This window comes from Perognathus longimembris, chromosome 20, assembly GCF_023159225.1.
Source record: "Perognathus longimembris pacificus isolate PPM17 chromosome 20, ASM2315922v1, whole genome shotgun sequence".
NCBI classification, from domain to species: domain Eukaryota; kingdom Metazoa; phylum Chordata; class Mammalia; order Rodentia; family Heteromyidae; genus Perognathus; species Perognathus longimembris.
This window is the reverse complement of record NC_063180.1, coordinates 26,415,763-26,485,870: the sequence shown is the minus strand read 5'-3', so window position 1 is coordinate 26,485,870 and position 70,108 is coordinate 26,415,763. Positions and strand designations below refer to the sequence as shown.

The following is a 70,108-nucleotide window of genomic DNA, read 5'->3' as shown; positions in this document are numbered from 1 at the left end:
TCTTGCCTATAAGGAAAATTGCTGGGTTTTTTTCAGTAGTTGGGCCTCCACACTGTCCCTGAGCTCTTCAGCTCAAGGCTAGGGCTGTCCCACATTGAGCCACAGCTCCACTTCTAGTTTTTCTGGTAGTGAACTGCAGATAAGAGTCTCATGGACTTTCCTGCCAGGCTAGTTCAAACCAGGATCCTCAGAACTCAGCCTCCTGAGTAGTTATAATTACAGGCCACCCTGAGCTCAACAAGGAACATGATTTCTTAAAATAAAGAGGATTATCTTAGGTAAAAGCAAATAAAATTTTGTAAAGGAAAACTTAATTAGAAGTAACATGGAAAGAAAAGTACAGTGGAAGGGGTAACAAATTTGACAAGAAATGTACTCACTACCTTCCATATGAAACTGTAACCCCTCTGTAAATCACTTTCACAATAAAATAAAATAAAAATTTTTAAAAAGAAAAGTACAACTTCTTTATTACATGCACATCAGAATTAAATAAAAATGGAGATATGCTATAGACTGAGAAGGAAACACAAGGATTACAAGAACCTCAATTCATAAAAGATAAATCTTGTCACTGTATTAGCGAGTAAGTATAATCTGAATTTACTCTAGCAATGTCAAATAATTAAGATATCTAAAGAAGCCAGGTATTGGTGGCTGATGCTTGTTATCCTACCTACTCAGGAGGCTGAGAGCTGAAAATTGCAGCTATAGGCAAGCCCAGCCAGAAAAGGTCGGTAAGACTCTTATCTTCAATAAAATACTAAGAAAAGGCTAAAAGTGGAACTGTGGTTCCAGTGGTAGAGAACTAACCTTGAGCACAAAGAGGCTCAGGAACAGTGCCCAGGCCCTGAGTTCTAGCCCCTACTGGTAAAGTAAAACATTTAAAAAATGCAAAGTACATAGAGAAGTACATGAGATCATTCAGTAGAGAATGTTCTACCCCTGTACACTCAAAGCTATATGGTCTCTAGGATGTAAAGACAAGTGGAGCTGCAACAAGACTGCTAACTGAGGGAGGAGAGAGGCCGGGGACTCTCAACACACATTTTTTCTAACAATAAAAGACATGGGCCACATTCAAACACCCCACAGCACAAACATTTTACAGAAAAGATACTTCTGCATTTTCTAACATGAGTTACATTTAGTACTGTCATTTACCTGAAAAGAACAGCTGCTGACCCAGTAGGAATTTGCTATCAGGACAAGAGGAGCAGAGGCAGTAGTCACAGTGTATATACTCACCCACGGAAGCCCCAGATGAAGGCTCAGGATTGCATGATTTCATCTCCTTTGTGGACGTGATCATCGTGTCACCTGGAAGTGCAGTGACAGTGTCTTCATGGGGAACAGAGTTTCCCTGTGACAAACACTGGTGAATTGTGTATGCTCATGAGCACCACTAAACTTTCAGAGAAACTTCCAACAGATGAGCCCATATGGGAAAGCAAGTCCAGGGAATATGCAGAAACTTTTAAAGATGATCTAATTTATAATGAGTAGAGGAAAAGGAAATTTATTGTATAAGAGTGTGAAACTAACCAAATGGATCTGGTGAATTTTTAGGGTGTTTTGTTTCTCTTGTCTCCAAGATGCAATTTCTTTCATTAGCAAAGCATTAAGTTAAAAAGAAAAGGAAAACGAAAAAAAAAAATGAGTGTCTGTGGCTCAAGAATGTGATCTTAACTAGTAAGGAGTCTTGAGATCTGGGGATGTGGCTAAAAGCCAGCCTAGACACAAAGTCTGAAAGACTGTTATCTGCACACACTCAAACACACACAGTCTCTCATACGCATAATCACCTACATTTGAATCACCACAATCAAATGATGTGTATTGTAGGAACAGTTTCTAGTCATTTAATAAAATTAAAACTTGTGAAATATATACTAGTTTTTGGTTCAATATCAACTAAGTCATCTTCTGGAGGACTGTTCATGTTGTGCATGAGGTCAGGCCTCCTATTAAGTCTGTCATGCATTTAGGACAAAGATGGAATACTGCACTGGCCCTGCATTATATTTAGGCACCAGCAGTTACAAAGGTTACTAATTAACCTGCCACTATGTCTCCTGGTCCATGTCAAACATGGTGGATTTATTCAGATCTCTGAAATCCCCATCTTCCAAGTGAGAGATCATTCTGGATTATTCTCATTTATCTCATGATGCCGGATCTAAATGTGTTTGAATTTAGTTTTCAGGTGCCCATTTAAAAACAACAACTAGTAATAATATTTTTTGTAGTAAATATTGAACTTTATTTCCAAGTTTAGTATTTCAACTCATTACATTTACTCAGCATGTTGTAAAGTATCTAAGTGAGGAAACACAGAAGCCACACATTGAGAGAACCAGGAATCTTTTTGAAGAGCCAGAGAGTGCAGGGGACTCCTGTCACAAAGACCTGCAACCCATGGAATACACTGAACACTCTCAGAAAACAAGCCATGAGAGCAGAGAAGAAAGAGCAGCAAAACAATTCCAGCAACCCGAGATCAACACCAATAGACAGCTGAAATGGAACACCGTAGTGACTGCAGGACAGACAGGAGACACAGCACAAGAGGCATAGCATAAGGGTGCCTGAGCTGGTCAGGGGCGGGGGCACAGGGCAGGGGCACAAGAAACTCGGGTCTCCCAAGTTCAAGGCACTGGACTCACAAGTCTAGGAATCTATTGACAAAGTCTCTGCTTCTGGCTCTAGAAATTCAGGCATGAAGAGCGCTTGCCTCCTACACATGAAGCTCTCAGTTCGATTCCCCAGCACCACATATATGGAAAACGGCCAGAAGGGGCACTGTGGCTCAGGTGGCAGAGTGCTAGCCTTGAGCAGGAAGAAGCCAGGGACAGTGCTCAGGCCCTGACTGGCCAAAAAAAAAAAAGAAAGAAAGAAATTCAGGCATGCCCATCACCTAGGGGGTGGGACTTCACCTTCCAATACCAAGAGGACAAAATAGCCCCAGGTAAACCCAATTCCCTATCCACCATGTGGCCAAGATGGTGCCTGTTAGATCAGCATCTCTTCTTCATTCCACACTGGATTTATGTACATGAAAGCAAATCACTGATTTCTCAGTGAGAGGTCTGCATTCAGCCCTTAGCAGTATTCCTAACCAAGTTACTTTAAGCAAAGTTTACCAGAGGCTCTTCTGTACTACACCTGTTCCATTAGCCTGAAAAAAACATAACCAGTAATCCTTTCCCAGGTCTGACTTGGTAAGATTTACAAATCTAGATACTGCAGAGAGAATATCACACAAGTTCTAAGTCCAGAAGATCCAAAGGAGCCATCCAAGAGACATCAGCCCTATGTGATGGAGCTAGGCATGGGTGCCATCTACTTTCAGGACGATGAAGTAGAGTCACTTTGCTTCCCAAACTTCTTAACCCAAAGGGTATGTGCAGAATAGAACGGATGGGCTGCATCCACCTCCTGCTGGGCTACCTCTAAGTTCTGGAACCAGACTACAGTTGAGGATACTTTTTTTAACTTAACCTAAGGCAAGAACCTGACTTTAGGGAAATCTCCCAGTATTCTCCTGGTGGCTTTTTCCCAGTACCTAGGCTTGGCTGGCAGGGCCCCCACTGGTTTTCTAGGCAGTGGCCCAAGGCCAATTACCAGGGTGACAACTTTTGTTAAGTAGATTTTCTCCAAATAAGGCTAGGATTTCCTGGACTACTGGTTACTCTTGCTTCCTTTAACCTACCCTGCCTCATTTTCCCAGAAATGTCTTTAGTACCTTGACCTTACAGAGAATTGATGGATGAAGTCGCATTTCCTGAAACTTGTTCAAGCTGACTCTGGGGCAGTGGCACTGTCCTAACAACAGCCCCAAAGCCTCAGGGTATTTTACCAAGGGGTTATCTATCAGACATCATCAGGAACAATACTTTTACTCCAAACTGGAAAGTATATACAACATTTAACTTTTAACAACTGCACAGTCTTTTTCTTGGGCTACACTATGCAGCCCATTCAGCACTCTTGTTTGCAAAAGCACTTTCCTGGTTGCCTGGGGAGCCTGTTCTTTGCTGAGCCTTACTATGCATAGCAAACCCAGTGAAGGTCCCTAGGGACTCCATCTCATGTCCATTTGGCTACAAACCTCTTTGCTTGAACTGATGAATTTATGTGGCTAGTGCCAGCCTAAAATTCACTTCCAATAAGGTCTTTGAGTAGATACAGGAGGCTGGGGTCTTAAACTACTACCCCATTTGGAGTCTTAGCTACCCACTATAACAGATGATTGACAGGCAGCCAAGGGTGTAACTTCCTGCCCGTAAGGAAGTAGACCAACATGGGCATTAGATAGGTATGCTCAGAAACTATATTCATGTGACCTCCAGGCACTGATTATTTTTCAAGGGCCAAGTACAAGTGACTAAAGGATATGACTCCATCTCCTCTTATCTGACCAGTGACTTCCAACTGCCTCTGAATGCTCCATTGTCATCAGGACAGGCTTCTGTCCCAGGAGTGGCTTTTCCAGGCTAGAATTCTGTCCCTACTGGCAATTCCCTCTGGGAGTTTCTGGACTTGAACTCAGGGCCTGGGCCTTGTCCCTGAGCTCACTAGCTCAAGGCCAGTGCTCTACCACTTTCAGCCTGAGCTCACTCTTCCAGCTCTCTGTTGGTCAAGTAGAGATGAGAAACTCACAGGGACTTTTCTCTACCTTGCCTGGCTTTGAACCACAGTCCTCAGATCAAATGAGTCTTTGTCAAAAGCCCTGATACTCAAATTGAATCAATTAGGAGATCACTGGAACTATTATTTTAAGCATGGCTTACCTGGAATTGACTATGAGCCAAAGTTACATCTGACAAAATTGTAAGAGACACCTCTAGTCAACTGTGGGCCTGCCTGTAATGTTACAGAATACTTCTAATGGCTGAAATTAAATAATAATTAAACAATCATTTTGATATTGCTAATTTCTTCTTTGTCCATTTTGAAAAATATTTAGGATAATTTTACTCCCCAGATACTTTTCCATCCAGGGAGCCATTTCTGATTTTCTTTCCAATGCCCTCTTTCTATCAGTTTCACACTGATTGTTACAGCATACATTTTATTATACAATCATTTAATACTTTTAAGAATAAAAATTTGGTGTTGAGAATATGTCTTAGTGATAGAGTGCTTGCTTTGCATGCATGAAGCCCTGGGTTTGGTTCCTCAGCATCACAAACACAATAACAAAACAAAAGAATCAGAAGTGGAGTTGTGGTTCAAGTGGTAGAATGCTATCCTTGAGCAAAAAGAAGCCGGGGACAGTGGTCAGGCCCTGAGTCCAATCCCCAGGACTGGCAAAAAATAAAAAATAAAAGGATAAAAATTTATTTGAGTGCTGGTGGCTTACACATGTAATCCTAGCTTCTCAAGAGGCTCGAGTCAAAGCCAGCCTGGGGTGAGAAAGTGCTAGAGATTCTTTTCTTTTGTTTTTGCCAGTCCTGGGGCTTGGACTCATGGCCTGTGCACTGTCCCTGGCTTCTGTTTGCTTAAGTATAGCACTCTGATACTTGAGTCATAGTCCCACTTTTGGCTTTTTCTATATATGTGGTGCTGAGGAATCATTTTCAGGCTTCATGTATGCAAGGCAAGCACTCTACCACTAGGCCATATTCCCAGCCCAAGAAATTAATATTTGCACCAAATCACAGAAAACTGGAAATTGAGCTGTTGTTCAAAACAGTAGAGCAAAGGAACTGATGGATAGCACCCCAGCCCTGAGTTCAATTCAGATGACTCACAAAAAAATAATAATGGTAATAATAATAATTTGAATGAAAAATTAATCCAACATGGATACAGTGGTTTATATCCGTAAGGTTGAATCAGGAAGATATAGGTTCAAGGTCAGCCCACATAAACAGTTTATAAGACCCCCATCTCAACTACTACTAGGTACAATGTCATATCCTTTAATGTGGGAGGCTGAGATTGGGATGGTTGCAGTTATCTGTCAGCCAGGGACAAAACATTTCTTAAGCTCTATCTCAACGAAAAATACATCAGCACAAGAAATGTATCCAATGCCTAACGTATGAAACTGTAAGCTCTCTGTACATCAATTTGATAATAAAAATTTGAAGAAAAAAAATACATCAGCATCTTGGTCCACATGTCATCCCAGATACTTCAGGATACATTTAGTAAGAATATTAGCGTGCAGGCTGACTTGGGTAAAACAAAAGGCTTTATCTCAAAAATAACCACAGAGCAAAAGAACAAGAGCAAGTCCTAAGTAGTACAGCCTCTGTCCTAGGGAGTGCAGAGCATAGAGTCAGAATGCCAGTTCTTTAAGAAAAAACATAACAATGATCCAACTGTAAAATCTGATGTGATGTAATCATTTAAGAAAATTGTGAAAACATGTTTTGGGTGAGGACAAAAAAAAACTGAGTGACATGGGTGTGTCTGCTGCTGAGCATCAAAGGGCTCAGTGCTGAGAAACACAGGTCCAGTAACACAGCAGTGGTCATCAGTCACAGGCCTGGCTTCCTAAGTAGACTCAACCAAAGAATGAAGTATGCAGACGCAGTAGAAGGAGATGAACGTGCTCTCCAGGGGAATGGTGGTGAGATGGGTCCTAGTCTTATGGTCAGGTGGTTGGAAGAGAATGCAGCTGTGAATGTGTCAGACTGCCACTGAGGCACATCATGGAAACCAAGCATATAATATCAATGGAAAAGAATATGACTGCATGGACTAAAGTGGCCAGCATTTGAGTTGGGAATGAGGAGCAGGATCTATAACACATATGCAGAGTGGCATTTTGTGTATGTCTTGATCCAATCCGTCTCAGAGACACATAAACATTTACCAGGAGCTGCAGGATCCAGAAAAGGGAACCATAGAAACCTAAGCACTTGGGGAATCTAGTGCTGATCTTCAACCAAGAATTCCTACTGCAAAGCTTTATGGCCTGGAAGCCACTCAGAAGACAGGTGGTGTTAGGCAAAACCCATCTAGCTACTCTAAAGAAATACAAAACAACTTGATATCTGGAGTTATTCTGGAAATACTTCCATCCAAAACCTGCCATTGTCTGAGGAATCCCTCTGCATGAAATACCCAGTCGCTGGCAAGGAGAAGACCGTTGAGAATGGTGTGTGTGGGCTTCACCTTCTGTCCAGTGAGCAGGGAGTAGCTGTAAAAACAAAGGAGACAGGGGCTGGGAATGTGGCTTAGTGGTAGAGTGCTTGCCTAGCATGCATGAAGCCCTGGATCTGATTCCTTAGCACCACATGAACAGAAAAAGCCAGAAGGGCACTGTGGCTCAAGGGACACAGAGGGAGCTTTGAGCCAAAAGAAGCCAGGGACAGGGCTAAGACCTTGAGTCCCAAGCCCTAGGACTGGCAAAAAAAAAAGGTGACAGATGTTCCCCAGGATCCCTGCTGCAGTCTGAGTGAAGAAGGCAACCCCCATTCCATGTCAGCTTGGCTCACCACTTCCATATCTAGGAAACTATTGATTTTATTGTGGGATCAAAAATAGCATGAAAACATTATGAACATGATAGCTTCTGAGTGTTGGTGATTCACACCTGTAATCCTAGCTACTCAGGAGACTGAGAACTAAGGAATGTGATTCCAGATATCAGGATTCATGTTGGAAGCTAGTCCAAGCAGGAAAAAACCCCATGGGACTCTTCTCTCCAATTAACCACTGGAAAACTGAAAGTGGTGCTGTGGCTCAAAGTGGTAGAGAGCTAGTCTTGTGCAACAGAGCTCACACTTCACCCAGGACTTAGTTGAAGCCCCATGACCAACAAAGAAAGAAAGTGCTAGGCAAGCCAGGCACCAGCTGGGATGTAGCTCAGTGGCAAAGTGCTTGCCCAGCAAATGCAACATTGGAGGTAGGATTGCCAGTACCACACGTAAAAAAAAAAAAAAAAGGGACAAAAAATACAGTTAAGAACAGACCTGAAGACCAATGGAACAGAATTGAAGACCCAGAAATGAACCCACAGAACTACACCTACGTAATCTTTGATAAAGGAGCTATAACAATAGTTTGGAAGAAAGATAGCCTCTTTAACAAATGGTGCTGGCAAAACTGGCTCAACACATGCAACAAACTAAAACTAGATCCTTATATATCACCCTGCACCAAAATCAATTCCAAATGGATTAAAGACCTCGAAATCAAAACAGACACCCTGAAAACACTAAAGGAAGGAGTAGGAGAAACACTTGGGCTCCTTGGCGCAGGACGGAACTTCCTTAACAAAGACCCAGAAAGGATACAAATCAAAGAAAGGTTGGACAAATGGGACTGCATCAAACTGCAGAGCTTCTGCATGGCAAAGGACATAGCTCACAAGATAAACAGAAAGCCCACAGACTGGGAGAAGATCTTTACCGGCCATTCAACGAACAAAGGCCTCATATCTAAAATATATGCAGATGGGGCTGGGGATATGGCCTAGTGGCAAGAGTGCTTGCCTCGTATACATGAGGCCCTGGGTTCAATTCCCCAGCACCACATATACAGAAAATGGCCAGAGGGGGCGCTGTGGCTCAAGTGGCAGAGTGCTAGCCTTGAGCAAGAAGAAGCCAGGGACAGTGCTCAGGCCCTGAGTCCAAGCCCCAGGACTGGACAAAAAAAAAAAAAAGTAAAATATATGCAGAACTAAAAAAATTACCTTCCTCCAAAACAAAACCGCAAAGAACCAATAGCCCCCTCATCAAGTGGGCTAAAAACTTAAAAAGAGACTTCTCTGATGAGGAAATGAGGATGGCCAAGCGACATATGAAAAAGTGCTCTACATCGCTGGCCATAAAAGAAATGCAAATCAAAACAACATTGAGATTCCATCTCACCCCAGTAAGAATGTCATATATCAAGAAAACTAACAATAACAATTGTTGGAGGGGATGTGGCCAAAAGGGAACCCTACTTCGTTGTTGATGGGAATGTAAACTGGTTCAGCCACTCTGGAAAGCAGTATGGAGATTCCTCAGAGGGCTAAATATAGAACTCCCCTATGACCCAGCAACCCCACATTTGGGTATCTATCCAAAAAACCACAAACAAAATCACAGTAAAACCACCAGCACAACAATGTTCATTGCAGCGTAATTTGTCATAGCTAGAATCTGGAACCAACCCAGATGCCCCTCAGTAGACGAATGGATCAGGAAAATGTGGTACATATACACAATGGAATTTTATGCCTCTATCAGAAAGAATGACATTGCCCCATTTGTAAGGAAATGGAAGGACTTGGAAAAAATTATACTAAATGAAGTGAGCCAGACCCAAAGAAACATGGACTCTATGGTCTCCCTTACTGGGAATAATTAGCACAGGTTTAGGCAAGTCACAGCAGAGGATCACAAGAGCCCAATAGCTATACCCTTATGATCACATAAGATGATGCTAAGTGAAATGAACTCCATGTTATGGAAACAATTGTTATATCACAGTTGTAACTACTTTCAACGTCCCATGTGTATCTGTAGCTTCTACTTTTGATGATGCTCTTGTATCACCTTCCTGTGGTTGTATCTACACTATCTCTGTAATCTTATCTGAGTATATTGGAAACTGTCTATCCTGGTATTAGAACTAGGAAATTGAAAGGGAATACCAAAATCGAGAGACACAGGGTAAAAATAAGACAAACAATTACAAAAGCAATACTTGCAAAACTGTTTGGTGTAAATGAACTGAACACCTCATGGGGGGAAAGGGAAAGGGGGAGGAGGGAGGGGGGAATGAGGGACGATGTAACAAGCAGTACAAGAAATGTATCCAATGCCTAACGTATGAAACTGTAACCTCTCTGTTTGATAATAAAAATTTGAGAAAAAAAAACACTATAAGGAACCATATTGTGAACTTTTTTTAAATACAGGTAAAAATATAGACATGTATTAGATCATTTGAGCAGACAATGCTCTTCCCTGAGCACACAAAGCTGTATGGTCTCTAGGATATGAAGACACGTGGAGCTGATCTACCACTGCTAAGCAAGAGAGGAGTAAGGCTTATGACTCTCAACACACATTTTTCATAAAAATACAAGATACATGCCACATTCTAACTGCCAACAATATAAATATTTTACAGACAAGTTATTTCTGCATTTTCTTGTAGGAGTTACATTTAATACTTTCACTTACCTGAAAATAAATAGCTGCTGACAGAGTAGGAGTTTGCTGTCAGGACAAAAGGCGCAAAGTCAGTAGTAACAGCTTGTATGCTCAGCCACTGAGCCCCAACCTAAAGGCTCAGGATTGCATGATCTCATCTCCTTTGTGGACATGATCGTCATGTAACCTGGAAGTGCAGTGGTAGTGTGTGCATGGGGAATAGAGTTTCCCTGTGACAAACACAGATGATTTGTGTATCCTGATGAGCACCGCTAAACTTTCACAATGACTTCCAGGAGATGAGACCACATGGTAAAGAAAGTCCAGGGAATATGGGGAATCTTTTGAAGATGATCTCATTGGAATTGAGTAGAGGAAAATGAAATCTCTTCGATAAGATCATGAAACTGAGCCATATGGCTTTGGTGAATACTTCGGGATTTTTTATTTCTCTTGTCTCTAAAATGAAAATTCAACCCTTAACAAAGCCTTATGTTTCAAAGGAAAGGTGGGGCACCTTGGCTCTTGCCTGTAATCTTAGCTACTTAGCACACTCAGATCTGAGAATCCCACTTCAAAGTCAGCCCTGGTAGGAAAGTCTATGAGACTGTTATCTGCAAGAGATTACTCAGAAAAAGCCAGAAGTGGTGCTGTGGCAGAAGTGCTAGCTTCTGCTAGAGCACTAGCCTTGAGCCAAAGTAGCTCAGAGACAGCAATCAGACCCTGAGTTCAATCCAAAGACCACAAAAATAATAATAAAAAATTGACTCAAGAAAAAGCAGGAAAATTGAATATCTATCAGAAGAGTGATTGCATCTCGAGTCAAAAGGAATCCAATACAGAAAAGCCCACACACATTCACAAACACAGAGTTCTTTACTCATATTTGAATGACTACAATGATATCATATATATTTTAGTAACAAATTATAGTAATTCAATAAAACAGAAACTTGAGGGGCTGGGATGTGGCTCTGTGGCAAAGCACTTGCTTAGCAAGTGTAACGTCCTGGGTTCAATCCCAGTATCGAAAAAGAAAAAGACAAAAAAAACCCACAAAACTATAACTTGTGAAAACATTGTCAAATGCATATGATATTTCAGTTGACAATCAACTAAATCATATTTTGGTAGACCTGTTGATATTGTGCATGAGATCAGAACTCATACTGAATCTCTAATACTTTTAGGACAAAGATAGATTTCTGCACTGGTCCCCATTACATTTATGAGCCAGTAGTTACACAAGTTTTCTGCTTGACCTGCCATTATGTCTCGTGGTCCATGTCAAGCATGGTAGATTTCTTCAGAACTCTGAAATCCACATTGCAGATTTTTCTAGACTACTCTTCTTTACCTTAAGATACTGGGAATAAATATGTTTGAAGATAATATACATATATTCAGGTACCTATCTGAAAGACCAACAAATGATAGACTTTTTGTGCTAAATATTGAAGTTTATTTCTAAGTTTAATACTTCCACTCATTACATTTGCTCGACACAATTCACTAGGTAATGAAGAAAAGTTAAGGGTAAATCCTGGAAAACAGGGTAAAAAGATTCATCTTCTGGAACCTCTGTTACTGATAGTTAGACAGTAATTTTACCTTTCTTATTCCTTGTTTGTTTAGTGAACTAACAGTGAAAGATCATTAGGCCACAATAACTACATTGAAACTTGCTATAACTTTATTTGATTTGAACTTCAGGGTCTTGGCTAGGCAAGTACATCAATTCTGAGGTACTCACATGGCCTCTTTTTGTCAGTTTCACACAGATTCCTCCAGAATACCTTTTATTATATAATCATTTCATAATTTTGAGAATTAAAATGTATGCCAGGCACCGGTTTTTCATACCTGTAATCCTAGCTACACAGGAGCTCACATGTGAGAATTTCAGATCAAAGCCAGCCTGACAGTAAAGTCCCTGACAGTCTTACCTCCAATACACTACTGCAAAAAGGCCAGATGTGGTGCTGTGTTTCCAATAATAGAGCACTAGCCGTGAGCCAACCCTGGGTTCGATTCCCCAGCACCACATACACAGAAAACGGCCAGAAGCGGCGCTGTGGCTCAAGTGGCAGAGTGCTAGCCTTGAGCAAAAAGAAGCCAGGGACAGTGCTCAGGCCGTAAGTCCAAGCCCCAGGACTGGCCAAAAAAAAAAAAAAAAGAACTCAGGGACAATATCTGGACCCTGAGTTCAAGTTCCAAAATGAAAAAGAAGAAGGGAGAAGAGGAGGGGGGGAGGAGGAAGAGGAGGAGGGGGGAAGAGGGGGGGGGAGGAGGAGGAGGAGGAGGAGGAGGAGGAGGAGGAGGAGGAGGAGGAGGAGGAGGAGGAGGAGGAGGAGGAGGAAGGAGAAGAAGAAGAAGAAGAAGAAGAAGAAGAAGAAGAAGAAGAAGAAGAAGAAGAAGAAGAAGAAGAAGAAGAAGAAGAAGAAGAAGAAGAAGAAGAAGTGGTATAAGATAAATGCAGGAGCAAGGTAGGATGTGCATGCCTGTCATCCTATACCTGTTAAAGGCTGAGATTAGGATGGTTCATAAAACTGAGACTGAACAATAAATTCCTAAGAGTCTATCTCAACAACAACAAAAAAAATTCAAATCTGTTGTTACAGATGCTTCAGGAGACATATAAAAGGAATATGAGGGTGCTGGCTGACCTGGGAAAAATGCAAGGCTATGTCTCAAAAAGAACCAGAGGTATAAAGAAGCAGAGCCTGTGTCTAGTAGTAGAGTGCCTGCCCTAGTGAGTTCAGAGCACATAGTCTCAATCCTAATGCTGCAAAAATAAAACTAGGATCCAACTGTGAAAGCTGAAGCAATGTATTGCCTTAACCAAATAATGAAAATGCTCTTTTAGAGCAGGAATAAAGACCCTGAGTGACACGGGAATCACGGCTGATGAGCACAAAGGGGCTCAGTACAGAGAAACCTGTACCCAGGAACACAGTAGAGTCCACCAGCCATAGGTCAGGCTTCCTACTGAAACCAACAAAAAGACTGCAAATGGCAGACAGGCAGTAGAAGGAGACGAACATGCTCACCAGGGTCAGGATGGTGCGCGTGGCCCTGGCCTCGTGGTCAGGTCTTCGGGAGGGAATGCGGCTATGTATGTGTCGCACCCTCTCCTTGTGTCTGTGCAGGACAAGGACCATGGAGACACTGGTCCAGGTCATGAAAACCAAGCATATAACATCAAGGGAAAACAAAAAGAATACACTTAAGAAAGGTCCAAAGGATTGTGGTTGGCCTGTGGAGCAGAATCTATAACGCATAGGCAGAGTTAGGTTTTGGTTATGTCTTGGTCCAGTCACTCTCACAGGCACAGAAACATTTACCAGAAACTGCAGGATCCACAAAAGAGAACAACAGAAGCCAAAGCATTTGGGGAGTCTAGTGCTGATCGTCAACCAAGAATTTCGACTACAAAGCTTTATCACCTGGAAGCCACTCAGAAGACAGGTGGTGTTAAGAGAAACCCCTCTGGCTACTCTGTGGAAATATGGAACAATTTTACATCCGGTATCATCCAGGAAGTGCTTCCATCCAAAACCTGCCAGCATGCGATGGATCCCCATGGATAAAACAACCAAGTTGTTGGCCAAGACCAGGTGGTTGAGGATGGGGTCTGTAGGCCTCACCTTCTGTCCAGTGAGCAGGGTGTAGCTATAAAAACAAAGGAGAAAGGAGTTCCCCAGGACACCTGCTGCAGTCTGAGTGAGGAAGACAATCCCCATTGCCATGTCAGCCTGTGTCATCACTCTCATATCTAGGAAACAATTGGTTTTATAGTGAGAAAAAAAATAGCATAAGAAAGAAAATGAGTATAAACATGCTAGTGAAGCCAGGAGCCTGAGGATCTCAGTTTGCAGCCAGCCAAGGCAGACATGTCCTGTCAGACTCTCATCTCCAATTAATCACTCAAAAACAGGACACTGTGGCTCAAGTGGCAGAGGACTAGTCTTGAACACAAACACGCTCCGGCAAAGCACCTAGGCCTGAGTTCAAGCCCAACAACCAACAACAGCAAGAAAAGAATTACCTGAAATGGTATGTGATTTAATAGCATGATTAGTGATCCATACAAATATTTGACAGAATGGTGAGACATCAACCAACATCTTGCCTATAAGGAAAATTGCTGGGTTTTTTTCAGTAGTTGGGCCTCCACACTGTCCCTGAGCTCTTCAGCTCAAGGCTAGGGCTGTCCCACATTGAGCCACAGCTCCACTTCTAGTTTTTCTGGTAGTGAACTGCAGATAAGAGTCTCATGGACTTTCCTGCCAGGCTAGTTCAAACCAGGATCCTCAGAACTCAGCCTCCTGAGTAGTTATAATTACAGGCCACCCTGAGCTCAACAAGGAACATGATTTCTTAAAATAAAGAGGATTATCTTAGGTAAAAGCAAATAAAATTTTGTAAAGGAAAACTTAATTAGAAGTAACATGGAAAGAAAAGTACAGTGGAAGGGGTAACAAATTTGACAAGAAATGTACTCACTACCTTCCATATGAAACTGTAACCCCTCTGTACATCACTTTCACAATAAAATAAAATTTTTAAAAAGAAAAGTACAACTTCTTTATTACATGCACATCAGAATTAAATAAAAATGGAGATATGCTATAGACTGAGAAGGAAACACAAGGATTACAAGAACCTCAATTCATAAAAGATAAATCTTGTCACTGTATTAGCGAGTAAGTATAATCGGGATTTACTCTAGCAATGTCAAATAATTAAGATATCTAAAGAAGCCAGGTATTGGTGGCAGATGCTTGTTATCCTACCTACTCAGGAGGCTGAGAGCTGAAAATTGCAGCTATAGGCAAGCCCAGCCAGAAAAGGTCGGTAAGACTCTTATCTTCAATAAAATACTAAGAAAAGGCTAAAAGTGGAACTGTGGTTCCAGTGGTAGAGAGCTAACCTTGAGCACAAAGAGGCTCAGGAACAGTGCCCAGGCCCTGAGTTCTAGCCCCTACTGGTAAAGTAAAACATTTTAAAAATGCAAAGTACATAGAGAAGTACATGAGATCATTCAGCAGGGAATGTTCTACCCCTGTACACTCAAAGCTATATGGTCTCTAGGATGTAAAGACAAGTGGAGCTGCAACAAGACTGCTAACTGAGGGAGGAGAGAGGCCTGGGACTCTCAACACACATTTTTCCTAACAATAAAAGACATGGGCCACATTCAAACACCCCAGCACAAACATTTTACAGAAAAGATACTTCTGCATTTTATGACATGAGTTACATTTAGTACTGTCATTTACCTGAAAAGAACAGCTGCTACCAGTAGGAATTTGCTGTCAGGACAAGAGGAGCAGAGGCAGTAGTCACAGTGTATATACTCACCCACTGAAGCCCCAGATGAAGGCTCAGGATTGCATGATCTCATCTCCTTTGTGGACGTGATCATCGTGTCACCTGGAAGTGCAGTGACAGTGTCTTCATGGGGAACAGAGTTTCCCTGTGACAAACACTGGTGAATTGTGTATACTCAGGAGCACCGCTAAACTTTCAGAGAAACTTCCAACAGATGAGCCCATATGGGAAAGCAAGTCCAGGGAATATGCAGAAACTTTTAAAGATGATCTCATTTATAATGAGTAGAGGAAAAGGAAATTTATTGTATAAGAGTGTGAAACTAACCAAATGGATCTGGTGAATTTTTAGGGTGTTTTGTTTCTCTTGTCTCCAAGATGCAATTTCTTTCATTAGCAAAGCATTAAGTTAAAAAGAAAAGGAAAACGAAAAAAAAGATTAGTCTCTGTGGCTCAAGAATGTGATCTTAACTAGTAAGGAGTCTTGAGATCTGGGGATGTGGCTAAAAGCCAGCGCAGACAGAGAGTCTGAAAGACTGTTATCTGCACACACTCAAACACACACAGTCTCTCATATGCATAATTACCTACATTTGAATCACCACAATCAAATGATGTGTATTGTAGGAACAGTTTCTAGTCATTTAATAAAATTAAAACTTGTGAAATATATACTAGTTTTTGGTTCAATATCAACTAAGTCATCTTCTGGAGGACTGTTCATGTTGTGCATGAGGTCAGGCCTCCTATTAAGTCTGTCATGCTTTTAGGACAAAGATGGAATACTGCACTGGCCCTGCATTATATTTAGGCACCAGCAGTTACAAAGGTTACTAATTAACCTGCCACTATGTCTCCTGGTCCATGTCAAACATGGTGGATTTATTCAGATCTCTGAAATCCCCATCTTCCAAGTGAGAGATCATTCTGGATTATTCTCATTTATCTCATGATGCCGGATCTAAATGTGTTTGAATTTAGTTTTCAGGTGCCCATTTAAAAACAACAACTAGTAATAATATTTTTTGTAGTAAATATTGAACTTTATTTCCAAGTTTAGTATTTCAACTCATTACATTTACTCAGCATGTTGTAAAGTATCTAAGTGAGGAAACACAGAAGCCACACATTGAGAGAACCAGGAATCTTTTTGAAGAGCCAGAGAGTGCAGGGGACTCCTGTCACAAAGACCTGCAACCCATGGAATACACTGAACACTCTCAGAAAACAAGCCATGAGAGCAGAGAAGAAAGAGCAGCAAAACAATTCCAGCAACCGAGATCAACACCAATAGACAGCTGAAATGGAACACCGTAGTGACTGCAGGACAGACAGGAGACACAGCACAAGAGGCATAGCATAAGGGTGCCTGAGCTGGTCAGGGGCGGGGGCACAGGGCAGGGCCACAAGAAACCCGGTCTCCCAAGTTCAAGGCACTGGACTCACAAGTCTAGGAATCTATTGACAAAGTCTCTGCTTCTGGCTCTAGAAATTCAGGCATGAAGAGCGCTTGCCTCCTACACATGAAGCTCTCAGTTCGATTCCCCAGCACCACATATATGGAAAACGGCCAGAAGGGGCACTGTGGCTCAGGTGGCAGAGTGCTAGCCTTGAGCAGGAAGAAGCCAGGGACAGTGCTCAGGCCCTGACTGGCCAAAAAAAAAAAGAAAGAAAGAAATTCAGGCATGCCCATCACCTAGGGGGTGGGACTTCACCTTCCAATACCAAGAGGACAAAATAGCCCCAGGTAAACCCAATTCCCTATCCACCATGTGGCCAAGATGGTGCCTGTTAGATCAGCATCTCTTCTTCATTCCACACTGGATTTATGTACATGAAAGCAAATCACTGATTTCTCAGTGAGAGGTCTGCATTCAGCCCTTAGCAGTATTCCTAACCAAGTTACTTTAAGCAAAGTTTACCAGAGGCTCTTCTGTACTACACCTGTTCCATTAGCCTGAAAAAAACATAACCAGTAATCCTTTCCCAGGTCTGACTTGGTAAGATTTACAAATCTAGATACTGCAGAGAGAATATCACACAAGTTCTAAGTCCAGAAGATCCAAAGGAGCCATCCAAGAGACATCAGCCCTGTGTGATGGAGCTAGGCATGGGTGCCATCTACTTTCAGGACGATGAAGTAGAGTCACTTTGCTTCCCAAACTTCTTAACCCAAAGGGTATGTGCAGAATGGAACGGATGGGCTGCATCCACCTCCTGCTGGGCTACCTCTAAGTTCTGGAACCAGACTACAGTTGAGGATACTTTTTTTAACTTAACCTAAGGCAGGAACCTGACTTTAGGGAAATCTCCCAGTATTCTCCTGGTGGCTTTTTCCCAGTACCTAGGCTTGGCTGGCAGGGCCCCCACTGGTTTTCTAGGCAGTGGCCCAAGGCCAATTACCAGGGTGACAACTTTTGTTAAGTAGATTTTCTCCAAATAAGGCTAGGATTTCCTGGACTACTGGTTGCTCTTGCTTCCTTTAACCTACCCTGCCTCATTTCCCCAGAAATGTCTTTGGTACCTTGACCTTACAGAGAATTGATGGATGAAGTCGCATTTCCTGAAACTTGTTCAAGCTGACTCTGGGGCAGTGGCACTGCCCTAACAACAGCCCCAAAGCCTCAGGGTATTTTACCAAGGGGTTATCTATCAGACATCATTAGGAGCAATACTTTTACTCCAAACTGGAAAGTATATACAACATTTAACTTTTAACAACTGCACAGTCTTTTTCTTGGGCTACACTATGCAGCCCGTTCAGCATTCTTGTTTGCAAAGGCACTTTCCTGGGTGCTTGGGGAGCCTGATCTTTACTGAGCCTTACAATGCCTAACAGAAACTGGTGAAGATCCCCAGATACCCCAGTAGGGACATGATCTGAGATCAATGTCCATTTGGGTACAAACCTCTGTTCTTGACCTCATGAATTTATGCAGCTAGTGCCAGACCAAAACTCACTTCCAATGAGGGCTTTGAGCAAATACAGGAGGCTGGGATTTTAAACTATTGCCCTACTAAAATAGATGATTGACAGGGAGGCAAAGGTGTAACTTCCTGCCCTTAAACAAGTAGACCAACATGGGCATTAGATAGGTATGCTCAGAAACTATATTCGTGTGACCTCCAGCCACTGATTATTTTTCAAGGGCCAAGTACAAGTGACTAAAGGATGTGACTCCATCTCCTCTTCTCTGACCAGTGTCTTCCAACTGCCTCTGAATACTCCGTTGTCATCAGGATAGGCTTCTGTCCTAGGAGTGGCTTTTCCAGGCTAGAATTCTGTCCCTACTGGCAATTCCCTCTGGGAGTTTCTGGACTTGAACTCAGGGCCTGGGCCTTGTCCCTGAGCTCACAAGCTCAAGGTCAGTGCTCTACCACTTTCAGCCTGAGCTCCACTCACCCAGCTCTCTGTTGGTCAAGCAGAGATGAGAAACTCATAGGGACTTTTCTCTACCTTGCCTGGCTTTGAACCACAGTCCTCAGATCAAATGAGTCTTTGTCAAAAGCCCTGATACTCAAATTGAGTCAATAAGGAGATCACTGGAAGTAGTATTTTAAGCATGGCTTATCTGGAATTGACTATGAGCCAAAGTTACATCTGACAAAATTGTAAGAGGCATCTGTAGTCAACTGTGGGCCTGCCTGTAATGCTACAGAAGACTTCTAATGACAAAACTTAATTTATTATTAAACAATCATTTTGATATTGCTAATTTCTTCTTTGTCCATTTTGAAAAATATTTAGGATAATTTTACTCCCCCAGATACTTTTTTCATCCAGGGAGCAATTTCTGATTTTCTTTCCCAGGGCCCTCTTTCTGTCAGTTTCACACTGCTTACTAGAGCATAGCTGTTATTACACAATCATTTAATACTTTTAAGAATAAAAATTGGGGGCTGGGAATATATCTTAGTGGTAGAGTGTTTGCCTTGCATGCATGAAGCCCTGGGTTCAGTTCCTCATCACCACATAAACAAAAGAACAACAACAACAAAAGCCGGAAGTGGAGCTGTGGCTCAAGTGGTAGAGTGTTAGCCTTGAGCAAAAAGAAGCTTAGGGACAGTGCTCAGGCCCTGAGTCCAATCCCCAGGACTGGCAAAAAAAAATTAATTAATTAATTAATTAATTAATGAATAAAAGTTATGTGAGTGCTGGTGGCTTACACATGTAATCCTAGCTACTTAAGAGGCCTAGATAATCTTGGTTCAAAGCCAGCCCAGGGTGAGAAAGTCTAAGAGTTTTTTTCTTTCTTTCTTTCTTTTTTTTTTTTTTTTTTGCCAGTCCTGGATCTTGGACTCAGGGCCTGATCCCTGTCACTGTCTTCTTTTTGCTCAAGGCTAGCACTCTGATATTTGAGCCATAGCCCCACTTCTGGCTTTTTCTATATATGTGGTGCTCAGGTATCGAATTCCAGGCTTCATGTATGCAAGGCAAGCACTCTACCACTAAGTCGTATTCCCAGTCCAAGAAATCATTATTTACAACTAACCACTGAAAACTGGAAGTGGAGTTGTTGCTCAAAATGGTAGAGCAAAGGAACTCATGGGTAGCACGCCCTGATTTCAATCCCAATGACTCACAAACAGTAACAATAATAATGATAATAATAATAATTTGAATGAAAAATTAATCCAACATGGATACAGTGGTTTATATCAGTAGTTGAATCAGTAGTTGAATCAGGACGATATAGGTTCAAGGTCAGCCCACATAAACAGTTTATAACAACCCATCTCAAGTACTACTAGGAACGATGGTATATCCCAGTCATCCCTTTTATGTGGGATGCTGAGATTGGGACAGTTGCAGTTATATATCATCCAGGGCTAAAAAGGCTCTATTTCAACAACAACAAAATAATCTCAGCATCTTGGTTCACATGTCATCCCAGATACTTCAGGATACATATTTTAGGAATATTAGCATGCAGGCTGACCTGGGTAAAACAAAAGCTATATCTCAAAAATAACCACAGAGGGCTGGGGATATGGCCTAGTGGCAAGAGTGCTTGCCTCCTATACATGAGGCCCTGGGTTCAATTCCCCAGCACCACATATACAGAAAATGGCCAGAAGTGGCACTGTGGCTCAGTGGCAGAGTGCTAGCCTTGAGCAAAAAGAAGCCAGGGACAGTGCTCAGGCCCTGAGTCCAAGCCCCAGGACTGGCAAAATAAATAAATAAATAAATAACCACAGAGCAAAAGAACAAGAGCAAGTCCTAAGTAGCACAGCCTCTGTCCTAGGGAGTGCAGACCATAGAGTCAGAATGCCAGTTCTTTAAGAAAAAAAAAAACAACAATGATCCAACTGTAAAATCTAATGTAATGGTTTAAGAAAATTATGAAAATGTTTTTTGAGTGAAGACATAAAAAACTGAGTGACATGGGTGTGTCTGCTGCTGAGCATCAAAGGGCTCAGTGCTGAGAAACACAGGTCCAGTAACACAGCAGTGGTCATCAGTCACAGGCCTGGCTTCCTAAGTAGACTCAACCAAAGAATGAAGTATGCAGACACAGTAAAGGAGATGAACGTGCTCTCCAGGGGAACGGTGGTGAGTGGGGCCCTAGTCTCACGATCAGGTGGTTGGAAGAGAATGCAGCTGTGAATGTGTCAGACCATCTTCTTCTGTCTGTGAAGGACAAGAACTGGGGAACCACTGAGGCACATCATGGAAACCAAGCATATAATATCAATGGAAAAGAATAAGACTGCATGGACTAAAGTGGCCAGCATTTGAGTTGGGAATGAGGAGCAGGATCTATAACACATATGCAGAGTGGCATTTTGTGTATGTTTTGATCTAATCCGTCTCAGAGACACATAAACAGTTACCAGGAGCTGCAGGATCCAGAAAAGGGAACCATAGAAACCTAAGCACTTGGGGAATCTAGTGCTGATCTTCAACCAAGAATTCCTACTGCAAAGCTTTATGACTTGGAAGCCACTCAGAAGACAAGTGGTGTTAGACAAAACCCATCTGGCTACTCTGAAGAAATACAAAACAACTTTACACGTGGAATCATTCTGGAAGTACTTCCATCCAAAACCTGCCATTGTCTGAGGAATCCCTCTGCATGAAATACCCAGTCGCTGGCAAGGAGAAGACCATTGAGAATGGTGTGTGTGGGCTTCACTTTCTGTCCAGTGAGCAGGAAGTAGCTGTAAAAACAAAGGAGACGGGGCTGGGAATGTGGCTTAGTGGTAGAGTGCTTGCCTAGCATGCATGAAGCCCTGGGTCTGATTCCTTAGCACCACATGAACAAAAAAAGCCAGAAAGGGGGTTATGGCTAAAGGGGTAGAGTGGGAGCCTTGAGCAAAAAGAAGCCAGGGACAGGGCTAAGACCTTGAGTCCCAAGCCTCAGGACTAGCAAAAAAAAAAGGTGACAGATGTTCCCCAGGATCCCTGCTACAGTCTGAGTGAAGAAGGCAACCCCCATTCCATGTCAGGTTGGCTCACCACTTCCATATCTAGGAGACAGTTCATTTTATTGTGAGACCAAAAATAGCGTGAAAACATTATGAACATGATAGCTTCTGAGTGTTGGTGATTCACACCTGTAATCCTAGCTACTCAGGAGACTGAGAACTAAGGAATGTGATTCCAGATATCAGGATTCATGTTGGAAGCCAGTCCAGGCAGGAAAAAACCCCATGAGACTCTTCTCTCCAATTAACCACTGAAAAACCGGAAGTGGTGCTGTCGCTCAAAGTGGTAGAGAGCTAGCCTTGTGCAACAGAACTCACACTTCTCCCAGGACTTAGTTGAAGCCCCATGACCAACAAAGAAAGAAAGTGCTAGGCAATCCAGGCACCAGCTGGGATGTAGCTCAGTGGCAAAGTGCTTGCCTAGCAAGTGCAACATCGGAGATAGGATTGCCAGTACCACAAGCAAAAAATTAAAAAGGACAAAAAATATAGTTAAAAATATGGAGATGCTCTAGATCATTTCAGCAGAGAATGCTCTACCCTGAGCACACAAAGCTGTGTGGTTTCCAGGATATGAAGATACGTGGAGCTGATCCACCACTGCTAACCAAGAGAGGAGTAAGGCCTGAGACCCTCACCAAACATTTTTCATAAAAATACAAGTCATGCGCTACATTCTAACTGCCCACAGCATAAATATTTTACAGACAAGTTATTTCTGCATTTTCTTGTAGGAGTTACATTTAATACTTTCACTTACCTGAAAAAAAATAGCTGCTGACAGAGTAGGAGTTTGCTGTCAGGACAAGAGGCACAAAGTCAGTAGTAACAGCTTGTATGCTCAGCCACTGAGCCCCAACCTAAAGGCTCAGGATTGCATGATCTCATCTCCTTTGTGGACGTGATCATCATGTCACCTGCAAGTGCAGTGACAGTGTGTGCATGGGGAACAGAGTTTCCCTGTGACAAGCACTGGTGAATTGTGTATACTCATGAGCACCACTAAACTTTCACGATGATTTCCAACAGATGAAACCACATGGTAAAGAAAGTCCAGGGAATATGTGGAAACTTTTGAAGATGATCTCATAAGAAGTAAGTAGAAGAAAATGAAATCCATGTATAAGATCATGAAACTGAGCCATATGGCTTTGGTGAATAGTGAGGGTTTTTTATTTCTTTTGTCTCTGAGATTCGTTCCTTAGCAAAGCATTATGTTAAAAAGCAAAGGGGGGCTGAAGGGGCACCTGTGGCTCTTGCCTGTAATCTTAGCTTCTCAGCAGGCTGAGATCTGAGAATCCCACTTCAAAGTCATCCCTGGTAGGAAAATCTATGAGACTGTTATCTGCAAGAGATTACTCAGAAAAGGCCAAAAGTGGTATTGTGTGGCAGAAAGTTCTAGAGCACTAGCATTGAGCCAAAGTAGCTCAGGGACAGCACTCAGACCCTGAGTTCAAGCCAAAGACCAGAAAACTAATAACAGTAACTTGACTCAAAAAAAAAAAAACAGGAAATCTGTATATCTCCCAGAAGAGAGACTGCATCTCTAGTCAAAAGGAATCCAATGCAGAAAAGCCCACACACATTCACAAACACAGAGTTGTTTACCTATATTTGAATCACCACAATGAAATGGTATATATTTTAGTAACATTATAGTAATTTAATATAACTAAAACATGTGAAAAAATTGTCAAATACATATGATGTTTTATTTGAACATCAACTAAATCATATATTGGTAGACCTGTTGGTATTGTGCATGAGGTAAGAACTCATACTGAATCTCTCATACTTTTAGGACAAAGATGGATTTCTAGACTGGTCCCTATTATATTTATGAGCCAGCAGTTACACACGCTTTCTGCTTGACCGGCCATTATGTCTCCTGGTCCATGTCAATCAAGCATGGTAGATTTCTTCAGACTCTGAAATCCACATTGTAGATTTTTCTAGACTAATCTTCTTTACCTTAAGATACTGAGAATAAGTATGTTTAAAGATAATATATTTTCAGGTACCTATCTGAAAGGCCAACAAGTGATATACTTTTCTGTGCTAAATATTGAAGTTTATTTCTAAGTTTAATATTTTCACTCATTACATTTGCTCAACACAACTCATTAGGTAATGAAGAAAAATTAAGCATAAGTCCTGTAAAATTGGGTAAAAAGATTCATTTTCTGTTACCTCTGTTACTGATAATTAGACAGCAATTGTACCTTTCCTTATTCCTTTTTTAGTGAACTAACAGTGAAAGATAATTAGGCCGCAATAATTACATTGAAACTTTCTATAACTTTATTTTATTTGAAGTCCAGGGTCTTGTGTAGGCAAGTACTTCAATGCTGAAGTACTCCTGTGGCCTCTTTTTGTCAGTTTCACACAGATTCCTCCAGAATACCTTTTATTATATAATCATTTCATAATTTTAAAAATAAAGATGTATGCCAGGGACCGGTTTCTCACACATGTAATTCTCCCTACACAGAAGGCTGACATGTAAGAATTTCAGTTGGAAGCCAGCCTGAAAAGAAAGTCCCTGACAGTCCTATCTGCAATAAACTACTGCAAAAGCACCAGAAGTGGTGCTGTGTCTCAAAACAGTAGAGCAGTCGCCATGAGCCATAGAGCTCAGGGACAATCTCCAGGCCCTGAATTCAAGTCCCACATCTCATAATAATCCTCATCATTATCATAATTATAATTTAAACAAAAGACTAATGTAGGATAAATGCAGTGACCCAAACCTGTAAGGTAGAATCAGGAGGATGCAGCTTCCAGGCCAGCCCACGTAAACAGTTTATGAGAGTGCTGGCTGACCTGGGAAAAATACAAGGCTATAGATCAAAAATAAGTACAGTAAAAAGAACTAGGGCCTGTGTCTAGTAGTAAAGCACCTGCCCTAGTAAGTGCAGAGCATAGTATAAATCCTAAGGCAAAAATAAAACTAGGATCCAATTGTAAAATCTGATGCAATGTATTCCTTTAACCAAATTGTGAAAATGTTTTTTGAGTGCAGGAATGAAAAACCTGAGTGACACGGGAATCACGGCTGATGAGCACAAAGGGGCTCAGTACACAGAAACCTGTACCCAGGAACACAGAAGAGTCCACCAGCCACAGGTCAGGCTTCCTACTGAAACCAACAAAAAGATTGCAAATGGCAGAGAGGCCATAGAAGGAGACGAACATGCTCACCAGGGTCAGGATGGTGCGCGTGGCCCTGGCCTCGTGGTCAGGTCTTCGGGAGGGAATGCAGCTATGGATGTGTTGGACCCTCTCCTTGTGTCTGTGCAGGACAAGGACCATGGAGCCACTGGCCCAGATCATGAAAACCAAGCATATAACATCAGTGGAAAACAATAAGACTACAGTTAATAAAGGGGCAAAGGATTGCGGTTGGCCTGTGGAGCAGAATCTATAACGCATAGGCAGAGATACATTTTGCTTATGTCTTGGGCCAATCACTCTCACAGGCACAAGAACATTTACCAGGAGCTGCAGGATCCAGAAAAGATAAGCACAGAAGCCAAAGCATTTGGGGAATCTTGTGCTGATCTTCCACCAAGAATTTCTAGTGCAAAGCTTTATGACCTGGAAGCCACTCAGAAGGCAGGTGGTGTTAAGAGAAACCCCTCTGGCTACTCTGAAGAAATATGCAACAATTTTACATCCAGTATCATCTAGGAAGTGCTTCCCTCCAAAACCTGCCATCGTATGATGGATCCCCATGGATAAAACAACCAGGTTGTTGGCCAAGACCAGATGGTTGAGGATGGGGTCAGTGGGCCTCACCTTCTGTCCAGTGAGCAGGGTATAGCTGTAAAAACAAAGGAGGCAGGAGTTCCCCAGGACGCCTGCTGCAGTCTGAGTGAGGAAAACAGCCCCCATTTCCATGTTGGCTTGTATCATCCCTTCCAGATCTAGGAAATAATTGTTTTTTGTGAGACAAGACAAATAGCATGGAAAAAAATAAGTACAAACATGCTAGTGAAGCCAGGAGCCTGAGGATCTCAGTTTGCAGCCAGCCAGGGCACAAAAGTCCCTGACAGACTCTCATCTCCAATTAACCTTCAAAAACAGGACATGATGCTGTGGCTCAAGTGGCAGAGGAGTAGTCTTGAACACAAACACCCCTGGCACAGCACCCAGGCCTGAGTTCAAGCCCAACAACAACAAGAGAATTACCTGGAACATTATGTGAATTCATAGCATGACTAATGATCTACACAAATACTTGATAGAAGGGAGAGACATCAACCAACATCTTGCCTATAAGGAACATTTATTTTCTTTTTCTTTTTTTATTGTCAGTAGTTGGGCCTCCACGCTTTCACTGAGCTCTTCAGCTCAAGCCTAGTGCTCTCCCACATTGAGCCACAATTCCACTTCTGGTTTTTGTGGTAGTGAACTAGAGATAAGAGTCTCATGGACTTTCCTGCCAGGCTAGTTCAAACCAGGATCCTCAGACTCAGCCTCCTGAGTAGCTATGATTACAGGCCACCCTGAGCTCAACAGGAACATTATTTCTCATAATAAAGAGAATTATCTTATATAAAGCAAATAAAATTTGGTAAAGAACACTTAGTTATAAGTGATATGGAAGGAAATGTACAGTAGAAATTGTAACAAGTTTGACAAGAAATGTACTCACTACCTTACATATCTAACGGTAACAACTCTGTACATCACCTTAATACTAAAATTTAATTTAATAAGAACAGTACAATGTCTTAATGCATTCACATCAGGATTAAATAACAATGGATATATATTACAGACTAAGAAGCAATCACAAGGATTGCATGAACCTCAATTCATAAAAGATAAATCTTGTCACTGTATTAGCAAGCAAGTGTAATCTGAATTTGCACTACCAATGTCAAATAATTAAGATTTCCAAAGAAGCCAGGTGTTGGTGGCTGATGTTTGTTATCCTACCTACTCAGGAGGCTGAGAGCTGAGAATTGCAGCCAGAAACAAGCCCAGCCAGAAAATGTCTGTAAGACTCTTGTCTCCAATAAACGACTAAGAAAATGCTGAGAGTGGAACTGTGGTTCCAGTGGTAGAGTGCTAACTTTGAGCACAAAGAGGCTCAGGAACAGTGCCCATGTCCTGAGGTCAATCCCCAGGACTGGCAAAATAAAAAATAAAGAAAAATGGAAAGTATAGAGAGAGGTATATGAGATCATTCAGCAGAGAATGCTCTACTGCAGGCACACAAAACTGTGTGGTCTCAACAAGACTGCTAGCCAAGGGGAGAGAGAGTCCTAGGACTCTCACCAAACATGTTATTTAACTATATAAGACATGGGCTACACTAACCCCCCACAGCACAAAAATTTTACAAACAAGATACTTTTGCATTTTCTGGCATGAGTTACATTTAACACTGTCACTTACCTGAAAAGAATAGCTGCTGACCCAGTAGTAATTTGCTGTCAGGACAAGAGAAGCAGAGGCAGTAGTCACAGTGTATATACTCACCCACGGAAGCCCCAGATGAAGGCTCAGGATTGCATGATCTCATCTCCTTTGTGGATGTGATCATCGTGTCACCTGGAAGTGCAGTGACAGTGTGTTCATGGGGAACAGTTTCCCTGTGACAAACACTGGTGAATTGTGTATATTCATGAGCACCACTAAACTTTCACAATGATTTCCAACAGATGAGACCACCTGGTTAAGGAAGCCTAGGGGATATGGGGGAACTTTTTAAAATTAATTAATTTAGTTATTGTCAACGTAAAGTACAGAGGGATTACTATTTCATAGTAAGGCAATGAGTACATTTCTTCTCAAACTTGTTGTCTCCACCCTTGTTTTTCTCCCACCTTTACACCTCCCCAGTTCCCTCCCCACCCTCTCCCTGAGTTGTATAGTTGGTTTAGAGCATATTTTCTTGTAAGTATTGCTGTTGCATTGGTTCACCTTTTACCTTTTGTTTCTCCATTTTGGCATTCCCCTTCCCTAGTTTTGATAAATGTACAATACCCAGTGTACCAAAATCAGTTACAGTGACATCAGGGGTAAAACCCTGGGTTAGAAAGGCAAAAGTAAAATGAATATTTTCACATGGTATGTTGAAAATAACTACAAAGATACCACTTATTTCCAAAACATGGAGTTCATTTCGTTTAGCATCATCTTATATATTCATAGCTATTGAGCTATTGTGATCCTCTGCTAGGACTAATCTACTCAAGTACTAATTATTACCAATGAGGGAAACCATAGAATATGTGTTTCTTTGGGTCTGGCTCACTTCACTTAGTATGATTTTTTCCCAAGTCTTTCCATTTCCTCAGGAATGGGGCAATATCATTTTTTCTGATAGGGCCATAGAATTCTATTGTGTATATGTACCACGTTTTCTTGATCCATTCATCTACTGAGGGGCATCTGGGTTGGTTCCATATTTTAGCAATGGTAAATTGTGCTGTGATAAACATAGTTGTGCTAGTAGCTTTAGTGTGGCTTTTCTTGTAATCTTTTGGGTAAATACCCAAAAGCAGGGTTGCTGGGTCATAGGGAAGCTCTATGTTTAGCCTTTTGAGGGACCTCCACATTTTCCAGAGTGGTTGAACAAGTTTACCCTCCCACCAATAGTGTAATCATGTTCCTTTTTTTTTTTGCCATATCCCTGTCCACATTATAGGAAAACTTTTGAAGAAGATCTCATTTGAGGTGAGTAGAGGAAAATCAAATTAATGTTATAAGAGAGTGAAACTGAGCAAATGGCTTTGTTGAATTTTGTCTCCAAGATGCAATTTCTTGGCTTAGCCAAGAAGGAGGAGAAGGGGGAGGGGAGGGAGGGAGGGAGCTGGTAGCTCACACCTGTAATCTTAGCTACTGAAGATAGAAGTTCAAGGCTGTCCAGGGCAAGAAAGTCCACGCAGCTCTCTCTAAATAACCACCAAAAAGCTGGAAGTGGAGCTGTGGCTCAAGTGGTGGAGCACCAGCAGAAAAGAAAACACAAACCTTAGGAACATCACCCACAGGCCCTGAGTTTAAGACTCAGGACCTGTACACACACAGAGACACGCAGATACACACAGACACAGAGACAGAGAGACATACACACACAGAATCAACACACACACACACACACACACACACACACACACACAAACACACACAGGAGTCTTCCCTGCTGGACACCTTTGTGCTTTACTACAGGGTATGGTGGGAAAAGAACTACACTATCCCGAATGCATTGCGCCAAGGGTCAAAGACGCTGAGCCAGTGAACGCTCAGCCTCCGGCGTAGGGCGGAACTTCCGGCGCCGTTCGCGAACGTCAATTCGTCTGCACGGTGCATCCTTCCAGTCCCTCAGAACCTGCAGCACCGGGCTCGGCTCCCCACCTGGCTTCGTCTCCGCTGCCCACTGTCCAGTGCCCGCGCCCTGCTGTACGGAGTGTGTAACTGTGGCGGCCTTGCCGGAGGACCGGCTCCGGTGAGCGAGGCGAGTTCCTGGTGCCTTTCCTGGCAGATGCCCTAGCGGGGAGGGGAAGCCTGCAGTCCAGGCCCCGAGGACCGCTGAACCCCGCGGGAGGACTGCAGTCCGTGTCCGTGGCTGCGACCTAGAAGGGAGTGTTGAGGCCCATGGCCCTGGAGCCCCCACTACGACCATCTGCCTCTTACTCCTTCCTCTCTCCACAGGTTCCCACGGCTGCAGAAGCCCCTATGGACCTCACACGGGTGAGTGGCAGCGTTCTTGAGCCGACCCCCTCTTTGTTTCCGGGATTATGTTTACAGGAGTCCACTCAGGACTTTGCTTGTCCTTGGGCCTAGAGTCATGAGATCAAACACACACCAAACACACATCCAGGCTGTATGGAGGGGTTCTTGTTGTTGGAAATTAGTGCAATCAAATGTGGAAGGTTGTCTGGGCTTAGATACAGATGCTTGAAGATGAGGCTGAGGTGGTTTAGGTCTCCCTTGTTTCTCCTGGAAACTGAAAGTGTGGGAGTAAAACCTGTGATGACTCTCTTAGATGTTAGGGGTCTCCTCTGGTGAGGTGAGCAAGTTTGGGGGGCAGTGGAAGGAATCGATGTGACTCAGGTCTCAGGCTCTTGCTACAGCATGTAGAACAGACCGAGAGTAAGGGGTAGGAAAAGAAGAGCATTGCGGTAGTCCATGGTGCTGATGGTGCTGTGTGGTGTCTTTGCAGTCCATAGTTGTTGGAGCCCAGACTTTTAAAGGATTTATAGTTATTGAGGACGAAAGATAGAAAATTAGGAGATAAGGTTCATAGAAGCAAAAGTATTTGGGCTTGGCAGGTAAAGTGTGGAAGGTCTACTGGTCAAGAAGAGGTGACAGCAGGGTCACTTGTCAGGAAAAAGTGAAAAGAGGGCAAGGGGGAAATGAGATGACTTGGGGAATACGTGTAGGATGTCAGGAGAGAAGCTGATAACAGAAAGATCTGTCCCCATCATGGCAGGACTGTGTGACCTTTGAGGATGTGGCCATTTACTTCTCCGTGGAAGAGTGGGGGCTTCTTGATGAGGCTCAGAGGCTCCTGTACCTCAGTGTGATGCTGGAGACCTTTGCACTTGTGACCTCACTGGGTAAGTCCTCACACCCACCCCACTGTGTCTGGTTTGTCTCTGTGTACTTGCTTTTCTCCTAGAAGCATCTCTGCAGTTTCCAGTGTCAGGCTTTGGACTCTGATAATTTCCTCTTCACTCACTTTACCACATATTCAGGATGAGCCATACGTACTTCCTTGATGTCTACTGCTCAGTAAGGGCTGGATGTTCGATCCCTTGAGTCAGCATATGACGGCTACCCAGAGCATACCCTCTTTGGGGTTAGGTCTGCGGGACTTTGTGTCACATGTGCTGCACCTCCTTCTAGGTGAAATTTCCTTGTGACTACCTGGGTCTGGGATTATAGACAGGCATTGTCTGTCATTGACATGTAATTTACATGATCTGTGCCAAAATCTCTGTCAAGGATCTATGTAATACTAGTTTTCTTCCCTGTGGACTCAGTGTTTCTGAGTTGCTGTGGGAAATGCTCCTGTGTTGTCTCTCCCTTAGGGCTTTCTTCCTGCAGGTCTGTGAAAGATGTAGCCTAATATTAAACCCGAGGAACTGCCTTGCTTTTGACCTGCCAGCAGGATGTAATTGTAATCCTTTTTTTTTTTTCTTTATTCGGGTTGAACTAAGTGTCTTGGCTAGGCAGGTACTCTACCACTTAAGCTATGTTCTCATGTTCTCAACCCTTCTTTGCTCTAGTTATTTTTCAGATAGGGTCTCACACTTTTTTCCTAGGGCCAGCCTTCATACTTTGTTCCTCCTACTCTTTCATCCTATGTAGCTGGGATTCCAGGCATATACAACCACATTGGGCTTGTTTCTTTGAGATGGAGGTCTTACTAGCCAGCTTTGCCTAGCTTCAAACCTTGACACTTCTGATCTCTGCCTTCCAAGTAGCTGAAATTATAGGTATGAACCATTGAATCTGGCTCTCCAAAAGTTTTGGGTGATTGGGTTTTTTGTGTGTTTTCTGGTGGGTTTTTGTTTGTTTGTTTTATTTTGTTTTGTTTTTTAGATAGTTTTGCTATGTTATCTAGGCTGGCCTTGAGTTCCTGGGCTGAAGCAGTTCTTTTGCTTCAGTTTCCAAACAGGACTGCTGGTGCAAACTATCATGACTAGTTCTCATCAAGTTTTTCAGGTACCTAAAAATCAGTCTGGGGTATATATCTCAGTGGTAGAGTTCTTGCCTCGTATGTATGAGGCCCTAGGTTTGGTTCCTAGTACTGTATAAACGCTGATATTAGGAACAATACAAAAATAAAATTTATAAATCATATTTACAGAAAATATTTTTAAAACACAAATAATGCACCCATACCAGTCAGTGTATGTATTTGATCAGAATTCCTCTGTTTTCAGTGTGTTGGTACGGAGTGGAGCATGAAGAGACACCTTCCAAGCAGGTTTCTGTAGGATTGTCACAAGTCAGGACTTTCAAGACAGATCTGTCCACCCAGGAAGCTCATCCTTGTGGAACATGTGGTCCAGTCCTGCAGGACTGTCTGCACCTGGCTAGCCAACCTGGGCAGAAACCATTCTTGCTTGGGGTGTGTGCAAAACTTCACCAGGACCAGAATCATCTCAACTCAGAGAAAACTTTGCGAGAGGACACAGACAACACCTCATTTGGGAAGAGCAGCAGATTCCCCATGTCAAGAAAGTCCTTCAGAGGCAGAGAGGCTGGAAAGAACCTCTCAGACGCATTGGACTTTCTCCACCTCCTGGCCATTCCCAGTGGTGAGAAGACATTCATGATTGCTGAGGGTGGAGCAGCTTTTCAAACCCGAATACATCGTTACAAATGGGGTCAGTGCAAAAGAGCACCCAGGCGCAAGCATGCTTACATTTCCCACCCTAGAGTCTACGCTGAAAAAAGGCCTTATGAGTCTACCCAGTGTGAGGAAGGCTACTGCTTCAAGTACTCACTGCAGAGAGGCCATGGTGGAGCAAGGCCTTACAAGTGCACTGAATGTGAGAAATCTTTCAGTCAAACCTCCCACTTGAATGACCACCTCAGGATCCACACTGGAGAAAGGCCCTATGAGTGTGGCCAGTGTAGGAAATCATTTAGCCAAAGAGCCACGCTCATTAAACATTACAGAGTTCACACTGGAGAAAGGCCTTACGAATGTGGGGAGTGTGGGAAATCCTTTAGCCAGAGCTCCAACCTCATTGAACACTGCAGAATTCACACTGGGGAAAGACCCTATGAGTGTGATGAATGTGGAAAAGCTTTTGGGTCCAAATCCACCCTTGTCCGGCACCAGAGAACTCACACAGGAGAAAAACCGTATGAATGTGCTCAATGTGGGAAGTTTTTTACACAAAGCCATAGTCTCCTCGAGCACCAGATCATTCACACCGGAGCAAGGCCTTATGAGTGTGGCCAGTGCGGAAAATCCTTTAGCCTAAAGTATGGCCTCATTCAACATCAGTTAATTCACAGTGGAGCAAGGCCTTTTGAGTGTGACCAGTGTGGAAAATCCTTTAGCCAAAGAACCACTCTCAACAAACACTACAAAGTTCATACTGCAGAAAGGGCTTATGAGTGTGGACAGTGTGGGAAAGCTTTTATGTTCAAATCCAAACTTGTTCGACACCAGAGAACTCACACGGGAGAAAGGCCTTATGAGTGCAGTGAATGTGGGAAATTCTTCAGACAAAGCTACACCCTTGTGGAACACCAGAAAATCCACACTGGATTAAGGCCTTATGAATGTGGCCAGTGTGGAAAATCCTTTATTCAAAAGTCAGGCCTCATTCAACATCAGGTAGTCCACACTGGAGAAAGGCCTTACGAGTGTGGCAAATGTGGGAAATCTTTCACTCAGCACTCTGGGCTCATTCTCCACCGAAAATCTCACCAGGGAGAGGTCTCATGAAAACAGGAAGTGTGGAGAAGCTTTCAAGGACTAACATTGTTTAGTTCCTGCTTGAGAAAGAGCTTGGACCTTCAGAACATGTGCTGCTACTTTTTTTCAGTATTAGCCTTTGTGGGGGAACCACTTGCCTGAAGTTAAACCCCTACTTCTAAATATCCCGAGGTTGATGTTCCCCAGGTCCAGCATGGATGAGGCCAGTATCTGGTAGAAGCCATCTCCTTCCCAGCTCAGTGTTCAGTGTGCTAAGGAAAGGCAAATGTCTGTGTGTATTCCCCGGAGGAGGTCTTGAACAGCCTGAGCCTTTAGGGGGAATGTGGTCCCTCTTCTGACTAAAGCATACCTTGGACCCAGTGTTTACTAGGAAGATCTGACTTGCAGTCTGCTGGAGGCTTCCACCTTGGCTTACCTTCTCCCAGGAAATGGATGGTCATGTGCCCTTGTGGTTGATATTTGCAGCATTCAGTTTACCACCAGGAACTTCCAGCTCATACTAGTCTGCTTTACACGTGAATAAATGCTGTTTTGTTGACTCCACTTGCAATCTTTGGGGTTCTATTAATATTTTTTCTTTGTGTTGAGAGAGGACAAAGTTGGACTCTGAACCAATCAACAGTTCTTTTGGGGCTCCTACTTTTCTTCAGAGGCTTAGTGTGGCAGAAAGTAGTTCCTATTTGTCATGCTTTGCTGCCCAAGACCTCAAGGGTTGTATACAGGAGTCATGTGATCTGCTTGTATGATGTCATACATGTGTCATTCAAGCTGTAGAGCCTTGCAGGAGGCATAATTGGATCAGAAATATTGGGTGTGTATAACAAGAAGTAGAGGTGCCTTCAGTGAACAGAGGGGCTGTTCCTCTTGTGAAAGTGCATCGCAAATCTATTGAAAGTCTTCTCTCTGCCACAGTAACATTATGTCCCAAGGCGTTGTCAGTGTCCTCCTTGTGGCTTGCTAGACCCAGCTCTCAGAAGTCCTGGGTCCTGGTGCACAGTGACAGCATCATGTCCAATAGCCCAAGGCTGATTGCTTGCCTCTGACTTGCCAAATATCCACATGCTTCAAGGACACAGCCATGACTTTTACCTGGTAAGATTTAGGACCTGACTCAGAAGAAGATGTAAGATGTACCAGCCGTGAGGTAGAATTCTGGGCACCTTGTATTGCTGGATAAAGCTTTGCCTCTTTCACCTGTGGGTGAGTAGTTTTCCTGTTTGATTCCGTGCTTCTGCTCGTTCCTGTCTGGTGAGGCACCAAGCCTGCCCAGAGCCTGCCTTTCTCACCAAGAGTGCCCTTGTTCTTTGGGCTGCTGGGTTGGAAAACAGTGGCGCATACCATTAGTACGACTAAGGAGGGATTCCGGAAAAGATAAGAAACAGGGTCTTTTTGGTGGCTGGCCATCGCCTGGCCAGAACCCGCGGGTGTCAGTAGCAGTGCCCCAAGTCCACAGGCTTGGCCTTTGTTTCCCTAGATGCAGGCCCGCCACGCCCTGGACCAGTAGGAACTACGTTTCCCAGAATGCTCCGTCCTCAGCCGAAAGATACTGAGCCTACAGGACAGAGTCGTTTCCGGTTTTTGGAGGCGGGACTTCCGGTCTCGCTCAGGTGGCGCTCATTTTAGTGGCCCTTGTGTCCATTCATGCCGCAGAGCTGCGCGGACCTCTTTGTCTGGTGGGAGTGATGCGCGGGAGGCGTTGTCCCCCAGCGCACAGCTGTAGCTGAGGAGCGGCGGCCGCTTTGTCTGGGTCCCAGCTGGAGTTGCTCTCTGCTCCGTCTAGAGGCCGATGGCGGTGGCCACACTCGGAGACCCGGCTCTGGTAAGTGCCAGATGCTCGGACTTGGCCCCTCCCCTCAAGCGATAAGGCCCTGGTGAGGGCTGCTTAGGTTGTTGCGCTCCTGGTATCTGTCCAGCACCGTCGTCGCGACTCGTGTCGTGGGCGAAGTCCCTGTTTCCAAAGCCTTTGTAATAAGGTCGGGGACCGTGTGACAGCCAGAGGCCCCAGCGTGTACACATCCTTGGAGGGCACTGGAGCAGAGCCAGAGGCCCCAGCCTGTGCACATCCTTGGAGGGCACTGGAGCAGAGCCAGAGGCCCCAGCCTGTGCGGATCCTTGGAGGGCCGTAGATCATAGGTCATTCAAGCTTGTCATGTCGATCTGAGGTTTGCCTTTGTCCTGAGATGCCTGGATTTCCAGATTTTGAGAAAGAGGGAAAGATACTAGTCTTAAGTTTTTGACTTTCACACGTGGAAGTAAGTTTCATCAACTGGAATGTGCACCTGGTAACAAAGTTAGTTTTCGCCGGGAATATCAGAGTTTTGTTTTAGGTATGACCTTGCAAGTTGTCAAGGCTTTGAAGGCATAAGGGGAATAAGATAGTCATACAAAAAGCCGTACATTGAGGACACGAAGGTGAACTCACGTGGTTGTGTCTTGAGTGGAGGTTTGGAGAAGAACTGTCGATGGAGGAGTTGGGGAGGAGTGCATCTAGGGGACTCCTTGGGCCTGGTCTATCAAGAAGGGATACAAGTGCAGTTTAGATGGTATCTTTCTGCCCATGTGCTGCTGCTATGGTGGGAGGACACAGGGGACTGGGACCATGATGAGAACAGAGTGAACATCACCAGCATGGAACCCCAGTATTCCTCTGAGGTTGCAATGGAGGGAAGAGAGGCAACAGAGGAAGAATGAACAGATGGATGATCTAGGGGAGAATTTGGTCTGTCTTGACCTGTCTTTGCTATGGCAGGGTTGTGTGACCTTTGAGGATGTGGCCATTTGCTTCTCCCAGGAAGAATGGAGACTTCTTGATGAAGCCCAAAGGCTCCTGCACCTTAATGTCACGCTGCAGAACTTTGCACTTATAAACTCACTAGGTAAGGCTCTCACACCTTCCTGGTGTCCCAGGTCTGTCCATCCTTGGTTCTCTCAGAGGCAGAATCACCTTTTCTATTTAAAAGAGCCTGTCCTTTGTCCATCCGTGTTGGTGCACATACTACCAGCCAAACTTTATTTCTACCATTCCTCCCTGTGTGTGATACTTTTCTGAATTCTCGTTTCATTGGTGACTGCCAGCACCTGGCTCCCCCCACATTCCTGGTCTGTGAGCATTACTGATCCCTCTGTAGTCCTTCCCAGCATCCACAGTAATGCCTAGTTAAATATACTTATGTTGCTGGGAATGTGGCCTAGTGGTAGAGTGCTTGCCTAGCATACATGAAGCCCTCAGTTTGATTCCTCAGTACCACATAAACAGAAAAAGCCAGAAGTGGCGCTGTGGCTCAAGTGGTAGAGTGCTATCCTTGAGCAAAAGAAGCTCTGGGACAGTGCCTAGACCCTGAGTTCAAGCCCCAGGACTGACAAAAAAAAAAAAAAAAAGTATTCTTATACCATTACATAAACCTGAATACTTACCATGGGTTTTCCTGGACTTGGGCATAACCGACCTCCTGCACAGCATCAGACTATATCCAATGAAGGTTTTTGAGCCTAGTCAAGAATAACTGTGATCACAATGTAGCTTAAGGCTGTTGGCAGAGGAGTTAGTTGGAAACTATGTCTTCCTGTGGTCCATCATGTCCTGTGTCCTTCAGCTAATGAAGCATCTTCCTCTTGCCCCCCCCCAATTCTGTCATCTTTACAAAGTAGTACAATGCAGGCCCTCCTTGAACCTATTCTGGGCTTCTTTGTTCTCAGAAAAAAACTATGTCATTTTACAGAATGTGTGTGATGAGGCTTCTTATGGAAGACATAATCAACATGCATTTCATCAGCAGTTCTCTGCTTTCAGGCTGTGGGCATGAAACAGAAGATGAAGAGGTACCTGCTGAGCAGAGGCTTGCTGGAGGAGTGTCACAGGTCAAAACTTCTAAGACAGGTCTGTCCCCACAGAAGACTGACATCTGTGAGAAGTGTATCCCAGTTCTGCAAGACATTCTGCATGTGGCTGATCTACCTGGGCAGAAACACGGTGCTGGGGCACGTACAAAACTTTACCAGCACCAGAAATGTCACAGTAAAAAGAAATCTTTTAAGGAGGACATTGATAGGGTCCCATATTTGAAACGGTGCCTGTTTCACACATCAGTGAAATCCTTCCCCGGCTGGGATATTGAGAGGGACCTCCCAGCCATATTGAGCCTTCTCAAATCCCTGGCCTTTCCCCACAGTAAGAAACAGAACAAAATTATTGAGGCCAGGGAAGACATTCATAGTCATAAAAGCCGCAAGTCGGGAGAATGTGCGAAACCTGTGGACCACCCAAAAGTCTCCAGTGGAAAAAAGCTTTATGAGTGCAGCAAATGTGGGAAAACCTTCCGTGGCAAGTACTCGCTTGATCAGCACCAGAGAGTCCACACTGGAGAGAGGCCCTGGGAGTGCAGGGACTGTGGGAAGTTCTTCAGCCAAACCTCCCACCTGAACGACCACCGGAGAATCCACACTGGAGAAAGGCCTTACGAGTGCAGCGAGTGTGGAAAGCTCTTCAGACAAAACTCCAGTCTTGTGGACCACCAGAAAATTCATACTGGAGCAAGGCCTTATGAGTGTAGTCAGTGTGGGAAGTCTTTTAGTCAAAAAGCCACCCTTGTTAAACATCAGAGAGTCCATACTGGAGAAAGGCCTTATAAATGTGCTGAATGTGGGAATTCTTTTAGCCAAAGTGCCATTCTTAACCAACATCGGAGAATTCACACTGGAGTGAAGCCTTACGAGTGTGACCAGTGCGGGAAATCTTTTAGCCAAAAAGCCACCCTCATTAAGCACCAGAGAGTTCACACAGGAGAAAGGCCTTATACATGTGGTGACTGTGGGAAATCCTTCAGCCAGAGTTCCATCCTGATTCAGCACCGAAGGATTCACACTGGAGCCAGGCCCTATGAGTGTGGCCAGTGTGGAAAGTCCTTTAGCCAGAAGTCTGGCCTCCTTCAACACCAGGTAGTTCACACTGGAGAAAGGCCGTACGAATGTGACACATGTGGGAATTCCTTTAGCCAGTGCTCCAGCCTCATTCATCACCAAAAGTGTCACAATATGTAGATGCCCCATGAAAACAAGTATATAAAGGCCCCTAGCCCCTAGCCTAACCCTGCTCAGTTCCTGGAAGGCCATCCTTGAGAAATGCCTATTATGCATTTCCCTTTTTTTTTTTTTTTCCTGGTCCTGGGGCTTGAACTCAGAGCCTGGACACTGTCCCTGAGCCTCTATGTGCTCAAGGCTAGCACTCTACCCTTGAGCCACAGTGCCACTTTTGGCCTTTTTTTTATGTGGTACTGAGGAATTGAACCAAGGGCTTCATGCATGCTAGGCAAGCACTCTACCACTAAGCCTCATTCCCACCCTGAATTTCCCTGTTTTTATTTTCAGTATTATCTCACAGCAACATGTTTCCAGCTTATGAGCTTGACATCAGAGCCTCAGGCCCTTGCTTAGCATTTTCACTCAAAGCTGGCTCTCTACCACTTGAGCCACACTTCCACTTCTGGCTTTCGGGGAGTTCATTGTAGATACAAGTCTTGTAGGTGTGTCTGCTCAGGCTAGCTTCAAATTGTAATCCCCAAATCTCAGCCTCTTGAATAGCTAGGATTATAGGTATGAGCCACCAGCCCCTGGCTTCTTTTGATTTCTTAATTCTTTGACATTACTAGAGTAAATTCAGATTATACTTGTTGGTTAATAAACTAATAAGATGTATCTTTTGAAGTTTGTGCAATACAATACTTGTGTTTCCCACTCAATCTACAGTATTGTGTTATTTAATTCTAATATAGATACATTAAGACATTTTACTTTGGTTTCCATACTTATAATTATGCTCTGCAACATTTAAACTTTACGTAAGATAATCTTTATTAAAAAATAATGTTCCTTATAGGCAAGATGTTGGTATCTTACCATTCTATCAAGTATTTGTGTGTTAACAATAATCATGCTATTCAAATAATGTTTCATGTGTGAGGTTTTGTTTTGTTTTGTTTTGTTTTGTGCCAGTACTGGGACTTGAACTCAGTCCTAGACACCGTGCCTTAGCTTTATTTCTTACTTGACTCACTACCCAACTTCCAGCTTTTTGCTTATTAATTGGAGGTCAGAGTCACTCAGACTTTCCTGTCCAGGCTGGCTTTGAACTGCCATCTTCAGATCTCAACCTTCTGAGGAGCTGGGATTACAGGTATGTGCCACCATGCACAGCTTATTGATTGATTTAGAGGTCTTGTGAACTTTTTGCCCAGGCTGGCCTCAAATTGTAATCTGCCTGATCTTGACCTCCAGAGTAGCTGAGATGACAGTCCTGAGCCTCTCTGCCCAACCTCTGAATTTTTTAAATGCATGATTCCTGAGGTTCCAGAGAACTATCTCATTTGTAATTTTCTTTGGGTTAACCTTGCTTCCCTAAATTGTCATATAGTTAATATGAGGTGTGCTCATGTCCTCAACTAGTCCTTCACTACCATATTGGTCGCTGGTGGCTCACACCTGTCATACTAGCTACTCAGGAGGCTGAGATCTGAGGATCATGATTCAAAGCCAGCCTGGGCAAGAAAGTCCATGAGACTCTTATCTCCAATTAACCACCAAAAAACTAGAAGTGGCACTGTGGCTCAAAGTGGTAGAGTGCTAGCCTTGAGCAAAAAAGGCCAGAGTCAGAGCCCAGGCCCTGAGCTCAACCACCCGACCACTGAGGCCTCCCTCAGACAGACATTGAACTGTACAGTCATCACTTCTTTGCCCCAGCCCTAGGACCTTCCCCGCCCCCCCCACCCCCCCTCCCCCCCGTCCTGGCACATGAACACAGAATTCAGGACGAGAGCACCGTCCCTGAGCTTCTTTTGCTCAAGGCTAGCACTCTGCCACTTGAGCCACAAGTGCCACTTCGGCCGTTTTCTATATATGTAGTGCTGAGGAATCGAGCCCAGGGCTTCGTGTATAGGAGGTCTTGCCACTAGGCCATATTCCCAGCCTTCTGGGGCCTTTAAAGTAGTGCCTGGGGGGGGGGGGGGAAGGGGGGGGAAACAGGGGTTGCGGCACTGGGAACTACAGTACCCAGAGGACTGTGCGCCCAAAATTAACCAATGAGAGCTCCGTCTAAGAGCGTTTAGGTGCATGCGCACTGTGAGGGAGGGACTTCCGGTAGAGCAGCTGCTTTGCCTTCACGCACATCCATACACCTGCCAGCGGTCATTTCGGCAGCTTCTGTGTCTTATTTTGCCTGTGGAGTGCGCTGACTCGGTTCCCAGTTAATCAGACTAACACCGTGGAAAGAAACTGTCCTTCCCGTCCCACAGAGGCAGGTGTGGTGCTGGAGGACGCCGCCCGCCCGCGGAGTCCGATGGCGGCGGCCGCTCTGAGGAATGCGGCCCAGGTGAGCGCAGCGGCCGCGGGGCCTTCTATGAAGGGTCTGCCCGCGTGGCCTGCCGCCCCGAACCCACCCGAGTCGGTGGGCCGCTGAGTGGCTGGGCCCTGCTGGTGACACCTGTGGTGAGGTGCGGAAAAGAGAGGCACTGGGGGCGGCGGCGGGCGCGGGGCGGGCGCAGGGGCGTGGAGGGACGGGCGGGGCTGGGAAGACTCCTGTTGGGGCCCAAGCTGCGCCTCTGCTCTGCGGGAACAGTGTGTCTCTGGATGCCGATCAGGATTAGCAAAGTTTTCTTTTAAAGGTAGGAACTCTTCACTTAGGGTCCTTGACTTCGATCGCAGAATAAGAATTTCTGGACAAGTCAGGATGGTAGGAAAACTTGGCGGAGGTTTAATTGAGTGAGTAAACAAGCAGACAAACAGCCCTCTTAACAGAGACACAAGACTATTTGGCTCCAGGGGTATTTCTGTGGTAAAGGCAGGGGGTCTGGCTCCAAAGTTATGAAAAGATAGGTGTTTTGTCTTTGCTCTAACCACACCTGGTGTTACTTTCTGAATTTGCATTTGGGGACAGAAAGTTTTAAGCTTGGGGGGAGCATTTTTCTCTGGAAGGAATACATCCTGTCAGACAAGTGTTAATTCTTGGGGCAAGGACTGCGTATCTTGGGAAGGAATGCATCCTGTTGTCTCTCTTTGAAGCAAAGATGGTCCCGTCTGTTTCTACATACCGTATTTCTGAGTGGCCTTCACCAGGCTTCAGTTTCTACAAGTTATCCTGCTTCATTTTCCCCTAAATGACCTTAGGTCCCTTAATCTTAAGGGAACTACATGAAGAAATATCCCCTGTGTTTGCTGTAAGCTTAGCACAGCTCATTTTTCCCTATTCTATCTGATTTCATGAGGACTGGGGTGGGGGAGGGGTGGGAGGCTGTGAGTTCACATCTTCATTCTGAGCGCCTTAGGAGCGAGCCATGGAGGATTGTGGATGGAAGAATTCACATCCAAGGCTCGGGTTCAAGTCCTCCAGGTACTACTCTGAGGGAATAAGGATTGAAATGGGTGGCAAAGCACAAGCAGGCCCAAGAAGATGCACTGAGAACTAAGGCTTACAGTTTAATCCTTCACCCCAAGGTCACCTGGTTTCCAGGGCCTGGCAGAGATACAGGAGACAGGAAGGATCACCAATACTCTCTAAATTCTCACTCTGCCAATATGGTAGAAGAGGCATGGAACATGCACAAGGAAGAGGAGGGGACTTCAGGTCCTTGCTGATTCCCACATGATCTTCAAGACTGTGGTCTTCTCGAAGTCATTCTCCCTACCCAAACGGAAACCTGGAAGAGAGGTAGTGGAGCCATGCCTCTAGCTGGGACAGGCAGTCTGAAGAATGGTGTGCTTGTGTAGACAAAAGTGCAAACTGAAAGTAGAGTCCTGGAAGTACAAACTGAGGCTCTAGTATTGGGAGTTAAGGGTGGAGTGTGAGCCTAGATTTGGTTCCCAGTGAAGCTGGCATGAAGGAGTGGGACCCTGCGCTACACTCCTACAGCTTCCATGACATCTGTCTGCCCACCTGCCTGCTGCCCGAGCAATGGGTGGCAGCAGTGTGATAACTTCTCTGAGAAGGTAGGAGGAAAGCGGACATGGAGTCAATGGGAGAGAGATGGACTGTGGGTCCTTGGAGAAGCAGTGATTTTTCCTGTTCCCTTCATGACAGAGCATGGTGACCATTGAGGACGTGGCTGTGTACTTCTCCTGGGAGGAATGGGAGCTCCTTGATGAGGCTCAGAGACACATGTACCTCAGTGTGATGCTGGACAACTTTGTACTTGTAACCTCACTGGGTAAGTCTCTTATACCACCCCAGGATGGACTGGACTCTGCCTGCCTTTATCCTCTTCCCCACGCCATATCTGTCCTCAGGCCTAGGCTGGGAGCACTGTTTTCCTTCTCTTTCTGAGTTAGTGCTGTGTTTTTGGTTTGGTTTTGGCCAGTCCAGGGGCTTGGACTCAAGGCCTGAGCACTGTACCTGGCTTCTTTTTGCTCAAGGCTAGCACTCTGCCACTTGAGCCACAGCGCCACTTCTGGCCATTTTCCGTATATGTGGTGCTGGGGAATTGAACCCAGGGCTTCATGTATATGAGGCAGGCACTCTTGCCACTAGGCCATGTTCCCAGCCTTTGCTGTGTTTGATAGGGCTAGATACGGCTACATGCTTGCACTTTTCTCTCCCTGTGGCCCTCATACATGCTTCCCTGGAGCTGTGTAGGGAAGAATTCAAGGTGCTTTTGCAGTGAATTAATGGATTCTACTTTGCTTGTCACCTTCCTAGCTAGATCATAGAATCTTTTTGTCCTGTGTTTTGCTCCTTTCTGGTTGACAGTTTTTTTTTTTTTTTGGCCAGTCCTGGGCCTTGGACTCAGGGCCTGAGCACTGTCCCTGGCTTCTTCCCGCTCAAGGCTAGCACTCTGCCACTTGAGCCACAGTGCCTCTTCTGGCCGTTTTCTGTATATGTGGTGCTGGGGAATCGAACCTAGGGCCTCGTGTATCTGAGGCAGGCACTCTTGCCACTAGGCTATATCCCCAGCCCTGGTTGACAGTTCTTGATGCTTGCTTGTGCTAGAATTACAACCACTATCCTGGCCTTACTTCTGTGCACCAAGAGTCTTTTGGGGGAGGTGGGACAGGGATAGTCCTGGATGCTGGCCCAGGGCTTTTTTGTTCAAAGCTAGCACTCTACCACATGAACCATAGTTCTACTCCCAGCTTTTTGATGGTTAGTTGGAAATAAGAGTTTCAGGGACTTTCATGCCCAGGCTGGCTTTAAGCAACAATCCTCAAACCTCAGACTCCTGAGTAGGTAGGATTTTAGGTATGAGTCACCGGCACCTGGCCAAAGCCATTTTTTGTGACACCTTCACTCAAGGTCCTTTTTTGTGACATTGTTTTCTTTCTGTGGCCCATATGACATACTTGTCATGTCTTTTCCTTATGAACTTATATTATCCAAGATCTGTGCAATAGTCAGCTGGGAGTGGGATGGGAAAGTGATAAGGATGGATATGACTCCAGCCATGGCTCAGAGACAACCCAGCTCTGCTGGGTGGAAGCCCAGAGACAGTGTGACATCAGGCTGTGTTCACATTACACCAGTCTAACCCTGTTTCATGATGAAGCCAATGGCTTCACCTCATTTCTGCTTTTTCTTCCCATTCTTTTCTACTTCTACTTTTTTTTTTTTGGTTAGCACTGAGATTTGAATTCAAGACTTTGTGCTTGCTTAAATTGATGGTTGGTGCTCTACTTGTTGAGCCATACCTCTAAGAGCCCTTTTGCTTTTTGCTGGTGTTTTAGAGATAGAATCTTTTCCATTAGAGCTGCCTTTGAACTGACTTTTCCAGGTCTCAGGCTCTTGAGTAGCTAGGATGACAGGGTTGAGCCACCATTGCCTGGCTCTTATCTTCCCATTCTTGATGCTTTGCCAGCTTGTTTTTCCACTGATTTCTGCTCCTAGCTTTTCTGCCACTTTCTGCCTTCGCCTATGACCCATTTCTCTTTCTTGCTGCCCCTGCCGTGTCCTCCATTGTTGGCCCAGACATTAGGTGTTAGGTGGTATATACATGAACTCTAGCTGCATGTCTGCAGTTGGATTTGTCTGTCTCTGGACAAGCATGGCATTTATATGACAACAATAGTTAAAGTCCTGCTGAAGGCTATTCGCAAAGTAGAAAATTGGGAACTTTGTCTGCCTTCTCTTGCTGTGCTGTACCCGACTCCTGTTACTTGTTTCATGGGGCCTCCTGGCTCTTGTGACCTTTAGAGTCTTAGTACCGTAAGGCAGCCTTCCCCTCAGTCTGATTCCACGTTTATCCTGAAAGAGCTCCATGTCCTCATCCGCTTGTGTTTGTGACATGGCTGTTCTACCCTGGAGGACAACATGTCCTTCACCACAGTCTGTGCTTTCAGGTTACTGGTGCCATGTGGATAGTGTGCAGGCTCCTTCTGAGCCACACGTTTCTGTGGGAAGACTGCCACACCTCTGGACTCCAGCACCAGATCCACCTACCCAGAATGCTTATCTCTGTGAAACGTCCGATCCTGCCATGGAAGACATGCTATGTCCGGCTGAGCACAAAGGAAGATGTGATCAGAAATTGTATACATGCGAGAAACAATTCTCTTTCAGTGCAAGCCTTTATCAACATCAGGAGCACAATGGGGAGAGATTCCACAACCAGGACTATAGCATCCATGCATCGGGGAAGCCCTACATCTGTGGGGAGGCTGAGAACAACTTCCCAGACAACTTGGGCTTCCTCCAGCACCAGGCCACTCCTGAGGAGGTAAAGCCACACAGCATTGCTGAATCCGAGGAGCTCTTTCATGGTGTAAAAAGTCACAAATGTGATGAGTGTGGGAAAGCCTTCCGCCGCAGACGCACACTTGTTCAGCACCAGAAAATCCACACTGGAGAAGGGCTGTATGAGTGCAGTGAGTGTGGGAAAACCTTCACCTATAAGCACACGTTTATTCAGCATAAGACAGTCCACACTGGGGAGAAGCCTTTTGAGTGCAGTGACTGTAGTAAGGCCTTCCGATTCAAATATAAACTTGTTCAGCACCAGCGTGTTCACACTGGAGAAAGGCCTTATGAGTGTGCTGAATGTGGAAGAGCTTTCGGGTGCAAATCCAAGCTTGTTCGACATCAGAGAATTCACACTGGAGCAAAACCTTACAAATGTGCGGAATGCGGGAAGTCCTTCAGACACAGCTCTAGCCTTGTCCAACACCGGCGAGTTCACACTGGGGAAAAGCCGTATGAGTGTAGGGAATGTGGGAAAACCTTCAGACAAAGATCCAGTCTCATCCAACACCAGAAAGTTCACACAGGAGTAAAGCCTTATGAGTGTAGTGAGTGTGGAAAATGCTTTCGCCAAAGCTTCAGCCTTATTCTACATCAGAGAATTCACACTGGAGAAAGGCCTTATGAATGCAGTGAGTGTGGAAAGTCTTTTAGCAAAAACTGTAACCTCATTCAACATCAGAAACTTCACACCAGATAGAGGTGTCTTGACCACAGCCAGCGCAGATAGCACTGGTTCCCTGCCAGAGACCTCACGACCCAGGACTTTGTGAAGTTGGTGGATATGAAAAAGCCTTGTTCCACACATAGGGTCCACCTAAGATGAGAGTCTCAGACCCTCAGAGAATGTGCCGTTTCATTGTTCAGCTTAACAGTCTAGCCGTGTGATGGAGTCTTCTCCCTGAAGTTGAACCTCACCCATCTGAGCATCCACAGTAGGGAGATGCCTCATTGGTTCCAGGTAGGTGAGTGTGGGGGAGCCACATTCTGCTTTTGACCCGCCTGTGTTCTCCCATGATTCTGTCATTCCTGGTATCTGTGCCGAAACCACCGCACCTCTGCCACGGAGTCTGTTCACCCAGCATGCCTCAATACCTCATTTACCACAGATGTGTGTGCACTCTCCCACATTCCCTACAGAATATTGCAGTCTAATCCCTTGCGTGGTTTCCATTTCTTTTCCCCTGACTATTTTTTTTTGGTGGGGGGGGGGCTTTTGTTTATTGGTTTTGTTTTGTCTAAGACAGAGTCTCCTATGTAGGCCAGGCTGTACTCAAACTTACAGTCTGTCTGCCTTGGCATCTCAAGTGCTGAGATTGCAGTCAATGTCAATGTACCAAGATACCTGGGCTCCTCATAGAACAATTTTGGTGGGATTTTTGAGCCTCTGAGTTATAGACCTTGAACAACTGTCTGCCTCACATTGTTCTAGTGTGTGCAGTAATAAAGGTCTTACTGCTTAAGTTACATTTAATCTTCTTTTGTGTGTGCCAGTCATTGGGCTTGGACTCAGGGCCTGGGTTCTGCCCCCTGAGCTTTTTTGTTCAAGGCTAGCACTCTACCACTTGAGCCACAATTCCCAATTCCAGCTTTTCAATGATTAATTGGAGATAAGAGTCTCACAGACTTTCCTGTCCAAGCTGGCCTGTGATCCTCAGATCTCAGCTTCCTGAGTAATTAGGATTACAGCCACTGGCATCCAGCTGTTACCTTTAATCTTAAGATTTCAGTTCATTATATGTGATGGTTGGAAATGATAGATGGATGGTATAGAAAATAAACTCTTGGTCTTTATCCTTAGTTCCTTCCATGGTGTTCCTAAATAATGATGATCAGTGACTTAGTGCAGGAAATCTGGGAACTCCAAGGCCTCCATGTGACTATGAGATTCTGGAGTGTGTTTCTCAATTGTGTCCTGATGGGTCTGCAGAGAAGCTTCTGTTAGGAGAGTTCCTGGGGTGCTGGCTTATTTTGAGGCAGTGCCAGGTCATAGAGCAACCTCATGGTGTTATGCCCAGATTTGGGTCCCCAAAGACCCCCAAGGAGCCAATTCTGATGCAAACGCATGAGAGTCTTTATTGCAAGCTCGAGCCTGAACTCTCAACCATCACCAACACAGCGGATCTGGATTCAGAGCCCCGACCCTCAGATAGGCAGGGTTTTTATTGTGATTACAACAGGGGCAGGGTATTTACTTAATTGGATGGCATTTAGCAAGCAAGTCTTGTTCTATTTATTTCTTTTTTTTTTTTTTTGCCATTTACACATTAGCATCAGGCCATTTATTACAAAACACTATACACTTTCCACTGCAGGAGGGTTATGTATTGACAGCAAATTTCTGCAGATAAGACAGTTGTTCTGTTTCTATTGGATATCTACCCTTTATCTATTTTGGCTTTGATAATGGGAACTGGATCAGGAAATGACAGCAGGTGGTCATGTAGCACTGATGCAGGGGGTAGAGCAAGTCACAAATGGATTAAGCAAGCCATTTACAGAAGCAGAATTCTGCAGTCAGGCTGACCTAGTACCAACTTTATTTTAACAATTGCCACCGTGTTTTCCCATTACCACTAAGCAAGCTTGAGCCAGCTAAAACAATCCAGTACTCAATCATAAGTAGACCAACCTGACAGTTACCATGGCATTTCTACTACTATTATGGTTATTTCTATAGTCTATGACTATTTTTTTATTTTTTTTGGCCAGTCCTGGGCCTTGGACTTAGGGCCTGAGCACTGTCCCTGGCTTCTTTTTGCTCAAGGCTAGCATTATGCCACTTGAGCCACAGCGCCACTTCTGGCCATTTTCTGTATATGTGGTGCTGGGGAATCGAACCCAGGGCTTCATGTATACAAGGCAAGCGCTCTTGCCACTAGGCCATATTCCCAGCCTATGATCATTTTTTTACTGTCCATTACCATGGTTGCTACCTAGGTACAGAGGGGAACAAGGGCTCCCTATATTTTTAAGTGTCAAACTACAAAAAACTAGTCTCATGGGTGGGGGTGCAACCCTCTAGCATGGAGTCATCACCAGGGTTTAGAAGCTGTTATAATTTTTTTTTTTTTTTGGCCAGTCCTGGGCCTTGGACTCAGGGCCTGAGCACTGTCCCTGGCTTCTTCCCGCTCAAGGCTAGCACTCTGCCACTTGAGCCACAGCGCCGCTTCTGGCTGTTTTCTGTATATGTGGTGCTGGGGAATCGAACCTAGGGCCTCGTGTGACCGAGGCAGGCACTCTTGCCACTAGGCTATATCCCCAGCCCAGAAGCTGTTATAATTTTAACACTAAAACTTACATTTAGTCACTCAGGTTCTCAGGTCAGCCCTCACAATGGTACAGCCAGAACTAGTCCTTTTGAAATACTGAGACCCTACTTCCCTCTCCTCTCACAAGGCCTTCAACCTAAGGGATTCTGATTTCAGGTTACCAAGGAGACTTAGGACAGTGTCCACCCAGGGCTGATTAAATAATTGGGGTCCACTAGTCTCTGACTCTGGTTAGAGGCAAGTGGTATGCAGACAGCTTCAGGAGGACTCCAGGAAGTGGGGTAGCATGTTATGTGCTAGGACTAATTGAGACCTCCTAGCCTGTGAGATGTGTAGTCTCCACTCCTGATGGAGAACTTGCCAAAAGCATATCACAGTGCTGAGCTATGGTCACTCCCCATTAATGCTATGCAAGGCTGGGAAAAAATGGCTCCCAGTCCTGGGGCTTGAACTCAGGGCCTGGGCGCTGTCCCTGAGCTTCTTTTGCTCAAGGCTAGCGCTGTACCACTTGAGCCACAGCGCCACTTCTGACTTCTGTTTCGGTAATACTAAGCAATCGAACCAAGGGCTTCATGCATGCTATGCAAACACTCTACCACTAAGCCATATTCCCAGCCCTCCTGATCTGTTTCTTTGTGTATAAACTTCTTTATTTACCTCCCTAGTACTAGCCACTGTGAATTTGACCAATAGCAATGTAACTTAAATCCCTGTTCCTACTGAGCAGCCATTTGATCTAAGAAAATCCAGAAATAAACACTTCATCCTGCCAGGCACCAGTGGCTCACACCTATAGTCTTGGGAGGCTGAGATCTGAGGATCTTGGTTCAAAGCCAGCCAGGGCAGGAAAGTCCATGAGACTCTTGTCTTCAATCCACCACCAGACAACCAGAAGTGATGCTGTGGCTCAAAGTGGTAGAGCACTAGCCTTGAGCAAAAAGAGCTCAGGGACAGTGCCCAAGCCCTGAGTTCAAGCCCCACAACTGACTAAATAAATAGCCACCTCATCACTTTTTACTGATTTCTATAAAATATGGAATAGAAAAAATTAGGAAGTGCAACCACTTTCTTCTGTCTCAGTTATCTATTTGTTCATGTACTAAATCCTCATTGTAGACTACTGTTGAAATATTAATCTTGTAAACCATATAACATAAGCTATACAGTTGAACTTAGGGCCTCATGCTTGCTGGACAGGTGCTCTACCATTTCAGCCATATCCCAGCCCTTTTTGCTTTAGTTATTTTCCTTACACTTGTTCCCAGGATAATCTCACACTACAATCCTCTTACCCATATCTCCTTCTTAGCCAAGATCACAGGCACACACTACCATACCCAGCTTATTTGTCCAGATAGAATTTTAGTAACTTTTGCCCAGGAAAGCATTTGATTATGATCCTGCCTGTCTCCACCTCTAAGTAGCTGGGATTGGGGGCATGCACCATTGCACCTCATCTAGTTTTAGATTTTTTTTTGCCTGTCCTGGGGCTGAACTTAGGGCCTGAGCACTGAAACTGGCTTGTTTTGCTCGAGGTTAGCACTCTACCACTTGAGCCACAGCGCCACTTCTGGCCTTTTCTGTTTATGTGGTGCTGAGAAATTGAACCCAGGGCTTCCAGCATGTTAGACCAAGCCACATTCCCAGCCCTAATTTTAGAATTTTTTGAAAAGTCCAGCAAAACTCAATAATAGGAAAATGAACAACTTGACTTACTTTTTTGTTTGTGTGGTGCCAAAACTCAAACCCATGGCCTCATGCATGCTAGGCAAGTACTGTACCACTAAGTACAGTTTATCTTGATCAATATCACCCCTTTAGTCGTTCTTTCATCCCTCCCAAGAAAACCCCTCCCCTCAAGTCTCAGTTCAAAGACAGCCTGACTTTAAAATGGTCCAGGTTAATAACCATCTCACTAAGAAAATATACAGATGGTCAATGAGTCTGAAAAAGGTTTGTTATATGACACCAGGACAGTGTAAATTAAAGTAAGGAGAATCACTGTTACTAATTCAAATAGCCAAAATCCAATATGCTGACAACACCAAATGCTCTGAATTTATGGAGAATCAGAAGTTCTCATTCACAGATGACAGAAATACAAAATGGAAAACCACTGGAAGAGTTTGTTTAAATCTAAGCATAAACTAAGCATTTTACTTACGTAAAATCCAATAGCTGCAATCCTTGGTATTTATCAAAAGGAGTTAAAAATTTATGTCCACACAGAGACCTGAATGCAATGCTTATATGTAAATTTTGGAAACCTCAAGGAAAGATAATTCCACCCAAATCTGTAGGGGGTTGTCAGCAAAAACTGGCTCTTAGCTTGGCTTCCTCAAAGTCCTGTGTTAGTCAGGTACTATTCTCTATGCACTTGTGCAGATAATCAGAGCAAAGTTCAATGAAATCAGACAAATTTTGTAAATCAGAATGAAAAAGTGGTAGAGAGAAAGGATGTTTCAATGGAAAACTGCAGTAGAATGCTGTAGACATTCAGTTCTCTTTTCCCTTCTCTGTCTGTCCACAGCTCTCCAGACTGGTGTTCACATTTTTTGTCTGGCCTTCCTGGGTTGTTGTCTCCCAGAAGTACATCTGCTTTGTCTCCACGCTGAAGCTGCATAGTTGTGTAAACTCAAAGGAATCAGCCCAGCAGGCCACGTACCAGTAATCTCTGTCTTGTTTGTGCGGTGCTCAGAAGCTCACTAGAACGCCTGATGCCATGACCAAACAAATGGACACTGCAAAACATGCTTTAACATGATTTAAGCCTGTAAAGTTGATTTCTGTGTATGTGTGTTTTGTTTTTTATTTTGTTTGTGGTACTGGGTTTGAATTTGGGGCCTTGCATTTGCTAAGTAGGTGCTCTGCTATTGATTGAAGTATGCCTCTTTCCTTTTTCTGCTTTTTTGCCCAGACTGGCACCTGGACCACAATTTTGGCATGGCATACTTCCTGCAGTAGCTGAGAAGATAGGCCTGTACCACACCACTATTCTTAGCTTCTTCTCTTGAGATGGACCCTCACCAGCTCAGACTGGCCCACAAACACAGCTTCCCAACCTCAGCCTCCCTGTGAAGCTAGAATGACAGAGTGTGCCACCTGCAAGCTATTAGTTAAGAAGAGGTTTTGAGGACCTTAGTCCAGCTTGGCCCTGAACCCACAAGCCATGCACAAGCATGAGCCACTGCACCCAGCCCCGATAGCATTTGTTTATGTGTATGCGTGTGCATGTGGGTCCATGTCTAGTACTGATGCTTGAACACGGGGTGTGCGTGCTCATTCTGAAAGGAGGGAATCCCCCCCCCACCTCCACCCCTTGAGCCTGGGAAAATTTCCCAGGCGGAACAGTTTGGCCTTTGCTCACGAGGTGGAGTTCTCTGGTAAAGAGTTCGCTTAGCATGTGCAGAAAGCTGAGTTTAACTAGTACTGCCCCAGAAAAAGGAGAAAAGGTAGTTAGTTGTAGGCACCAGCGCGTAGCTGGGTCTGGGTGCTCCTTCGGAACTACATTACCCAGAGGGGGCCGCGCTTTCAGGAGCACTTCCTGCGAGCGTGCAGCGTCTGGGCGGGACTTCCGACATCCTGCAGAAATCTCAGCGCAGCCGCAGCGGAGGACCGGGCGGTGTCTGAACAGATGGGCGTGGAAAGAGGCGCCGATTCCCGCTGAGGGGGCGTGCGGGGCGGAACCAGTGGAGGCCCCGCTCGGGGGCCTGGGGCCGCGGCGCGGGGTGATGCTCCGGGCCATGGAGGTCCACGGGTGGGAGGTGCGTGCTCAGTCCGGCGCGAAGGCGCTGGCAGGTGAGCGGTGCGCGGCTCCCACGGCTCGGGCTCGGGGTGGAGCTCCGGGGCCGACCGCGGCGGCGAGCCCCCAGCGCACGCGAAGCGCGTCCTTCTTTCTGCCGGGAGCGGAGCGGGGAGTCGCGGCCCCTGCCGGCCTGCGCTGAGCGGTGAGGAGTCGCCCCGTCAGTCCCAGGGCGCAGGAAAAGACGTGGGGCGGGAGCCATGGGGAGCCGCGGGGGGCCGTGAAGGACCTGACTCCACTCGGATCCCGAGCCGCAGTGATTAAGATGGGGCCGGCAGGCCGGAGGGGCCGGCGAATGGACCTAAGCCGGGGATGGAGACGGTGGGAGCCCGTGGCTTTGATGTCATGCCCCAGACGGAGTCCAGCATCAGGCGAAGGTATGAACGCGCGGAGCGAAGCCCACCTGGGCGTCTGAGACGCATCAGTCGGTGCATGGACTGCCAGACCTCAGGCCTGGAGTTGTGCCCACTGGCAAGGGAGGCCCTGGACCTAGACACGGATTTAGGAGGACATTATTAAAGATGGCATTGAAGGGAGAGATGGAAGAGCCGAGGCCAAGTGCAGTTTTATTCAGGGTCATGTGACCCATGAGAGTGAGTTTGAGTACTTCATTAAGTTCTCAAGTAGAGCACCTCCTTAGCAAGCATGAACTCCTGAGTTCAACCCTAGTACGTACTGACACACACCCGTAGCTGTTCAGTTCACAATTTTAGAAGCAGCAAGCCCCAAGTGGCAGTGCTAACCCCAATGCAGACCACACGATGCATTGCATAACAGTTGTATGTTTGGGAAGAGAGATCACATGATCAGACAGTAGGTGAGAAGAAATTGAGGGTTTGGGCTCTTCCCCTCCTCCCCCAATCCTGGAGGCTTCATGCTTGCTGAGCAAGTGCTCTACTGCTTGATCCATGTCACCAAGCTTTGGGCTCGCTCATTAAAGCACTCCGGGATCCCGTAAAGGCTGTCCTGATCCTTTCCAGGGGCAGCTCCCCATCACCTGTGAACCTCCAATTTGAGTACTTCTCCTGGGAAATGTAGGAGCTCCTTAACAACACTCAAACTCTGCTGTCATGATAGAATGCTGTCTGCCTGTGTTAGACAGTTATCCCAGATTTCTTGTCTGGCTTGGCTTTTCTTTTTTTTTTTCTACAGAGATTGTTTCTTCTCACATATAGTAGGCACTGCTGTTTTCCCTGACCTCCTCTGGGTGCCAAGACTCAGCTGTTACCTAGTCTCCTCTCCCCTTCTCCCTCTTGCTTCCCAAAATCCCCTGGCTACCAAGCTTGATGTCCACCCAGTGGGATCCCATAATCCCACTTTGCTTTCTTCCTGGCAAGATGGCTGTCCACAGTCATGACACCTCTGGGCTCCAAGTTTACTTGCCTTTCTCCAGTTGATGCTTCCTTGAGTCAATCTGGGTCATGAGTTTCAGTTGTCCTCCTTATCGTTTGTGGAACCCACTTGATTCTGCAAGTCTTCATTTTTGTCATACTTTTCTTTGCCTCTTACATGATAGGTTACTCTGGGTTATTACCTTCACAGTTACCTCTCACCTTTTTCCACAGTGCCCTACTTGTGTCTTCCAGATCCTTTGTAATCATGGAATGGTGGCAAGGATGAGAACTCTGGGCACCTGATCAAGAGGGCATGACTCTTGTCGCATTGGGAGGGGCATGGACTGGACCTGGTGACAGTTGGAGGAAAGCATGACCTCAGGTAGTACCAGCAGCTTGTCTGTGTCCACCAGTGTTTGATGCCAGGGCAAAGAACACACCTTATTCTTTTTCCCCATCCCAGATGCTCTTGTCATTTTTGTTTTTATTTATTTCTTTTCTTTTCTTTTGTGTGTGTGGGGGCGGGGGGTCTGTCATGGAGCTTGAACTCTGGGCCTAGGCACTGTTCCTGAGCTCTTCACTTCAAGGCTAGGGCTCTACCACTGTGAGCCACAGCACCACTTCTGGTTTTCTGGTCGTTAACTGTAGATAAGAGTCTCACAGGGCTGGGGATATGGCCTAGTGGCAAGAGAGCTTGCCTCCCATACATGAAGCCCCCAGTTCGATTCCCCAGCACCACATATACAGAAAATGGCCAGAAGTGGCACTGTGACTCAAGTGGCAGAGTGCTAGCCTTGAGCAAAAAGAAGCCAGGGACGGACAGTGCTCAGGCCCTGAGTCCAAGGCCCAGACTGGCAAAAAAAAAAAAAAAAAAAGAATCTCAGACTTTCCTGCCAGTACTGGCTTTGAACTGCAATCCTCAGATCTCAGCCGCCTGAGTAGCTAGGATTACAGGTGTAAGCCACCAGCGCCTGGCTATTTCTTTGTTTTCTTGTTCTGTGGTACTGGAGTTTGAACTAAAGTCTGCTGCAGAGTCACATCTTAAGCCCTTTTCGCACTGGTTATTAGTGTGTATGTCTGTGTAGATAGTGCCAGGGCTTTGAACTCTGGCTCAGCTTGTTGGCTCAGAGCTGGTGTTCTACCACTTGAGCCATGCCTCTAGTCCAACATTTTGCTGGTTAATTGGAGGTGGAATCTCCTGGACTTTTCTGCTTTGGCTGGCCTTGAACTGCAGTCCTCCTGATTTCAGTCTTCCAAGTATGCTGGTAAATGTGAGCCATAGTGCTTGGCTCCTGTTTTTATTTCTGACTCAGGTCTGTCCTTCCCCACTTCCTACTAGAATGTTCTTCTATTATGCCCTCTATAGTACTCACCAGTCACTCCGTTTTTAACTTCATGTTCCTGGGCTTGAACATGTGTTTCTACAGACACTTACCTGTCACCAGCAATGAACCAAGGCCTTGCTAAAAGCCATTTGCCTCAGTTTAGGTTGGAGATACTGAGTACCTTTTCTCCCTGCCCTGTGTCTCTTCCTGTGTTTTTTGTCTGTCATAAGGGCTCTCTTCATTCTCTGACCTTTATGTCCTGTAATATATGGCAGGCTTTCAACTTGATCTTAGCCTTGTTCTACTAAAAACTCTGCAGACTTAATCAAGAGTATACCATGCAGACGTTTTTTATGAGACTGCCCCTTCGAAGCCGGCATGTGTATATCAACAGTATTGTTCTTCCTGCAGGCTGTTGGCGTGCCACGAAGGATGAAGAGGCCTCTTGTGAGCAGAACATTTCAGTGGCAGGGTCATATGTTAAAACTTCCAAGGCAGATTCCTCCTCTCAGTCAGTTCACCCCTATGACAAATGCATCCCCATCCTGAAAGATCTTTTCCATGTGGATAAATACCAGGGACCATGACATGGACTAGAAACATACCCACGTGGGGCCTGTGGGAGGCGGTTCTGGCTCGCTGCAAGCTTTTGCCAGAACCTAAAACATGACAGCCTAGAAAATCCTTCACGGAGAGACACCTGGCTGGTGAGGCTGGCCTCACCAGCCAGGAACTGCAAGATATGTATGGAACCATACTTGTCTGTGAAGCTGTTTACATATGGTATGGAGCACAAGAGCCTCCAGGCAAGTTTGGGCCATCACCAGCAAAATACCACCAACGGGAAGGAGAGAGAGAAGACTGAGTACGGGGAAGCCTTTCCTGCTGGGCAAATCCACTATACATGTGATGAATGTGGGAAAGCGTTCAGTCGCAAAGACACACTCATCCAACACCAGAGAATCTACAGTGGCAAAAAGCCTCACTAGTGCGGAGAGTATGGGAAAGCCTTCAGTCGCAAAGCAACCCTCATCCAGCACCAAAGGATCCACACTGGAGAAAGGCCTTACGAGTGCAATGAGTGTGGGAAAGCCTTCACTCAGAAAGACAACCTTACTCAGCACGAGAGGACGCACACTGGAAAAATGCCTTACAAGTGTGGTGAGCGTGGGAAGCACTTCAACCATCACTCCAACCTGATCATGCACCAGAGAGTTCACAATGGAGCAAGGCCTTACAAGTGCAGTGATTGTGGGGAAGTCTTCAGACACAAATCCACACTGGTTCAGCATGAGAGCATTCACACTGGAGAAAATCCTTACAGTTGCAGTAGTTGTGGAAAGTCCTTTGGCCATAGATATACCCTTGTTAAACATCAGCGAACCCACACTGAGACATAGCCCTTTGAGTGCACTGAATGTGGGAAGTTCTTCAGTCAAAGCTCTGACTTCATGGCACACCAGCAAGTTCACACTGGAGAGCAGCCTTTTGTGTGCGGCCGATGTGGGAAGGACTTCATCAGAACATCTCACCTCGTTCACCATCAGAAAGTCCATACTGGAGAAAGGCTGTACGCATGCCGCAAGTGTGGAAAAGCCTACAGCCTAAGCTCCCATCTTAACTGGCACCAGAAAATTCATGCTGCAAGAAGGCTTTAGGTGTGCTCTCCATATGGCAAGTGACCCAGTCAGGTACGGAACCTCTCAAGTGTTGGACATTCACATGGGAGGAGGCCATAGGAAGCTTTTGAGAGCTACTTTGCACTTTTGGATTTGCCAGAACCAGAGTTGTCCCTTTCAACACAAACAGCTGCAATAAAACCATCTCAGTGCGTCCACATTAGTCACCTTAACATCCTATGGGGACACACAGCTGTGTCTTCTAACCAATCCCTGCAGTGAATTGTGAGACATCTGACATCAGTGTTAATTCTTGTTCCCTCCCCTCTCACCGACGTGGTAATACATGTGACCATCTTCAGCCACGAGAACCTTGTATTCTTTTGGTTGGCAGAAGTTTACTTTTTTTTTCATGGATATTGTTGGTTTTATTTGAAATGTTTATTTTGTTTGTTTGAGACAGGGCCTCGCTGTGTTGCCCAGGCCAGCCTCAAATGCCTGGGCTCAAGTGGTCCTCGGTGACTCGGGCAGGCCTCCAGCAGCTGAGACTACAGACATGTGCCACTGTACCCTGTTCTTTCATGAAGTTTGTCCTGGACTTCAGCCTCTCAAGTCACCCGTGCTTGAGAAGTTCTTGCCTCGTGTTGCTCTGGTTTCTAATAATAAGTGCCTTATAACTTAGGCCATCGTTAATTCTGGGCGTCCTTTTCTCAGTCAGATGGTTTGTCTCTTACAAACTGCAGAGGTTAGCAACTTTTGTGGGAGCTTCCAACATGGTGTACCTCCCCAACATAGTGAGCCTCCATCGGGGCATAGGTTAGTGGAAAACAAGTTAATATAGTCCAGTTTGGGTGTTCACTTCTACTATTGGTGAAAGCATCTTGGGTAATGATTCGAATCCCTGTCGGTTTCAGAGTTGAGGGCCACATATTACCTTATAAGAGTATATGTAGGAGAGACTTTACTTCAGCCCCTTCATCAATTCAATCCCTTCCCTTTGCTTCCTGCTCTTTAGTGGTTCTTGGGGATATTCTACCACACTTGTTCCCCTGACAGCTGTTTGCTGAGACTTGGGTCATTTTTTTCATCAAAGTGAAAAGACTGCACCCTTCACCCCTCCCCCTGCAGCACGTTTTGACATCCCTGCAGTGTACCCACACCTACCCCTGGAGTGACAGAACAACACCCCACAGTGTACTTACAACTACACCTGGAGTGCCAGAACAACACCCTGCAGTGTACCCACACCCACCCCTGGAGTGACAGAACAAGAATACGTTGAAAGAGCACTGCACACAGTGACTCTAGCTTTGGGCTTGGCTACATGAACAAGGACGTCTGTGTGTGTGTGTGTGTGTGTGTGTGTGTGTGTGTGTGTGTGTGTGTGTGTGTGTAATAGTGATGAGAATCCAGAGTGGAGGCTGTAGGCCAGGACCATGGAAAAGCCCTCAACAGGATCACCGGGTGGAGGGAGAGGAGGCGGGGCAGGAGGTACAGCGCCTCCTCACAGCGTTCAGAGCCTGTCCAGTAGAAGGCCCTGCCATGCTAGACCTTTCCCTCGACTGCCCATCTCCTGGCTGTGCTCTAGGTTCCTCACAGGGGCATCCTGCCTGTTAGGAAGGTGGAAGAAATAGAACAGGCCATACTCAGTCTCAACAGGCGAGGACTGTTTATTGAGGTACAGTGAGGGCAGCAACCTTGTTGTGGGAATGGAGTTTGTGCTAGGAGGTGGAGTTGGGGTCAGGCTTATATTGGTCTTAAGGAGGAAAAAACAAAATACAAAACAGGCTGTAGTCACTTAGGGGCTAGGGGCAGGTACTTTTGGCAAGGCTCAGAATAGAATGTTCCACCTGCAGTGACCAGAATGGTGGTCAAGCACGTCCACGTGCACCTGGTGTTTTGCTTAACATAGGGAAGTAAGGCAGGTCAATCCTTCACTGCCAATCCAAACCATTTGCCCTCTTCTGGGTCTACCTTTGGAGGTCCTATTGACCCCTCCTGGTGAAGGGACTCTCCAGCCCCCAGGTGCAGGAATGTGGGTGGGGGGGGGGAGGGTGTGGCCTGAATGTAGGTAGGAGCCATCTGAACCTATAAGCAGGACACCCACAAGACATTTTAAATCATAATACAAGTTGCATCCTCAGTGCTGTAGCCAGTCTCATTAACAATAATACCATAGGAGTGGTACCCAGATATCCTGATTTCTGCACAACCCGGCTGCAATTGACCAGCTAAAGCCAAAGTCAGCTCTGGCCTGACCTTTTGTATATCTGATTAATGCCTACTCTGTGTATAACTAGTTTGTATAAAACCCAGGGCTTCCCCTCCCGCGCCATCCAAATGTCTTTCTGACACTAGGTCAACATCCATAAACTATCCTCTCCGAAAGGTGGTAGTGGTCTCTGCTGCTCTGTGCTGCCATCACATTTGGAGGCCTCAGCAAGATCTCTTCTTCCTACCCGTAGTTGGTGTTCGAGAGCGTCTCTGAGGGTCCTCCACCAGGCCAGTGAGGAGGAGAGCAGGTGCCACCTGATGATGTTCCAGAGCCTCTCAAGACATCCCAAGCCTACCTCTTAGAGGCAGGTGCCCTGTGTGGGTGATAAACAAGATCTGTTCGGTATTTTGGCAAGTTCACCCATGGGTCTCCCTGAGTTGGGTGATTGACTTTGCAAAGAATCCATCCTATGGCCCCACCTAGTCTGGCCCCTACCCACATTCTAGCCATAACCCCACCAGGCCACACACTGGCCACATTCCGGGTGCTAGGAGAGGTGCTTTGTCTCCAACTTGACCTCAGTCTGCTCAGCTCAGCTGACTTTCCTGAGAATGATGCAGCCCTAGGGCAGGTGAGTGGACAGAGCAGGACTGAATCCAGGGCGGGGCACCCAATATCTACTGGGGTTGTGCTGCTGAGCTTCACCTCTAACCAGGGCAACCTTTAGGAGCTCCAGGCCTAGGGCAATGGCACCAGGGATTTTTTGCCAAGCAAGTGACAGAATCCCAAAGCAAAGCCATTCGGCTCAAACACACACAAGACAAGACCACCCCAGCTTCAGATCTCAGAATTGCCGTGGGGTAGTCACTGGGAATCTCCCAGCCCCGGGCCTGGGGCTAGGTGGGCTCCGGCTCTGGGTGGAGTCTGGGCCCCAGAATTCCAGCTATTTAGGTGTGGCAATTCCAGCTATTTAGGTGCAGCCTAGAGCCCAAGAAACCACATTTCCCACAATACCCCCAGCAGAGTGGCAGAAGCTTAAGCCAATGAGCGTAGAAAACGCCCACCTCCGTTATCATAGCGCATGGTTCGGGGCGGGACTTCCGGCGTCGCTGCCCGGTGTTCCTCGGAGGTGTTGATAGGTCGCGTTTCGTGGGTGTAACTACCGGAGCGTGGAGTCGGCGTGGAAGCGGGCGCGGCCCGGGGCGCGCATGGACTGGATCGTCCTCGCGGCCCGTCGGGGTAGTCGGCCTGCCGGCGGCGGCCGCTCCGGAGTCCCGGCGCTGCGCCCCGAGCCCGGTGGCTGCGCTCAGGTGAGTGCGGCGGCCGCGGTTCCTCACCTGCGCCCCGGGGAGCCGCGGCCTCTAGTCCTCGGAACCCGGGTGGGAAGGAGCCCAGCGCAGGGAAGCGGGCGCTGCTGTCCCCGGCTGACAGGACTCTGGTGACTGCAGTGTCCTGTTGGGGCTCTTGAGCCGGCGGATTCGACCCCTGCCTTGCAAACAGGAATTGTAACCCCGTTCCCGGGCCCTGGAGCCTTGGAGCATGCTGGCAGGTGGCGGCAACCTGTAATGCCACGTATGTTGAGGGTCAGCATTGAGGATGGAGGCCCAGAAACAATCCATACATTGGGTCACGGGCTGTGCGGGAGCCGAGGGAGGCCTAAGCTGGTGCAGCCTCTGCCCTGATAACTCTCCTCCCATGACCCTCCCACAGATGGCCACGACGACAGCAGCACTTGCGGATGGTACCCAGGTGAGTGAGTGGGCATATATAGGGCTTAACAAGGAAGCAGAAAATAGAAAATGGGTATGGTCTCTTGGGGACCCAGGGGAATGTCCTTGGCCAGGTCCACAGTGGAATGCACCACCTGGTTCGAGGGGCTATTGTCTCCTGGGAACCGAGGGTGGTGTCCTTGACCGGGCCCAGTTAGAATAACCTGCCTGCGGACAGGCACATGCTCAAGCCTGTTCCTGTGCACCTATTGTCTTGCTCCGCCTGGGGGACTAAGGCTGGAGTCAGTCCTTTCGATGGGGCTTTTGGCAGTTTTCTAATGACCTTATTTTAACGATGTTTGGGCCAGTAGATATTGGGAAGTGTATTGTTCCTAAGAAGAGAGGAGTACACGTTTCTGTTGGAGATATCACCCTCTGCTTGTAGCTGGTTGGTGGGATGGTGGTGATTGTGCTGTAGGTGACAAGTTTCCCTCTTCTGATTACAAGTTTCTATGAGAGTAGCCATGCTGGATGGCTCTAGGACCTTTCCCCCACTGCATGCTTATGAGACCATGTTTCAGGGCCCTCCATTCAGAACAGTGAGGACCTTGTGTGGCAGCATGTCAATTTTTGATTGGATGAGGTTGCAGAGGGGTCTGTGTATAAAGTCTCATTGACCAAGCTGGGAGTGTGCCCAACAGGTAAGGCATTTTACCTTTATTTTTAGGACTCGAGTTGAGTGCTTGTACTGTGTCACACAGCAGGTTAGAATTAGCACTGAGAACTGAGGCTCAGATAATTTCATCCAGGCTCTAGGAGATCTTCAGCCAATGGGAGGCCTTTGTAGTCATTTCCTGCATTACCCATAGGCTTCTTGACTGCAGAAGAGCTTGTGGTCCCTGAGCAAGTGGAAGGTACAAAGTAGAGCAGGTTCAGATTCCTCACAGTCATCCCCTTAGACTCTGTCTCTGAATTATTTTTGGGACTCTTCTGCCACTCTTCCAGCCTTGATTGTTGGTAACTGAGTGAACTCAGGGTCTTACACTTGTTAGGGAGAAATTCTAACACTTGAGCCATATCTCCAGTCAATTTTTTTTTTTTGCCAGTCCTGGGGCTTGGACTCAGGGCCTGAGCACTGTCCCTGGCTTCCTTTTGCTCAAGGCTAGCACTCTGCCACTTGAGCCACAGCGCCACTTCTGGCCGTTTTCTATATATGTGGTGCTGGGGAATCGAACCCAGGGCCTCATGTATACGAGGCAGGCACTCTTGCCATAAGGCCATATCCCCAGCCCTCCAGTCAATTTTTACATTGGGCTGTTTTTTGTGGGTTTTTTTTTTTTTTCAGTCATGAGGGAGCTTGAACTAAGGGCCTGGGTGTTGTCCTTGAGCTCTTTTGTTCCAGGGTAACACTCTACCACTTTGAGCCACAGGTCCACTTCTGGTTTTCTGGTCATTAGTCGTTAATTGGAAGTAAGAGTCTCACAGAATTTCTTACCTGGACTAGCTTTGAACTGCAGTCCTCAGGTCTCAGTCTCCTGAGTAGCCAGGATTACAGGTGTGAACCACCAGCTACATTTGTTTTTGTTTTACTGGCCCTGGAGCTTGGGCCTGGGCTCTCTGTCCCTGAACTCAAGGCTAGTACTCTACCACTTGGGCCACAGCACCATTTCTGGCTTTTTCTGTTTAGTGGTACTAAAGAATTGAACCCAGGGCTGGGGATATGGCCTATATATGAAGCCCTGGGTTAATTCCTCAGCACCACATATACAGAAAACGGCCAGAAGTGGCGCTGTGGCTCAAGTGGCAGAGTGCTAGCCTTGAGCAAAAAGAAGCCAGGGACAGTGCTCAGGCCCTGAGTCCAAGCCCCAGGACTAGCAAAAAAATAAATAAAATAATGGAACCCAGGGTTTCATGCATGCTAGACAAGCACTCTACCACTAAGCCACATTCCCAGCCCCATATTAGTTTTTTTGTGTTTTGTTTTGTTTTTTTTTTGCCAGTCCTGGGCCTTGGACTCAGGGCCTGAGCACCATCCCGGGCTTCTTCCCGCTCAAGGCTAGCACTCTGCCACCTGAGCCACAGTGCCCCTTCTGGCCGTTTTCCATATATGTGGTGCTGGGGAATCGAACCGAGAGCTTCATGTGTAGGAGGCAAGCACTCTTGCCACTAGGCCATATTCCCAGTGCCATATTAGTTATTTTTAAGGTTGGGTTTAGTTTTATGCCAAGGCTGATCAGGTCTTCTATCCTCCCACTTGGGCTTCCCTGCTTTGCAGAGAATGACAGGCATGCACCACTGGGCCCAGCCATTGTGCTTTCCCCATAGCTGGGAAAACAGGCACCTGCTGCTGCACCCAACCCATTGGTTGAGATGGCTTGATGTTTTTGCTTGAACCCCCAGTATATGCCTCCCGGGTTGTTAGGATTATTATGAGTGTGAGCCACCAACTGAGTTTTGGAGGTCTGGGTTGCCACTAGAATATTATTGTGGTAGAGCCCCTCACAAAAGTTGGTATGAGAGTCGTTGGCATGGTAACATCTATGAAGATAGTATAACCTGGCAGGTTGCCAGTACTTCAAAGTGAGGAGCAAGCGATGGGATCAGAGGCCTTGGAGTGACAGGTGGAATATAGAACAGAAATCAGAGTGCTTTTATTCACTCTGTACAGACATGCTAGACTTTTGTTATGACTGTTGTTGTTGTTGTTGTTGTTGTTGTTGTTGTTTTGTTTTTGGCCAGTCCTGGGCCTTGGACTCAGTGCCTGAGTACTGTCCCTGGCTTCCTTTTGCTCAAGGCTAGCACTCTGCCACTTGAGCCACAGCGCCACTTCTGGCCGTTTTCTGTATATGTGGTGCTGGGGAACTGAACCCAGGGCCTCATGTATACGAGGCAAGCTCTCTTGCCACTAGGCCATATACCCAGCCCCTTGTTGTGACTCTTGAAGTCTGAGGAGTCAGGCTGGCGGACAATGATTTTTGGGGCACAGTTGTGCATGCATCTGGCCCGTGGTGGAAGGCCACTAGGGTGGGACTTGGAATGCAGGTTGTCAGGTGAGGGGGGGGGGGTGAATCAGCTTGGAATCAGTCCTAGGACAGAGTCTTATTGTGGAATATTCTTTTCTGACCATGGCAGGCCAGTGGGACCTTCGACGATGTGGTCATTCACTTCTCCCAGGAGGAGTGGGAGTTCCTTAATCCCGACCAGAGGCACATGTACCTCAGTGTGATGCTGGAGACCTTTGCACTTTCAACTTCCATAGGTGAGATTGTCACACACACTCGTGTGTCCTGGTATCAGGCCATACTGTTTTCCCCAGAGGGCTCTTCTAATCATCCACTTTTTTGTCACATATGTTGTGTGTACTGTTGCTGAGCAGTGTGCATTGCCCTGAGCAACCCTGATGGTTCCTGCTCTGATAGATGCAGCCTGGGATTTGAGAGGAAGGTGTCTCCAATCAGCCTACTGGATCTTCCCTTGCTTGCTCTTTTCCCTGGCTGGCTGTTTAGACCCACAACTTTCTCCACTAATTATGTCTTGGTATTACACTGGCAATTGGCAGGTCAGCTCTCTACTCCTTTAACCATGCCTCCAGGCCCCTTTTACATTGGTTTTATTGAGATGGAATCCTGATTTTTTTTTTTTTTTTTTTTTTTTTGGTGGGAGGTTTAAACTCAGGGCACACTGTCCTGAGCCTCTCTGCGCTCAAGGCTAGTGCTCTACCACTTGCCACAGCACCACTCTGGCTTTCTCTGCGTAGTTCATCAGAGCTAAGTCTAATAGACTTTCTTGCCCCAGCTAGCTTTGAATCACTACCCTCAGATCTCAGCCTCCTGAGTCTCTAGGATTACAGGCCTGAGCCACTGGCACCTGGCTCCTCCAGTCTTTTTGCCTGAGCCTTGATCCCCGATATCTGCCCAGGTCCTGTCTTGGCCTCCGAATCTTGTTCATGTGTCTCTCATAAACTGCAACTGGGGCTTATGGAGAATCCTGGTTTCTTTTTTTTTTTTTTTTGCCAGTCCTGGGGCTTGGACTCAGGGCCTGGGCACTGTCCCTGGGCTTCTTTTTTTGCTCAAGGCTAGCACTCTACCACTTGAGCACAGCGCCACTTCCGGCTTTTTCTGTATATGTAATACTGAGGAATCGAACCCAGGGCTTCATACATGCAAGACAAGCACACTACCACTAAGCCAGCCCTGTTCTTTAATACTTCTAAACACACTTTACATTGAGTTTCCATGAGCCATGGAGTGAGACAGCCCTTTATGTGGTATGTTTCTCTTTCCTGCCAGCAAGTGGTACTGTAGGAGACTGAAGTGGTAAGTCCAGGGAACTTCATGGCAGGGTGCAACAGTGCCACGAGGTGGCATTGCTGGTTCGCAGCGTTTCAGAGCAGTGAAGCGTTGCTAGGGAGCTTCCCTACATGCAAGCTCACCACCACGTTCATATTCTGAAAATACTCCTCCGGGGCTGGCACTGCTGCTCTCTGCGGTAGAGTGCATGTGTAGCATGGGAAAATCTCTGTGATCCCCAGCAACTCCAAGGAAGAAATCCTGTGGACTCATCTCCCGCCCACCATAGTCTGCAGGCATCTTACCATGGTTTCTCTGATCCCAGGTTGTGGCCATAGAGTAGAAGATAAGGAGGCATCTACACAGAATGCTTCTGAGGAAGGCACGTCGCACGTGAGGACTCCATGGGCAGAGCTGCCTACTCAGAAGCCTCACCAGTGTGACACCTGTATCCTGGCTCTGAAAGATATCTTTCATTTGTCGGATCCACCTGTGCAGAAGCTGTACCTGGCTGGGCCGTGTGCAAAGCCTCCCCAGCACCAGAAGCTCCACACTGGGAAGAAAGACTTGAAGGAGGATATGGACAGGGATTCACTCAGGAAAAGCCGGGAATTGTGTACGCCAGGGAAGCCCTTCCACTGTGAGGCTGATTGCAAGAATTTCCCGGCTTCACCAGACCAGGTCTTTCATCATGGTGAGAATACAAGTAACTCTGAGTTTGGGGAACCCTTTGGCCAGAAAGACAGTCATTACAAGCTGTTTAAACGCAAAAACACTTCCAGTCACAGAAATGCGGCTGTCCATAATCTGAAGGTCTGTAGTGGAGTGAGTCATTATGAGCAGAGCAAGTGTGAGAGCCTGAGGCCGGGCGAGCACTCACATGATCACCAGGGAGGGCGTGCTGGGGAGCGGCCTTACAAGTGTGGAGAATGCGGCAAATTCTTTAAGCGAGCATATACCCTGGCTGTACACCAGAGATCCCACACCGCAAAAGTGTCTTATAAGTGTAAAGGATGTGGAAAATCCTTTAAGCATGTGAGTAGCCTTAATATACACAAGACAACCCACACTGAAGAACGGCCTTTTCAGTGTGGAGAGTGTGGGAAATCCTTCAAGCGTGTGAGTACCCTTAATGCACACAAGAAAATCCACACCGGTGAGCGGCCTTTTCAATGTAGAGAGTGTGGCAAAACGTTTGTACGGTTGGGTTCCCTCACTGTACACCGGAGAGTGCACACGGGAGAACGGCCTTACTCCTGTAGAGAGTGTGGGAAATCCTTTAAGAACATGAGCGCTCTCAGTGTCCACAAGAGAATCCACACTGGTGAGAGGCCTTTTGAATGTAGAGAGTGTGGCAAAACGTTTGTACGGTTGGGCTCCCTCACTGTACACCAGAGAGTGCACACTGGAGAACGGCCTTATGAGTGTGGAGAGTGTGGGAAAACCTTTGCCTGCGCAAGCACCTTCATGATACACCAGAGAATCCACACCGGTGAAAGGCCTTACACTTGTCAAGAATGTGGGAAGTCATTTAAAAAAAGGGATGTCCTTAATACTCATCAGAGAGTCCACACTGGAGAGAAACCTTTTGAATGTAGTCACTGTGGGAAAGCATTTAAGCGAATGGCTTCTCTTAAGGTACACGAGAGAACCCACACTGGAGAAAGGCCCTTTGAGTGTAAAGAATGTGGGAAATCCTATACAGGAAGATACGCCCTTTTGGCACACCAGATGCTCCACACGGGAGAAAGGCCTTATGAATGCAGAGACTGTGGGAAAGCATTCAAGCTAAGTGGGGCCCTAACAGCACACAGAAAGATCCACACTGGAGAGAGGCCTTATGAATGCAGAGAATGCGGGAAGTCATTTAGAAAGAAATATGGACTCACTGTGCACCATGCAATCCACAGGGCAGAAAGGCCTTATGAATGCAGAAAATGTGGGAAATCTTTTAAGCGAGCAACAGATGTGACCATACACCAGAAGGTCCACACTAGAGAAAGACCATATGAATGTAGAGAGTGTGGGAAAGCATTTAAGCGGATGGCTTCTCTTCAGATACATAAGAGACTCCACACCGGAGAACGGCCTTATGAATGTAGAGTGTGTAGGAAAGCCTTTAAGAGGTCAACTGAACTTACTGAGCACCTGAAAGTCCACAGTGGAGCACGGCCTTATGACTGCAGAAAATGCGGCAAGTCCTTTAAGCGAGCGGCTGAACTTACTGTGCACCAGAGAGTGCACACTGGGGAGCGGCCTTACAAGTGTGGAGAGTGTGGGAAGTCCTATAAGCAAAGGGGTGTCCTTATCGTGCACCAGAGAATCCACACTGTAAAGCCTTATGAGTGCAGAGACTGTGGGAAGTTCTTTACACAAAGAGGTGACCTGAATGTACACCAGAGGGTGCACACTGGAGAAAGGCCTTATGAGTGTGAAAAATGTGGGAAGGCATTTAAAAAGAGACATGCGCTTAATGTACACCGTGTCACCCACACCGGAGAAAGGCCTTTTGAGTGCAGACAGTGTGGGAAATCTTTTATTCAACGCTCCCATCTTACTGTTCACTGCAAGATTCATGCTGGGTAAAAGTCTCACAAACTCAGTGAATGTGCAGAAGCTTTTGGACATAGAAGTGATGTGGGTTCATTCACCATGTTATCAGTGGCCAGTGTGGAAAGGGTTGGTTTTTATGAAAGAGCTCACCTCATTGTGAATAGGGAAGTTCACACTTAGGAAAGGGATTTATGAGTGTGAAGAAAGTAGGAAAGTGATTGGGCCCCAAACCAGTGTAGTTCATCACCATAAAGTTTACAATGAGAAAACTATGATTGTGGTCATCGTGGGAAGTTCTTTAACCAAGATCTTGTGTCATGAGAGTAAGACTTTATGAGTGAAGCAAATGTAGGGTGTCTGAGTCTCCTTTTCCTTTTTTCCTGTTAGTTGTGCAAGGGAGAGGGTTCTATGAGGACATTTCCATCCATGTTCAAAGTGTATCCCAGTCAACTTCTTTCACCCTTCCCAACCCACTACCCCTTAAAATACTTTGAACAGATTTCATTGTTCTATTTTTACACATGAAAATAAACACCTTTGTTTGGCTTCCTTTTACACCACAGGTGGTTTTGGGTTTTTTGGTTTTTGTTGGGTTTTTTTGTTTGTTTGTTTTGGCCAGTCCTGGGGCTTGAACTCAGGGCCTGAGTACTGTCCCTGGCTTCCTTTTGCTCAAGGCTAGCACTCTACCACTTGAGCTACTTCCAGCCTTTTCTGTTTGTGTGGTGCTAAGGAATCAAAGCCAGGGCTTCATGCATGCTAGGCACTCTACCACAAAGCCATATTCCCAGACCCCACAGAGGGTATTCTTAAAGGGGGCAATGGTGAAAATTATTTTTGCCTCATGCCTACTCTTGTGGGAGCAGCTTTAAACCCCAGGAGAATTTTTCTGTTTACTTAAAGAGCCTTTGTTGTGAATCCCTCTGCCCGAAGTGGACTCCCACCCTTTTCCTCTCTTGTGACTACAGCTACAGCGTAAGAATTCCAAGAGCAGCCCTGGGTTTCTGTTCTCTCTTGGCCTCTGCCCAGAGTGAAGTCCATTGCCACTGTCCTCAGGGGCCATCCCCTTTCCCCGAATTGCACAGTGGGCAAAGCTAACCTGATGCTCTGGGCAAGGTGCATATGTCTGCACTTCCATTTCTTGACAGACATCTTGAGAAACCACAGTTCTCATTTCAACTGTATCTTATTTGCCTAGTGATCATGCCACAAGACAACTGGATTAGAACCAAAGGGACTTAATCCTGGTTTAATGTGGGCTTATCCACTTCTCAAAAGTTGTCAATCTCAGTTGATGTTTCTGAACTCATAGACAGAAATGTAACTGCCTCCTGTTCCTGTACACTAATAAATTTGTTCTTGAATCCACCTAGCATTATGGTGGTTGATTTAATCATACTGGGTGAGATCACCAAGACCTAGGGTCCATTTATATGATGGAGGGGTTGGGCAATATTTATGGAACCCTCTACCACAATAATGTGTCCCAGGATAGACAGTACAGTGGTGGAGAGTATGTCCTGCTTTAATTTCCTTGGGGGTGGGGGCCATCCTGGGGCTTGAACTTGGCCTGGGAGTTGTTCCTGAGCTTCCTTTGCTCAAGGCTAGTGCTCTACCACTTGAGCCACAGTGCCACCTCCAGCTTTTTCTGAGTTTATTGGAGAGAAGTCTGATGGACTTTTCTGCCCAGGATGGCTTTGAGTATCAGTCCTCAGATCTCAGCTTGTGAGTGGCTAGAAATACAGGAGTGAGCCACTGGAGCCCAGCTTTAACTGCTTCAATTTTTACAATGTAGGCTGTTGCCCAAAACCTCCAGTGGAATACACAGGACTTTATTGCCCTAATTTGTGGCCTGGAAGTTTTCATGTTTTGTGATGCCTGAGGTCATCTGGAGAGAGGAGTTTGATGTGAATAGTTACATCAAGTCTGGAAGTAGCATGCATCTGTTCATATGTCAGAGCAGGTGCCATCAAGTGGCAGCTGTTCTGAGAGAGCATTTCCTCACATGATCCGAAGAGGGATGTGCTCTGATGTTTACAATTCTGCTACTTCAATAATACCACTCACATAGAAAACCACTAACACATTTGAGAGGACAGTATGGATCCAGACACAACTCTTGACCTGTAGGTGCAGACATTGGAGTCAACATGGCATTAAGCCTGGAGCACCCACAAATACCAATTCTGGTTGTATTCATACTGTCACCTGTTCTATCACAGGGCAATGCAGGAATTGAGCAACTAGATTCTGGAGCAAGCATGAGTATATTCCGTGTTGACACTGAACAAGGGAACTGATATTCAACCTGGCTAGGACCCAATTTCCTCATCAATATGATGGAAACAATATCAGTCTGAAAGTTGCACATTTTAAGCTTAATATTAGTAAGGAAATAACAAAATTGTATTACATATCTTCAATGTGTATGAGTGCACGCCTGCACATATGCCAGTACTAGGGCTTGAACTCTGGGTCTTGGTATTTCCTGAGCTTTTTTGCTCAAGGTGAGCACACTGTCAGCTTAGCTGCAGCTCCACTTTTGGTTTTTCATTGGTTAATTGGAGATAAGAGTCTCACAGACTGTTCTGCCCATGCTGGTTTTGAATCATGATCCTCAGATCTCATCTTCCTAAGCAGCTAGGTCAACAGGTGTGAGCCACCAATGCCTGGCTCCCTCACTTGTATTTAAGAAAATGCATTACCTCACCATACTGTCGGTTCTTATTAATGTTGAAGAAATGAAAAGGGGTTGAGGCACTAATACAGTAGTAGTCATCAGCAGAAAGTTCACAAGGAGGAAAACTCACAAGTGGGGTCAGTATTGAAAGTGCATTAACCAAGATCTCACCTTATGCATGAAAGGGAAAGGCCTTATGATTGCAGCAAGAGTGGGAAATCTTTCATAGGATTTTCATTTGTTGAACATCAAAAAGTGTTACAGAAAGGCCCCCTGAAAATGTAAGAAAGCTTCAGCCCCAAGTCCCTGTTTGGGA

At 45.7% G+C, this 70,108-nt stretch overlaps 4 protein-coding genes and 1 pseudogene across 11 annotated transcripts; all 5 read left to right on the top strand.

The window, feature by feature from the left end:
• Positions 1–29,171: 29,171 nt before the first annotated feature.
• Positions 29,172–34,436, top strand: LOC125368414 (zinc finger protein 416-like). Its single transcript, XM_048369372.1, is given in 5 exon segments — positions 29,172–29,327; positions 29,534–29,572; positions 30,315–30,441; positions 31,774–33,277; positions 33,279–34,436. Coding segments are annotated over 4 exon segments (1,698 nt in total). The 5' UTR covers positions 29,172–29,327; positions 29,534–29,557; the 3' UTR covers positions 33,331–34,436.
• Positions 34,437–34,923: 487 nt separating this feature from the next.
• On the top strand, positions 34,924–38,434 carry LOC125368415 (zinc finger protein interacting with ribonucleoprotein K-like). The gene is made up of 3 exons (XM_048369373.1): positions 34,924–35,106; positions 36,037–36,163; positions 37,078–38,434. Exons 1-3 carry the CDS (start codon positions 35,074–35,076, stop codon positions 38,322–38,324), a joined length of 1,407 nt encoding a protein of 468 aa, XP_048225330.1. The 5' UTR covers positions 34,924–35,073; the 3' UTR covers positions 38,325–38,434.
• A 2,009-nt stretch (positions 38,435–40,443) lies between these two features.
• Positions 40,444–51,329, top strand: LOC125368416 (zinc finger protein 211-like). Of its 3 annotated transcripts, none has more exons than XR_007214230.1 (4): positions 40,444–40,647; positions 42,352–42,478; positions 44,601–45,962; positions 50,800–51,329. XR_007214230.1 is itself a non-coding variant. In XM_048369374.1 (3 exons), exons 1-3 carry the CDS (start codon positions 40,615–40,617, stop codon positions 45,695–45,697), a joined length of 1,257 nt encoding a protein of 418 aa, XP_048225331.1. In that variant the 5' UTR covers positions 40,444–40,614; the 3' UTR covers positions 45,698–46,217. The 3 variants fall into 3 exon arrangements, 1 of the variants encoding a protein (XP_048225331.1); XR_007214231.1 differs by having other exon boundaries at positions 44,601–45,958; positions 50,800–51,328; XM_048369374.1 differs by lacking the exon at positions 50,800–51,329 and having other exon boundaries at positions 44,601–46,217.
• A 1,426-nt stretch (positions 51,330–52,755) lies between these two features.
• On the top strand, positions 52,756–56,761 carry LOC125368417 (annotated as a pseudogene).
• A 2,927-nt stretch (positions 56,762–59,688) lies between these two features.
• On the top strand, positions 59,689–69,489 carry LOC125338688 (zinc finger protein 260-like). Of its 6 annotated transcripts, none has more exons than XM_048329629.1 (4): positions 59,689–59,874; positions 60,275–60,313; positions 63,406–63,532; positions 64,888–67,689. In XM_048329629.1, the coding sequence occupies exons 1-4, from the start codon at positions 59,773–59,775 to the stop codon at positions 67,146–67,148; spliced, it is 2,529 nt and encodes an 842-aa protein (XP_048185586.1). In that variant the 5' UTR covers positions 59,689–59,772; the 3' UTR covers positions 67,149–67,689. The 6 variants fall into 6 exon arrangements, 5 of the variants coding, with proteins under 5 accessions (XP_048185586.1, XP_048185587.1, XP_048185585.1 ...); XM_048329628.1 differs by having other exon boundaries at positions 59,734–59,874; positions 60,065–60,313; XR_007208348.1 differs by lacking the exon at positions 59,689–59,874 and adding an exon at positions 69,335–69,489 and having other exon boundaries at positions 59,945–60,313; positions 64,888–67,199.
• The last annotated feature ends 619 nt before the right edge of the window (positions 69,490–70,108 follow it).

Bases quoted from the DNA above. Each gene is read 5' to 3' on its own strand.
- LOC125368415 (XM_048369373.1), top strand. From the start codon at position 35,074: ATGGCGGTGGCCACACTCGGAGACCCGGCTCTG. The intron at 35,107-36,036 runs GTAAGTGCCAGA...TTGCTATGGCAG, and splicing joins CACTCGGAGACCCGGCTCTG to GGTTGTGTGACCTTTGAGGA. The intron at 36,164-37,077 runs GTAAGGCTCTCA...CTCTGCTTTCAG, and splicing joins TGCACTTATAAACTCACTAG to GCTGTGGGCATGAAACAGAA.
- LOC125368416 (XM_048369374.1), top strand. From the start codon at position 40,615: ATGGCGGCGGCCGCTCTGAGGAATGCGGCCCAG. The intron at 40,648-42,351 runs GTGAGCGCAGCG...CCTTCATGACAG, and splicing joins CTCTGAGGAATGCGGCCCAG to AGCATGGTGACCATTGAGGA. The intron at 42,479-44,600 runs GTAAGTCTCTTA...CTGTGCTTTCAG, and splicing joins TGTACTTGTAACCTCACTGG to GTTACTGGTGCCATGTGGAT.
- LOC125338688 (XM_048329628.1), top strand. From the start codon at position 60,161: ATGGAGGCCCAGAAACAATCCATACATTGGGTCACGGGCTGTGCGGGA. The intron at 60,314-63,405 runs GTGAGTGAGTGG...TGACCATGGCAG, and splicing joins CACTTGCGGATGGTACCCAG to GCCAGTGGGACCTTCGACGA. The intron at 63,533-64,887 runs GTGAGATTGTCA...CTCTGATCCCAG, and splicing joins TGCACTTTCAACTTCCATAG to GTTGTGGCCATAGAGTAGAA.